Genomic DNA, 72,089 nt, shown 5'->3' on the forward strand with positions numbered 1-72,089 from the left:
AATGATGGAATTTTAAAGATAGCACTCAAGCAATTTACTTTGGAATGGCGGAAAATACCATGTAGTAGGTAGGTATGGTGGACACAAATGGCATAGTGGTTGGCTCAAGTATTTTGGATGCATGAGAAGTATTCCCTCTCGATACAAGGTTTAGGCTAGCAAGGCTTATTTGAAACAAACACAAGGATGAACCGGTGCAGCAAAACTCACATAAAAGACATATTGAAAACATTATAAGACTCTACACCGTCTTCCTTGTTGTTCAAACTCAATACTAGAAATTATCTAGACCTTAGAGAAACCAAATATGCAAACCAAATTTTAGCATGCTCTATGTATTTCTTCATTAATGGGTGCAAAGCATATGATGCAAGAGCTTAAACATGAGCACAACAATTGCCAAGTATCACATTACCCAAGACATTTATAGCAATTACTACATGTATCATTTTCCAATTCCAACCATATAACAATTTAACGAAGGAGAAACTTCGCCATGAATACTATGAGTAGAAACCAAGGACATACTTGTCCATATGCTACAGCGGAGCGTGTCTCTCTCCCATAAAGTGAATGCTAGGATCCATTTTATTCAAACAAAACAAAAACAAAAACAAACCGACGCTCCAAGAAAAAGCACATAAGATGTGATGGAATAAAAATATAGTTTCAGGGGAGGAACCTGATAATGTTGTCGATGAAGAAGGGGATGCCTTGGGCATCCCCAAGCTTAGACGCTTGAGTCTTCTTGATATATGCAGGGGTGAACCACCGGGGCATCCCCAAGCTTAGAGCTTTCACTCTCCTTGATCATGTTGCATCATACTCCTCTCTTGATCCTTGAAAACTTCCTCCACACCAAACTCGAAACAACTCATTAGAGGGTTAGTGCACAATATAAATTGACATATTCAGAGGTGACACAATCATTCTTAACACTTCTGGACATTGCATAATGCTACTGGACATTAGTGGATCAAAGAAATTCGTCCAACATAGCAAAAGAGGCAATGTGAAATAAAAGGCAGAATCTGTCAAAACAGAACAGTTCGTATTGACGAATTTTAAAATGGCACCAGACTTGCTCAAATGAAAATGCTCAAATTGAATGAAAGTTGCGTACATATCTGAGGATCATGCACGTAAATTGGCTTAATTTTCTGAGCTACCTACAGGGAGGTGGACCCAGATTCGTGACAGCAAAGAAATCTGTAACTGTGCAGTAATCCAAATCTAGTACTTACTTTTCTATCAACGGCTTAACTTGGCACAACAAAACACAAAACTAAGATAAGGAGAGGTTGCTACAGTAGTAAACAACTTCCAAGACACAAAATAAAAACAAAGTACTGTAGGTAAAAACATGGGTTGTCTCCCATAAGCGCTTTTCTTTAACGCCTTTCAGCTAGGCGCAGAAAGTGTGTATCAAGTATTATCAAGAGATGAAGTGTCAACATCATAATTTGTTCTCATAATAGAATCAAAAGGTACCTTCATTCTCTTTCTAGGGAAGTGTTCCATACCTTTCTTGAGAGGAAATTGATATTTTATATTACCTTCCCTCATATCAATGATAGCACCAACAGTTCGAAGAAAAGGTCTTCCCAATATAATGGGACAAGATGCATTGCATTCAATATCCAAGACAACAAAATCAACGGGAACAAGATTATTGTTAACGGTAATGCGAATATTATCAACTTTACCCAAAGGTTTCTTTGTAGAATGATCAGCAAGATTAACATCCAAATAACAATTTTTCAGCGGTGGCAAGTCAAGCATATTATAAATTTTCTTCGGCATAACAGAAATACTTGCACCAAGATCACATAAAGCATTACAATCAAAATCTTTAACCTTCATCTTAATGATGGGCTCCCAACCATCCTCTAGCTTTTTAGGAATAGAGGCTTCACGCTCTAGTTTCTCTTCTCTAGCTTTTATGAGAGCATTTGTAATATGATGCGTGAAAGCCAAATTTATAGCACTAGCATTAGGACTTTTAGCAAGTTTTTGCAAGAACTTTATAACTTCAGAGATGTGGCAATCATCAAAATTCAAACCATTATAATCTAAAGCAATGGGATCATCATCCCCAATGTTGGAAAAAATTTCAGCAGCTTTATCACAGGCAGTTTCAGCAGTTTTAGCAGTTTCAGGCAGTTTTTCGCGCTTTGCATTAGAAGTGGAAACATTGCTAACACCAATTCTTTTATTAGTATGAGTAGTGGGTGCAGCAACATGTGTAGCATTAGCATTACTAGTGGTGGTAATAGTCCAAACTTTAGCTATATTCTTCTCTTTAGCTAGTTTTTCATTTTCTTCTCTATCCCACCTAGCACGCAGTTCAGCCATTAATCTTATATTCTCATTAATTCTAACTTGAATGGCATTTGCTGTAGTAGTAATTTTATCATCTAAATCCTCAGGTTTAGCAGCCATTTTATTAATTAAAGAAGATTGTGATGCAGACATGTATGAGATTCGGGTTTCAGCATTAGCAAGTTTAGTTTGCAACCCCGAGATCTCCCTATTCAGATTTTCAAGTTGATTCCCTATATTCTTCAACAAGGTAGATTGCTCATTCATAGTTTTAGTAAACAATTTATTTTGCTCATATTGTGATTGCATAAAGCTCTTGGTGGATCTTTCAATTTCTAGCATCTTTTCTTCATTAGGTGAAGCATATCTACCATAAGAATTACCATTAACAGGATATGGCCTAGAATCATTATTTTTAATGAAATCCACATCAACATATTCTCTTTGAGCAACCAATGACGCTAACGGAACATTATTAGAATTAACATTAGGTCTACCATTCACAAGCATAGACATAATAGCATCAATCTTATCACTCAAGGAAGAGGTTTCTTCGACAGAATTTACCTTCTTACCTTGTGGAGCTCTTTCCGTGTGCCATTCAGAGTAGTTGATCATCATATTATCAAGAAGCCTTGTTGCTTCACCAAGAGTGATGGACATAAAGGTACCTCCAGCAGCTGAATCCAATAAATTCCGTGAAGAAAAATTTAGTCCTGCATAGAAGGTTTGGATGATCATCCAAGTAGTCAGTCCATGGGTTGGGCAATTTTTAACCAGAGATTTCATTCTTTCCCAAGCTTGAGCAACATGTTCAGTATCTAATTGTTTAAAATTCATTATGCTACTCCTCAAAGATATAATTTTAGCAGGGGGATAATATCTACCAATAAAAGCATCCTTGCATTTAGTCCATGAATCAATACTATTCTTAGGCAGAGATAGCAACCAATCTTTAGCTCTTCCTCTTAATGAGAAAGGGAACAATTTTAATTTAATAATATCACCATCTACATCTTTATATTTTTGCATTTCACATAGTTCAACAAAATTATTAAGATGGGCAGCAGCATCATCAGAACTAACACCAGAAATTTGCTCTCGCATAACAAGATTCAGTAAAGCAGGTTTAATTTCAAAGAATTCTGCTGTAGTAGCAGGTGGAGCAATAGGTGTGCATAAGAAATCATTATTATTCGTGGTTGTGAAGTCACACAACTTAGTATTTTCAGCGTTGGCCATTTTAGCAACAGTAAATAAAGCAAACTAGATAAAGTAAATGCAAGTAACTAATTTTTTTGTGTTTTTGATATAGCAAACAAGATAGCAAATAAAGTAAAACTAGCAACTAATTTTTTTTGTATTTTGATTTAGTGCAGCAAACAAAGTAGTAAATAAAACTAAGCTAGACAAAAACAAAGTCAAGAGATTGAGAAGTGGAGACTCCCCTTGCAGCGTGTCTTGATCTCCCCGGCAACGGCGCCAAAAAATGTACTGGCGCAAAGTTGACGTGGGAGTTAGAGATCTCTGTGGTGTAGCTTTTCTTCAGTTCCCCGGCAACGGCGCCAGAAAATGTGCTTGATGGCGTGTATTTCACACGTTCGTTAGGCAACCCCAAGAGGAAGGTATGATGCGCACAGCAGCAAGTTTTCCCTCAGAAAGAAACCAAGGTTTATCGAACCAGGAGGAGGCAAGAAGCACGTTGAAGGTTGATGGCGGCGGGATGTAGTGCGGCGCAACACCAGGGATTCCGGCGCCAACGTGGAACCTGCACAACACAACCAAAGTACTTTGCCCCAACGAAACAGTGAGGTTGTCAATCTCACCGGCTTGCTGTAACAAAGGATTAACCGTATTGTGTGGAAGATGATTGTTTGCAGAAAACAGTAGAACAAGTATTGCAGTAGATTGTATTTCAGTAAAGAGAATTGGACCGGGGTCCACAGTTCACTAGAGGTGTCTCTCCCATAAGACGAACAGCATGTTGGGTGAACAAATTACAGTTGGGCAATTGACAAATAAAGAGAGCATGACAATGCACATACATATCATGATGAGTATAGTGAGATTTAATTGGGCATTACGACAAAGTACATAGACCGCCATCCAACTGCATCTATGCCTAAAAAGTCCACCTTCAGGTTATCATCCGAACCCCCTCCAGTATTAAGTTGCAAAGCAACAGACAATTGCATTAAGTATGGTGCGTAATGTAATCAACAACTACATCCTTAGACATAGCATCAATGTTTTATCCCTAGTGGCAACAGCACAACACAACCTTAGAACTTTACATCACTTTGTCCCAGGTGTCAATGCAGGCATGAACCCACTATCGAGCATAAGTACTCCCTCTTGGAGTTACAAGCATCTACTTGGCCAGAGCATCTACTAGTAACGGAGAGCATGCAAGATCATAAACAACACATAAGCATAACTTTGATAATCAACATAACAAGTATTCTCTATTCATCGGATCCCAACAAACGCAACATATAGAATTACAGATAGATGATCTTGATCATGTTAGGCAGCTCACAAGATCCGACAATGATAGCACAATGGGGAGAAGACAACCATCTAGCTACTGCTATGGACCCATAGTCCAGGGGTAGACTACTCACACATCACTCCGGAGGCGACCATGGCGGTGTAGAGTCCTCCGGGAGATGATTCCCCTCTCCGGCAGGGTGCCGGAGGCGATCTCCTGGATCCCCCGAGATGGGATCGGCGGCGGCGGCGTCTCTGGAAGGTTTTCCGTATCGTGGTTCTCGGTACTGGGGGTTTCGTCACGGAGGCTATTTGTAGGCGGAAGGGCAGGTCAAGAGGCGGCACGGGGGCCCCACACCACAGGGCCACGGGGCCAAGGGGGGGGCCGCGCCGCCCTAGGGTGTGGCCCCTCCGTGGCCCCTCTTCGTCTCTCCTTCGGACTTCTGGAAGCTTCGTGGAAAAATAGGCCCCTGGGTTTTGATTTCGTCCAATTCCGAGAATATTTCCTTACTAGGATTTCTGAAACCAAAAACAGCAGAAAACAGCAACTGGCACTTCGGCATCTTGTTAATAGGTTAGTTCCAGAAAATGCACGAATATGATATAAAGTGTGCATAAAACATGTAGATAACATCAATAATGTGGCATGGAACATAAGAAATTATCGATACGTCGGAGACGTATCACTCCTCCACGCGGTGGTCAGTAGATTTAGGGGCCGCGTGCCCCGCACTTGTGTTGCCCCCCCCCCCCCGAGGGGAGGCAGGAGATTTGTCGGCACCAGATGGTACCGGACTTGGTTGAGGAGGAGGTGAGGCCCTGGCGGCATCCTCGGCGGTCTCCGGCCTCATACCAGAGGCGCTCTTGGTGATGCTGAGGGCGGGCCTGAAAAAGAAACAGAGAAAGAAGGTTGGAAAAAGCAACCGGACGAACAAACTCACAAGCAGAAAGCAACAAGTAAGAAAAGACCGGAAAACTTACCCAGAGGCAACCGGCATGCGAGACCGGTAGTGCTTGGCGGTGCCCTTCTTGCCGGCATCGCCCTTCTTGGAGCGCTTGGCGGGCGGACCCTCGCTCGGCCCGGCTTCGGAGGCCGGAGCCTTATGCTTGCGCCCTTGGGAGGCCAGGTTGTCCAGGAACTCCCGGCCAACCTCTGCCTGCAGCGGGGCGGCATGCTCCACAACCTGAGGGGAGATCTACACAGAAACAATATATAAGGAAGCGAAAGAACAAAATACCTCAAGAATAGTAACTTCATCGTCAGAATTGGAGTCGTTGGTTGAAAAGTTACCGGGGCGCGAGGTATGGGTCCGGCCCATCTTGTGTTTATTCCCGACCACATAGGGATCCGGGTCAACCTCGTCCAGGGGGCGCTTGCGGCCTGGGCCTCGTGCCTCCGCAGCGATGCGAGGAAAGCGCTCGCAGGCCTGAAAAAGAGAAAAGATAGTTAGTTACATGTCAAAGGCTACCGGAAAAACAATCCGGATTACTTAAGTTCTTACTTCGTCAGAGGGAGGATTGGTGGAGCTAAGGGGAAGAAGGCCCCAAGACCAGTCCAGCGGCATATCGGTTTGGCAACTTTGCCTAGCCTTAAGGGCCACGTCCTCCGCGCTTAGGGTGCAGCTGGTGATCTTGGTGGGATCACGGCGGCCGTACATCTGGCTCATCTTGTGAGACCGGAGCTGGAGGGGGAGCACCCGGCGTGAGATGAACACGCGGATGATATCATCAGAGCAAATGCTCGTATCCTTCATGAGCTGCTCCATGAAGCGGACAATCCGGTTGGTTTCAATGTGGGTATTCCCCGGATTGTGCTTCCAGTTAGCCTTTGTTGGCGTCCCCGGACAATCAGCGGCGCCCTTGTTCTTCACATAAAGAAAGGTCTGTTGCCATGCCCGGCATGACTCCAGACCGGAGAACTTGAAGAAGGGGCTCCCCTGGCGCGCGCTGATGATGCAGGAGTCGCACTGGGTTGGAGGCTTGGGCTTGGGGATATCCTTGCCCTGGACCGAGTTGATCCGGAGACAAAAGAAGCGAGCGAAGGCTTCGATAGTACGAAGGAGACCTATGTAGGCCTCCATGAAGGAAACAAAACAAGAAAGATAAAAAATAGCGTTGCCGGGAAGATGGTGAGGTTGAAGTTCGTAGAAGTCGAGGAATTGGCGGAAGAAGTTGGAGGCCAGAAGGACGAAGCCGCGCTCAAAGTGAGCAGTGAAGACTACGACTTCTCCGGGTTTAGGTGCGGGCTCTAGCTCGTTGCCGGGAATCCGGCAAGATACTTGTGCCGGTATCCTGCGGGAGCGGTACAGCCAATCGACCTCCGGCTGCTTCACGTCGGAACCCTTCCATGCGCCGCGGGTAGGCGCGGCAAGGTTCACACCGGAACCTTGGCCGGAGCTGCTGGGATCCTGGCCCCTTCCGGTAGCGGCTTCCAGAGCGGAGGAGGAAGCGTCCATCCGGGCCAGGTCCGCTTCAATCTCGGCGGTATGATGGCTGCCGGAGCCGGATTCGGAAACATATTCTTCGGAAGACATTCTGGCCTAGAAGAGTTTCGGATTCTACCCACAAACACTTTTCCCCGAACCTAGGCGGTTGAGAAGATCTACGAATAAGGGAAAAAGGCAAAAGAAAGGAGAAGATAAATACACTACCGACCCTGAAGCAATGCGACGAAGGAGAAAGAAGCAACTAAGTTTCTGGGACTAACCTGAGGCGGCGAGGAACGACGGAGATGACGGTCGCCGTAGATTGGGCGAATTAGGCTGCGATGGCGGCGAGCGAAGAAGAAGAGGACAAGCTGCTGAGAAACGCCTGAGGCAGTAGCAGCGGAGGCACAGCAGAGAGCCTCGGTGGAGCGGGGCTCGACGGAGTCGCCGCGGGAGTTCGTCGGAGAGAGGATCTCTGGTGGCGAGCGACGGCGGCAGGAGCGCAACGGGCAGAGAAGGCGAAGTGCTCTGAGAGTTGCAAATGCGGGGAAGAAGAGGCGAAGGAACCGCCACGCCCTTATATAGGGAGATGCGTTCGTGGGCCGGTAACCGCTGGGCCGCGATGGTTCACCTCGTGGGCTGCCACGTGGCACGTTGATATACGCGCAGAAAACAGAAAGCCACAGGGAGGCCACACGGATCCGGAACGGCAGCGAGGATCCGGTGTGGCGCCATAAGTGCTGGCGCAGAAGTCGAAGGAAAGTGACCCCTGACACTGCTGCGCCAGAAACAATGCGCATGTCATTTACAGGCACTGTGTCCGAGGGATTCTCAACTTCGCCGAGGAGAGGTTTAATGACAAAGGTACCGGAGAAAACCGGTAAGATGACATAAGTTCGGCAGAGATGCCGAGGAGTTTGAGCTGGTAGCCGGTAGGTTTAAACCGGTATGCTGAAGATGGGAAACTGGCATGGTCCGTCGGATAGGATCCGCCGGACTATACCAGCTTCGGGGACTAATGTCGGGGGGATGACCCCCGGTATGGCAAAGGCATGCCAAACCGGATGGTTAGAGCCATCAAGATACCGGTTTAAAGGTTGTTCCGGGCTAAGCTCTTAAGCGTGAGACAAAGTAAATCCATACCGGTATCCCAGGAGGGGTATACCGGAACGGGCTAAGAAGGTACCGGATTACCGGTAAAGGCTACACTGTAGCACGTCGGCAAGACTGGTCAAAGATGCTCTCAGAAGCTAGAAGACAAAGATGAGCGAAGCACCTCAGCTTTAATCGAAGACGTGACGCCCAAAGCAGAAGATGACGTAAAAGGTACCGGAGGATGTCATCGTTCCTGATTAAAGGTTTACTGGTGTCATCCAGGCCAAAGTGGCTTTGTAAAGTAGTTTGTCTATTCAAAGATGCCATCAGGGTTTCCTAGGGTTTCTTCCCTTGTAAGCCACCCTCTCCCATATATAAGGAGATGGAGCACCCCTTTGGACGAGAGGCTGATAGACTAAGAGTTCACGATCTAGCAGAAGAGAGATAGTGCTTGTACTGTTCATCTTCAACCTCTGGCCAAGGCCAAGTTCATCAATAAAGATAGCGGAATCCATCCGGAGTTAGCCCCATCCTTACCAAAAACCCTCCCCCGAATCCTCTAGCGCACATTCGGCCCCAACTTAAGTCATCCCACGGCATCTGTCTGTTCACCACGACGACAACGGGGAAAACGGTTGGGAATTCTGAAATGTCCGCGCGCCCTAGTGAAATGGGATGAGGGGTTGGCCCTGTATTCAGCCTCCCGCCCCGTACAAGTAAGGGGCGAAGAGCCGCCCCGTAGCCAAAACTGTAAAAATCGATGCAGAGGCCTGTTTTACGGGGTCTGCTAGACGGCCGGATAGCGCCCAACCCCTTATTTTGGCGGTTATTATACGGGTTTGGCCCTTTTAAGTGGTCTGTTAGACATGCTCTTAGAAGGGCACCGTCGCGTCTGCACGGAGTAGCGCTCCTCACCCGCGCCGCCGTACCCTTGTCTCGTCGCCTTCGCCGATGGCGACAGTCTTTTGTTTCAGCGCTCGTTCCGCGTTCGGTTAGTCCGGTCCCGGTCGGGATTTGGGCTCAAACCGCGTGGGTCAGCCGGGATCGGACTGGACGGGAATCAATACCGGACAACGCTAAAAAACGCTCGTTCGGTTAAACCCGGTGGAGATCTCACCCCGGCCTAAATATCCTCAATTCCGTCCAGATTGCCGGCATTACAAACATCTAATTCCACCTCGTGGAACTATTCCACGCCTGCTCGTGCCGAATGCTGAAAAAAGGGCCATATCATTCCTTTCTTACGGCAGCGCTGACGGCGACGGAAGGAATGTGGCGAAAGCAGTCGACGGCGGCGCTACCGGTGGCGTGGTGTTCTCCATGTCGCTGGTATTCAACTTATCGACGGCGTGGGCCTTGCACGCCTCCGACATACCGACGCGTGGCAAATACACGCTGCTAAGGCTTTTCCCTGCTAGTGATATATTTCTTAAACACTTCATCATTTTTTTATGCTGACCAAAATTGCATTAATAGAAAACATAAATATCCTACAGAATACATATAATACTGAATATAGATACAAAAATACCTGAAAATAGGGAAAAAAAGTTAAGTAGAACCCCAAAATCCAATAACTTATAAGCCGTCGCTTGACTCTATGCACTGGATACACGGAGGTCACTATTCTAACATGCAATCAATCTTTGCATCTCAATCATTAACTGCATAATTGGATTATATGAAAACTATTTCACCTATAATTTTTTTAAGTCAAATGAATTTAAAATACTCTGAAGTTCATGGAATAGTACTGTGCATAAGGCAACATATGTATATTCAGATGGAAACTTAACACTGTATTATTGTTTAGAACTGAAGAGATTGAGAGAATCAAGTGTCATTCATTGATCAAAGAGATGGGGTATATATACCCATTGTACAGACACATATAGCGTAAGATTTACAAGCGCCTGTTCGGCGGACTTAGCGTTTGGCCAACGCAGTTATTCTAACTGCTAATAGTTAGCCTAATAAGAAAGCTAACTTACTACTTAGCCTAGATGTAAAGCTAACTATTCCTAACACTCCCCCTTGGACAACGCTATCCTATGTTGATTTCATCATGTTGAAATTCTTCATATATACTTGAGTGCTAGAAAGTCCATGTATGATCTTGACAGTTCTTGATCTTGATATCTTTAGAATCTCTCCTCCAAAAACCCTGTGGGAAAAATATGAGGAGAATAGTATTTGATATGTTGTTAAAACTCCTTTAAACCCTATGGGAAAAATAAGGAGAAAATGATACAACATATAAAGATTATTATCTCCATGATAACTCATATGAGAAAAACCTTGATAAGGAAAAATCTCATTAGTGAGTTTAGAGATCAATAATATGCCTTATATACTTCCCTTAAAAACCCCAATGGGAAAAATAGGAGCTACGACATATATCTTGTGTAAATAATGCAAAGAGTGCAATATGATGTGCCACTGAAAACTCCTTTAAAACCCAATGGGAAAAATGTAAGGAGAAAGCGATGTGGCATATCTAAACACTTGTATTTATATCGTCTCATTAAAAACCTTTTATGAGAAACCATTAGAAAAAACTCATTAAGGGAAAAAGAGTACAATATATATGATCTGATGATCATCAATGGGTTATAAGTTGGGAGTTTACTCCCCCTGGAATGTGCAAATATTAAAGTTGTCAAATACCAACTCCACGTGAAGTCGATAAAGACACTATGAAGAAATCTGTTAGATTTTCATGAGATATATTCACAAATTGTTTATCCCTACTTAGGAAAATATTATTTGATGAGAAAATTTCTTTGCAATATTGTGTATATAACCCGTATGCATTTAAGCAATACAAGTGGTATTATCTAGATAGATAATGGTAGGTGATTCTGTTGAATCTTAACCACATTATCTTGAACGTGGTCAATCATTATATGAAGCCATTAGAGTCTATTTTGTAGACTTACTTTAGAAGGCTCCTTCTAGTTGAATTCAGTCTATGGTATGGCTTATTTTGGGATCGGGTAATTATAGCCAATGTAGATTACACAATGGTCAAATCTTGATGTTCCTAAGGGAATTAATCAAGATCGTTTGTGCCTCACTTTAAAGAAGTTGACAACAAAACATTCTTATTCAGGATGTAGTTTGTACTGAGATATGGAACAAGAGGTTCGATATCACTTCGTCACTACTACAATGTATGAATAAATTTGTATCCCTGTTAGGGATAGTGTGACCATATGTATCTGTGATTTGATTTATCCATATTCAATTTCTCCAAATTTTATGGACAATGTAAAGACTGATAGATATGTATTCCGAAGGAATATACTCAAGTTATAAACTTGGTTAATAGTTGGTTCAATCCAAATCTCCGTCTTGATATGATTGCAAGTACCTTTCATGTATATTATAAACTTTTATGATAAAAGCATCGATATATACAAAGGTCATGTAGAATCCAATTAGGGATTTTGTTTATGACTACATATAAGCAATCATCATTGTACGAGTAATCCTTTATAAGAAGGAGCTCTTATAGTCAATTGTACCACACAATTTGTGTTTGACTATTTTCAGTCATAGTGACTTTTGTATTATTACACATATGTTGCGATTTAATTTTGGATTTGGATTTATAAGTCTTAAGGACTTTAATATAGATATCCAAATTGAGTGACTCATATGATTATGTAATCACTACATCCATCAGCTGCATGGATAGTTTATTTATAACTGCCAATAGTATTAGTATCGAAACATAATTCCACTTATACCAATAGGGTATATTACATCATATATAATTGATGTTGGGTCTCTGCGTGAACCCTTGTGCTACAAGCCTCACTTTTTCACCACCTCATTGTTTTTTTATTGTTAACAAAAAGTCGTTTGTCTTCCAGAGGGAAGGTGCTTATGAGGAGTAGGTATTTCGATGTAAATACCTCTCTTGTTGAGCGAGTGCTATTCTTATTCAATTGCCTCCTTCTAGTTGAACCAACATATGAGTGCATTAGGCACTGCCATGGACTTTGGTTCAGGGCCCTAAAGGTTTTAGCAATTTTAAGAATAAATATTTGTCGATAAAATGTAGTCTTTGTTGTATAATTCTGTTGAATCAATAAGATTGGTGGAAATTTGATTAAAATATTTGAACTCCTCATGATTTCCCATAACAATGGAGTCAAGGTGTTTCGATGTCCCAACACTTTAAATTATGTGCACATTTGTGTTGGGTTTGGATGATGAGCATCCACTATGTGTTATTCAACTTGAGGTTGTACTACATTTACTTGTTGAGGATATAATTTCCTCTGCTCCGCGGAAGCATGTGAGAATTTATATGTCAAGTGGCAAATTTTCTCCCCCTTTTGCTCTCATTTCGGAGGAAAATGATTACATTGGGTACCTCTGCTCTTTTGGCACATTGATTGCATGCATATATGATTTTGTGACATATTTGTCACGAGTAAATGTATGTGGCAGATTTGCAATGTGTTGCAAATTTATGATTGAACTTATCGTTCAGATTTTCAAGTACGTGAATATAAGGACTGAAAGTCTATGACATTTATTATTTATTTATTGGCATTCTTTGTGGTACTAATCTCCCCCTAATGCCGAAAAATGCCCTTATTGCAAATGCAATCAGCGTACGGGCTATCAATAACTCCCTTGTTAGGGTCTTGAGGTATTTGACGGATAAACAATTATACCTCAGTTATTTATCACATAGATCCCAAATTGATGTGAGGGCCCATGATGTACGTTGGGTGGTGATACCAGTATATAACCGAATTATCGCAGATGGGAAATACTTGTTTGATTTCCACGTACTTACTGCAAGAGGAAGCAGTATGATAAGCAACTGTAGTGATCTAGATTAGATCTACGGCGTGTAAGACCGTATGTCTCCAACAATATGTTGGTATATCAAAATTTTGTTGCAGTGGTCATTTAATTAGTTTGATTCTTTTGACAAAGAATTTAGTTGCACTATTCTGGGTATGTACACGCACGTACTTATTCAAATCACAAATGCTCGTGAAAACAATATTAGTATTGGTTTAACCAATATGTTATAATATTTTGCTCTTAATTTGATAATTTGAGCAATTAATTTAGTAAAATCATGGATTTGTGGAGATTAAAGACCCACGTAAGACCATCCACTAGATGTGTCTATCAATACCATGAAATACTTATATGACCCAGATAGTTGTTGAATACTCAACAAGTATCTTCTTGAATAAATTCAAGTAATTTGAGTGAAGTGTGAGAGACTTAAAAAAATTCTCATGGCACATTAGGTGCTCATAAAATCTAATGATTTGAGAATTTTGCAACTTGTAAATTGTGACCAACAAAATTTCACTAATTTTTCGCATTATCCCTATAATGGGTGATCAAGGCGATTATGAAAAATCTTAGATTCATCAAAATCTGAAAAAATTAGTTTGTACTCAACAAAGTTTAGTATGAATTTAGTTCATACATTGAAATGTCATGCATGAGAAACATGATATCAATGGACATCATACCACATTTAGTAGTATGATTATTGGCTAAAGGACATATTGGGATAGTCAAGAGACAAAACTAAGTCCCAAAATATTATTGGAAATTTTATTCCACAAGAAAATTGATATTGTGAAGGAGTATATCTCCTACCGGAGTGGATTTTATGTTATCTTTCTGATGAAGATTATAAGTCCAAACCGCATCCAGGTAATTTTCTATGTTTATCAAAGTGAGCTTTCAAATTATCCCATTACACTCACATTACTTAATGAATTTGTAGTATAATTCATCCAGATGCTAGGGAACACTTATATGTACAATGATTCATACAATAACATTTTTTTTTGATAAACTTGGTAGTTATATTATCCCTTTTACCATGTCTACTGTGATTTTGTTTGTCATTTTACCTCCACTTTACATTGATTTCTCATGGTCCTTTTTGTGCATCTGGATTCCTCTTTTTAAAGACAGTATTTCCTGGATCCTGAAAAAACAAGAAAGAACAGAATGAGAACTAAGAGTTCTTTCAGTCGAGCAGTTGAGAGATTATTAGTATTTTGAGTACTAATATGAATTTCTGGTATTGGTATATCACCCGTAGGGTGTTTCACATGAGTCTTCCTAAAAAGATAAGCTATGTTATTACCCTGAAATAAATACGATTATTTATTGCATTATCATCAAAAGAAAATGTAAAGTGATTTTGAGGTTTTGAATCAAATCATTATATCACAAACTATCAACTTGGAGTTGATTCTGTAGACACCATAAAAAAAACTACAATGTACTAGAAGTACTCAAAAGTGTTTGAGAAACTATTAATATTGTGTTTATACATCATATATATCATTGATGGAGATTTGCGGAGAAATCGATATATACCCAATTTCTCTCATATAATGCGTGTTTAGTGATTTCCACTAATGGAAATGCTAGCCATGTCCAAGAGATGATCATGCAACTCATTTATTGTGATAGTTAACTGAAATTGATGAAAAATGCTCTGAATGAGCATGGTCAAGGTGATTTCTTAATGACCATAGGTAGAATTTAATGTTGATACATCAAATGATACTTCTATCAATGATTTGAACTTCATTCCCAAAGTGATGGGTGATGTTACATTTTGTCACCAAAACATATATATATATATATATACTTTTGACATTGTTTATTCGTGGTGAATATGGTTGTCACCACATGATGTAGAAATTTTAGTAGTTTATGAGAAATTTCTATTTATCATGGATTTTCTTGATAGACATTGCATCCATGTACAATGATAGATTCCACATCTTACCAACATAATAGAAGCATGCAATAATCATGCATCATTTTTTTTACTATGGTAGTAAAATTTATTTTGGTAAACACAAATATTCTCTAGCGGAATTATTTGAATATTAAGCTGATGCTTTTATGCCATATATGTGTGTGTGTGTCGATCTCAAATTCTAAGTTAACACAATATTTATGGAGTACATATCTCGGTAGTAGGAAGCATAGTCTAGCATATATCAGTAGACTCCTTATCCTGCTATCTTGTGTTATACTTTGACATTAATAAATTGGGAAGAACACTTTGAAAATAATTTTATTGTCAAAATGAGAAATAATTCTTCTCTTAGTAATGGATAATCCGCAGTTTATGCAGCCAATGCCATCACCTTGTGATTCACAAAGAAAGTTAAGATAATCACACATTTTATTGACAACTTTATCTCATATATAATGAGAATTTGTGTAATAATATTTTCCGTTCGAAATTAAGTTTGTCATGCCTAAATTCTTGTTATATATGCGAAAGGCAAACATGTAATTCGTAGTAAGAATAGCTAAGTTGCATACAAACTATCTTCCAGAGTACTAATTTTGGGTAACTGGAAGAATGCAATGAGGCAATTTTGAGGTACTATAGCGTTGAACTGAATAAACCAAGGTGTTTAAAAAAACCCTACAGTAAGCATGAACGCTTAACACAGAACTTCATAACCTTATCTATAAATAACATAAAGTAGAAGGACTCAAAATAAAAATTCCCGAAGGGATACGGTTCTCCTTCTCTTTCTCCCGTGAGTTCCAGAATCGAGAGTTTCCCCCAAAAAAAAAATCTGAAACGGACGGGAGCAGCGAGGCTGGTCGGAGGGCGCATTGCGCCGCGAGCCAGTCGCTGGATTCGGGCTGTGGACGCCGGCATGCCTTGGCAGCCGCACTTGGAGGAGCGTTACTCGGTGTGCTTGCCGTGCGCAGTTTCTGCCTTAACGCGGGCTTGCCGCGGGAGCGAAACCGTCGCCGTTGCTGCCGCACATCGGAGGAGCGCCGAGCAGATTTCAGAAGGCGCTGTCGGCCTCGGGCGATCTTGCCGCGACCCGCGAGGAGCGAGGCCTCTGACTCCGTTGCTGTACGACGGAGGAACGTCTTGAGGTGGCAGTCGCGAGCGCCGCCGTCGTCGGGAGGAGGATCCCGCCGCTCGACGCGTTCGGAGTGGAGCGACATCCCTGTCAACTTACAGAGGAAAAGCGTGGGGATGGTGCCGGCCACCACCAGGGGCCGATGTTGATATGACGGAGCCGTGAGGAGCAGCGACACGAAATGGCGTCGAGCAGGGTCGGGGGCGGCGCTGCGCTCCCAGGATGCGTTCCGCCGTCGCTGTCGCTCGTCATGGTGCTCTCGGTAGAGGCAGTGCTGATAACGTGTTTAGAACTGAAGAGATTGAGAGAATCAAGTGTCATTCATTGATCAAAGAGATGGGGTATATATACCCATTGTACAGACTCGCATATAGCGTAAGATTTACAAGCACCTGTTCGGCGGACTTAGCGTTTGGCCAACGCAGTTATTCTAACTGCTAATAGTTAGCCTAATAAGAAAGCTAACTTACTACTTAGCCTAGATGTAAAGCTAACTATTCCTAACAATTATAAGCATCAAAATGCTCCATTAAGTATTTTTTTTAATCTTGGATCACTGATAGTATCGTTAGATTCTTATAAAATAGTTTCACAGTCATTATTTGTTTGGATGTCAGACTAATTCTTTAATTCTAAAGCTCATGAAAGTATAGTACTGTATGAGGCAACACATGTAAGTCCAGACTGAAACTTAACACTATTGTAAGTAACCCATCAATATATTCCAATTCACAGGACCTTCTCACATTTTCCACTAATGTACATTTACAAACGACATGAACAATCTGAACATCCAAACAGAAAAAAAAAAATGAAACCCATAGAGAGATGCCATTCCAAGCTACAAATCACTCTGGCATCTGTTGACCACAGCACATTCTGACAGTCTTTATGCCACCATATATTTATGTATATATGGCTCTGAGACTGCCGCATGGCACAAATATATATGTACTTAACAACCTATATTTATCGTACAAACCCGTACTGTAATTGCACACTTAACCGAGTAACTTAATTATAAGGAGAAGGAACTGAAGCTTTGCAGGTGCAGACATGTTGGCTGCTGGCTCAGGCTTATCAGTTCATCCTTTTCTTGCTCATTGCCGCTGCTGCTGTGAACCTCTGTGGAGTCTGCTCTAAGCAATGGTTCCAAACTGCAGTTTTGGAGAAAACCTCCATTTTGAAAACCAGTGCATTCATTGCATCCAAACACATCAAAGTATCTAATACTGCAATATTTTTAGAAACGATGGTATTGACAAAATACAATACTATGATGTCAAACAGGCCCTCGTATCAGTCTCTTGGCACTAAACTTGAAAATACAAAGATGCTAATAAAATTTCTGAGAAGTTTAAGCACAACGAATTTAGAATATTCAAAGCAAAGTGTAGTAACAAACTAACCTTCAAAGGATGGATGTCCATAGATAAGATGCCTGGGCTGATCGTCATGTTAAGTGGATAGCTGGAGATCTGAGTATATCTCTCAAGAACATCAACGGGTGCCAAAGTTTGTGAAATCTGAGAGAGAAATGAAAGACAATATTGCTTTGTTTCAACAACAAACTTGAACTAAAGCCTAAATTATACCAGCTCCATAACAACTATCAAGTAACGCAAAACTAACTTGCTGCGGGACTTTCATGTCCTTGTTCGTTCTTGGCTTTGTTCTACTATTTCGGGCACGTTTGGTTCATGACTAACTTTACCGCAACTAACCTTACGCAAATTGTGGCTGCCACAGAAAGTTTGGCGAGCAAAATGGCCACCACAAGTGTGGCAAGATTTGGCAAGATACTGAATCTACGACGTATGGACTATATGGTTAAAAAGGTGTGGCAAGACACACAGCTGCGGCAGTGAAACAAACACATGCCTAGTATGTTTTGTTCATATGGAGCACAAAGCATACCTGTCTTTCCTTACGATTTGCTGAAAGCATGGTATGACACTCTGTAAGTTCAGCAATCTTGGCAGGGTTGATACCATGACCAATTTGATGATCACTTGCAGCTTTACTTGCTTGTTCAGCTTCATGTGCCTTTTTGACCTGCGTGATCAAACGGTCCAACACTTCTTCCGCCTCAAGCCTAATTTTACAGGCATTGTGAATTTCTTTATAGACTTCCAAGCAAGGAAGCTTCAAGATTTTATTTTTATACCGACGTGCGTCCTTCTTCAACGTCTTCAACAGTTGCTTTGGGAACAGCTGAAAGAAACACACTGGCATTAGATGAATGACAACTTTCATCAAATCTGTACACATCCCCAACATATTGTGGTTTACCTGTCAAGCGTCTGGAATTTTTTCTTTAGGGTAACATACAATCTTGAGTGCGGTCGCAAGTTTCAGTAAATCCCAATTCTTAGTTTCAACGCCAGATATTATCAGAAGGTGCTTACCAACAGAGCGCAAGGAGTTATTATGTTTGTCCACACAACGATCACACTCATACACGATGCCTGCCATCTCAATAATACGTTTAGTAACCTGGATACATGGAGTAATGCTAGGTCAATAATACAGAAAAAAAAATAGGCCAAATCCCAGACAAAATATTAAAGAAAAATACTTTTGTCAGTGTGCAAAATATAGGCTTGATGTATACAGAAAGCAATAAAACAGAAAGCACTTCAATGGCTGACATATGCAAAGGAAGTGATAGGCTCACCACCATATTTAGGTTGACTTCAAAATTGTAGCGATTCAGGAGATCTCCCATTCCTTTACTCATCCGGAAGCCCTCATTAGTCAGCTCTGATTTTTCCTCAGGCACAAAACGCCTCATCTGAATCTCCAAGCCCCACATCAACTCCCTGACGGGAAGACTGTACAGGCAATTTATTCCCTGAAACAGTATCGAGAGAAAAGTTGGCGCTCAAAATTATTTGTAGACGTAAGTAAACAAGGGAGCTTTAACACTAACCACGTGTTCCTCAATGGCAGTTTTGTAAACCTGCTTTCCAACAGCTAGTAGCTGCCCCTTGACAACATGCTTCTTGAGCATACTATCAAGCTCTTCACAAACATGAGCGGCATTAATGGCATGGAGTTTGTCCTCAAAAGGTTGAAAGGCTCTCAGCCAAACAATCTGTTAAGAAAACGAACAAAGACAAGCATGGTAAGGGACTAAGGGGAGAAAAAACAATTAGTGAAAAATCATGCGAGGCATGCATAGTGTAATGATAAATCTTGTTCAAGTCATCGATTATTGAGGTGTAAATCAGAATAAGTTCATGGGTAAAGCAAATGCAATGTATTCTGAAAACATGCCGTACTGGCTTTCTTTTGTAGTAATACCATCACTATGTAAGGCCTTAAATTATCCCTAGCTACCAGTAGATAGTGAGAATTTGGCATATGACAATATATACAACCTAGGTTTAAGCAAATATGTGCTCATCTATTTCTTGGATATCTCCTGCACTCATACTCTCATAGGGACCTTTTTAGTAAAAATAGCTTTTGGCTGGGAATGCATTCATTGGAGAAACAAAATTCATGGTACATGCTTCCCAAGCAGCTTTATACAGAGAAAACTGGGTTGTGTAGACTTGTGTTTTGGAGTAGGTACTTGTAGCATGTAGTATACATGATTGTTTAGGTAGTGATATACAAGTATGTAGGTAGTATGTTCAATTTGTGGACAGACTATTTTACATGTGTGTGTGTGTGTGTGTGTGTGTGTGTGTGTGTGTGTGTATACTGTCAAAAAAAATTCGGGCGCTCGTCAAACTGTTTGAGCTTGACTCGCTAAAGACTCGGCTCAAAGCCTTAACAAGCCAAACTCAAACGCTGAACCTTCAACAGTTCGACAGAAGTTCGACAGGAGGATAGTGATACAATGCTTTCCAGTTTACGTGTCATGAAAAATTGAAAATTCATAGCGCCCAATATGCTAGCCCAACAAGCTTTAGAAAAAAAAAGTTGCACCAAAGGTCAACCATTCACGCGCGCATCATATTGTTGGTTGTTTAGACTGTGTGGGCCCTTAAAGTTTTTGCAACAACAGCCCATCAAAGCTACCTTGGCAGTACTAAGCAGCAGAATAATTTAGTACCACCTCGACTACCTAAGAAGAAAGAAGGTTGGTCGCTGGTTATAAAAAGGAGGTTGGAGGGGAAGATATCTGTACGAAGAGTCATGCCTGTACAACAACACGTCAGCATCTGTGCATACTCAGGAGTATTGATTAAAATTGAAAGTAATGAGCCTCATTAGCTCGTAGAGCCTTCGGTGGCCGAGCTCGAGCTAAACATTAGGCTGTGTGGTTAAACGAGCTCGAGCCGAGCTGGAGGGTATTTGCTTGAGTTCGGCTTGTTGACACCCCTAATATATGTGAAGGTATTTCTAAAATATACTAGTAAAAACTATGGACTCGCTTAGACTTTTTTTCATGTTGTTATATTAAACCTGGGAGCAAATACTACCCCATGGATTTTTTTTTCATGCAATGCAAAGAATAAATCAAAGTGACAAAAAATGAATCATGCAAGATCGCCACTCAGTCAAAATTGAGTACAAGCATCATAATAAAAATATTAGAAAAAGAGGAGAGATAATTAGGGGGTACTAACTGCTTTTGGCACATTGACGAAGTCTGCCCAGATATGCTGCACGGGATAGAGAATACAGAAAAATTAGGTCGATGACAAAGACGAAAAGAGAAAACAGAAACATAGAGAAGTAGTAATAATCAAACAAGTACCTTCCAGGCCTCTGGTTCAGGAAGCTTGGCCGCATCATAACCCAAGATTGCAAAGCCAGAGGGTGTCTCGAATAGCACTGAGATCACCCCATGAAACCCATACAGGGCAGCTGGTAAATCAGAATTTATGTAAATTCAGGCAAAGCAGTTACAAGGAAAAAAAACGTGAGTTGATTAATCGACCAGATATCGAACGTGAAGTCAGTTCGTGGCTCGAAGGCCAAAGGCTTCTCTCGCCCCCGCCAGATCCGGCAAAGAAGTCTAAAAATACCCCTCGCCTCCGCTGGCTCTTCTGCCGATCAGCGGCTCCGGTGTCCCTCCCACCTCACCTAATCTAGGGCTCCACCCAACCCTCGAACACTAACTACACGGCATATAAGGTCTAAGAAAAGAGTATAGCGCGCGGCGGTTAAACTCACCTGCAGTCCCCTGCTCAGAAGTCACTTCCTCCACAACGTCCTCATCATCGTCATCGGATATCGGCAAGAGATTAGGCGCCTCCGGGTCCGACTCCCACTCCGACATTTCCTCCTCCGTCTGCAAGGGATTCTTAGCCGCCTCCTTCTCCCAGGCCGCCTCCTTCTCCCAGGCCGTCTCCTCCCCCCCACGCCGTCGAGGCATTTTCCTCCATGCCGCTAGCGCACAAGATCCAGAGAGAGAGAGAGAGAGAGAGAGAGAGAGAGAGAGTTGCAGCCGCCTCGTTCAGTATTGAAGTGAGTCGGTAGGTTTAAGAGAGTCAGGCCGGAAGCCTATAAGGCCACGTTCGTTTATTCCCCAACAGTCAGGGATTGGCCTGGATTGCGGCCCGATCCCGGTATTTCAGCCCGGCGGAGTAAATTTTCCAGCCTAACTAATTTTATTTCTTCGGTTGTCCCCCGGCTGTATTTGTGCCAGCCCAGCCCAGCCCTGTATTGTAGCCCAGCCCAGCCCTTCAGTTTTCTTCTGTCCGGGCTTGAAAAATGTTTCTCTCCACGTGACCCGTGGAATTTTTCCCCGAGAACGCCACTCCCTCTACGTTCTTTCCATGGCTCGGTTTTCTGCGGATTCTTGTGGTGATCTTATGTGAAAAAGTGAGAGTTCATGTGCAATAGTGCTAGTTTCGGATCGAATTGCTAGCACCCATAGTTTAAGGTGAAATATCAAGTAGTAAAGGTCTTCATTACAACGTAAAATCCAGTAAAAATAAAATGGTTCGATACAAGTTGCATAGCTCTCAGGCTAGCACAAATTCAAAGTTTAAAGCAATAAGGAAATCTTCAGCATGGAGCCATCTTCCTTCATGAAACCACAAACAGTCATATTGACAAAGACTCGTGAACCTAAACAATTATCTTGAGCTAGAGAAGTAACCTGCAACATAAAACGTTATAGCTCGAAGGTTAATACATTTGGAATTCTACTGGCAAGATGACACTATGGTGGACATAAATGGCAACCTAACACATACGTGATCATTTGGCTGGTAGAGCTCATGATTTTTGCATAAAGCTAATTTTATACTACCATTTAACAAATCATTTTCTTTCATACTATATTAAGCGGTACCATTGATAGACATCAATAAACCTAGACACCGCCGATAGACATCAGTGACTCTTCCTATTTCATATGATCAACTTGGTTTGGGTGACCTACCCTTGCAGACTCAGACCATAGACATGGCACGGGACCTGCTAGCCGATAGTCACTTGCACCAATTGACATATTCCCTATTCACCCATCAAGTTTTATTTAAGAAGTTGGAATGATGAGATCTTCGAACAGGATCCTTGTCAGTTCGCTCAAGTTGTCTGTAACCGGGGACACGGCTAAGTACTTAGTTTTAACACGGGTTATACAAATTTACTCAGATGACCGTACTGGCATACCGCATGTATCGGCGACCCCGTTTTGCACAGTTGGCAAAGTAAACGAAGTCAAAAAGTCACGCGGAGCCGCGTGGCGTCAGTTTATGTGTCTTAGTAACCACTGCAAAAAACGAAATTGGGATACGGCAATTATCTTGAAAACCCCTTCACGAATAGGGCTATCACGTCCGGAGTTATATGGTTTTTAGGGAAAATTAGTAGGAAACGGCCCGTGGCACCACATAGTTTGTCGGAACGAGGCCATATTTGGCACGTGCGTGGGCCTTAGGATGGGAAGCAAGGCCCCAGTCGCGGATATCCAATCCGACCCACTGGCGACGGTGCTTCCATTTTCGGGGTGCCGGAACGGCCTTTTTTGTGAAGCAGCTACATGGTGTGCATTTGGGAATTGCGCGAGACCTCCGCGCAGTGGTAGGATACCTCCTACGCACCACCTATCGCATGCCATATGCACGCGTTAGCCATATGGGAATCCCCCCCCCCCCCCGCTTCCTGCGGTGTCCCGCTGAATCCGCTGGAAACTGATCGGATTTGAACTAGGGCCACACTTTCCTTCACTCAATAAATCGCGAGAAAAATGTTTTAAGGTCTACGACGTGTCATTTTATCTGCTAAATGTTTTCCGTTTAGCGCGTTGGCGGATGGGCACCCGCACGTCCGGTACGGCCATACCACATGTCCCGGCGGCACCGTTTTGCACAGTTGGCAAAGTAAACGAAGTCAAAAAAAATCGCGCGGAGCCGCGTGGCATCATTTTATGTGTCCTAGTAACCACTGCAAAAGACGGAATTGGGATACGGCAATTATCTTGAAAACCCCTTCACGAATAGGGCTATCATGTCCGGAGTTCTATGGCTTTTAGGGGAAATGAGTAGGAAACGGCCCATGGCACCACATAGGTTTGTCGGAACGAGGCCATATTTGGTACGTGCGTGGGCCTTAGGATGGGAAGCAAGGCCCCGGTCGCGGATTTCCAATTCGACCCACGGGCGACGGTGTTTCCATTTTCGGAGTACCGGAACGGCCTTTTTTGTGAAGCAGCTACATGGTGTGCATTAGGGAATTGCGCGAGACCTTCGCGCGGTGGTAGGATACCTCCTACGCACCACCTATCGCATGCCATATGCGCGCTAGCCATCTGGGAATCCCCCCGCTTCCTGCGGTGTCCCGCCGAATCCGTTGGAAACTGACCGGATTTGAACTAGGGCCATGCTTTCCTTCGCTCGATAAATCCCGGGAAAAATGTTTTTTGGTCTACGACGCGTCATTTTATGTGCTAAATGTTTTCCGTTTAGCACGTTGGCAGACGGGTCAACTTTCATTGGAGGCCGGTGAAAGGGGTAGATCTGCGGGGCTCCCATATTAGGGTTTCGTCTACCGGAGGGAATATTGAGGTAATATAGGGTAATTATTGGTACTACATGTTCCGATGACCTAACACAACACAAATGAAGAGAAAAGTCCATGGGTTAACTACCATTGGAGGCCGGTGAAAGGGGTAGATCTGCGTGACCCCAGATTAGGGTTTCTTCTACCGGAGGGAATATTGAGGTAATATAGGGTAATTATTGGTACTACATGTTCCTATGACCTAACACAACACAAAGGAAGAGAAAATTCCATGGGTCAACTGTCATTGGAGGCCGGTGAAAGGGGTAGATCTGCGGGGCTCCCAGATTAGGGTTTCGTCTACCGGAGGGAATATTGATGTAAGATAGGGTAATCATTGATACTACATGTTCCGATTACCTAATACAACACAAAGGAAGAGAAAAATCGATGGGTCAGCTGTCATCGGAGGTCAGTTAAAGGGGTAGATCTGCGGGGCTCCCAGATTAGGGTTTTGTCTACCGGAGGAAATATTAAGTTAAGATATGGTAATTTTTTTTGCACATAGCTTGGGAATGTAGAAGATTAAAACAAATTTGCATGGACCTATATTAATATATTTCATAATATAATTGACATTAAAAAATTTAAATAGAAAATAAATTGAAAAGGAAAAAAGGGGGTCTATGCCGAGGGCAGCCATCAGCATAGCCCTGGCCCTCGGCATAGCTAGGGCACGGTCAGCCCGGTCATGTGTCGATCGAGCCGGACCACGCACACGCCCAGCCACCCATCTCCAACCCCGCACCTGAGCTCTCTGCTCCTCCCCCCGCCCGCCGCCACGCTCCCCGCAGCCGGCAACCACCTCCCCGCCGCTCGCTGCCCTCCTCCCGAATCCCCTGCTCCCCATCCACCTGTGCAAGCACCTCCCCGCCGCCACCTCCACCTCCCCCGAGCTCCCCTACACCTCCCCCGATCTCCCGCGCTGCCGCCAGCAGCAGCCGCACACCACCCCAAGCCCCCGTCCGAGCTGCTCCCTCTCCTCGTCGCTGCCCCTGCAGCGCGCCGGCCTCCATCTGTCGGCCTTCTCCGTCGTCCTCCTCCTCCCCCGAGCCTGCCCCTAGCCAAAGGTATGCATGTTCCTTCTTTTTTTACCATTTTTGTATTAATTGTAATAGGATTTGTTGAATAGAATCTAAATAGAAATAGAATAGAATAGAAATCAAAATAGAAATAGGATAGAATAGAAATAAAATGGAAATGTTGAATGAAAAAAGAAATAGAATAGAATTTGTCAATTTGTTCTAATAAAGAAATGGAAATAGAAAAAGAAACAAAACTAGAAATTCAAATGTGAATTTGTTCTAATAATGTGAATTTGTCTTGATTGAAATATAAATAGGCCATGTCGTGACCGCCTCGTCATGAGCACCCCGGCGTGACGATCCTGGATCTTGACGCGCTTCTCAACGGTCGCCGACATCGACACTAGGTTGTTGGACTACTTCCTCTACAGCCGAGGGTGAGCTAAATTTCCAACTTCTTCTCCGCATTTTCTTATGTCACTAGATTCATTTTCCAAGTAAAGTTGCGTAACCTAGGTGTCATTTCCCGTCCGCGAGCGTTGCGCGGATAAATATGCATTAGTGGTCAGCATATTTTGAACCGTAACTGAAAGTGCATGGAGCACCCATGTGTGGTTTTGGTAATTAATGACAATTCCTATGGACTAATGTTTGCATTGAGTTATATTTGTAGGTGTTGTCCATAGGCAGTGCTTGAACCATTTGTTGGCTTCAAGGTTGCAATAAGAAGAAATTGATGAAGGATATCAAGTGTCAAGTATGTCTTGAAGATGAAGATGAAGTGAGCCCTCAAGTTACTTCAAGACATCAACATAATGAAGTGCAAGTTCAAGATGAGCCAACTCGAAGAGATCATAAGCTTGAAGCTTGCCATGAAGAAATGTTTGAACCATATGTTAGCTTCAAGGTTGCAAGAAGAAGAAATTGATGAAGGATATCAAGTGTCAAGTATGTCTTGAAGATGAAGATGAAGTGAGCCCTCAAGTTACTTCAAGACATCAACATGATGAAGAACGAAGAAATGAAGTGCAAGTTCAAGATGAGCCATCTCGAAGAGATCCTTTGCTTGAGTCTTGCCATCAATGAAGAAGATCAAGTCTCAAGTATGTCTTGAAGATGAAGATGAAGTGAGCTCTCAAGGTTAACTTCAAGACATCAACGAAATGAAGTGCAAGTTCAAGATAAGCCATCTCGAAGAGATCCTTTGCTTGAGTCTTGCCATCCTTATGGTGATCATGGATATGTGAAGATGCGCCGAAGAAGAAGCTCTCCCATGGTGGATTATGGGGGAGCAATCCACAAGACTTCGTCAAGCAAGCACAATCAAGAAAGGCGTTCCATCTTGTTAAGGTCAATATCGTCGTCATCGAGCTCAAGTGGAATGCGCAAGTATAAGGTTTGCTCTTGATAGTGTTTCTTTCTCACCGGTCTCATAGTGTAGTTGGAGACCGGTTTATAGTTTAGTTGCCGTACTATCAAGAGGGCTCTCGAGTGAGTAACTCGATCGTATCGTTCGGAGAGAGCTCAAACCTTTGCATCCTTGCATCATCTTTCTTGGTTGTTATTTGGACCTTATCCATGCGATGTTTTAGATCTTGTGCTTATTCTCATGACAAGCTCTAAATCATCGAAAACGGATTTCGCATAGATCACTTGTTGCGTTTTCGAGTTTGGTTCATCATCTTTCTTGGTTCTATTTGGATCTTATCCATGTGATGTTTTAGAGCTTGTGCTTATTCTCATGAGAAGCTCTAGTTCATCAAGAATGATTTTTGCATGGGCAACTTGTTGCATTTTCGAGATTGGAGGTTTTACAGGTATGCCTTTTTTAGATAGGTCAAACCTTTCATCATTTGTTTCTATCCTCCCTTGTTGGACTATGATGGTTTCCTGCATGATCTTGTAGAGCTTGTTCCTAGCTTCAAAACAAGCCCAAGATCATCAAAATCGGAGTCCGGATGCTAAAGTTATGTCCGTTTCAGTTTTGGTGTTTCTGCTGTTTTCTGGGGGGGGGGGGGGGGGGGGATAAACCGGCCCGGGGGCGGATTTTCTGGCCTGGGAGGTCCCAAACGGTCATATTTCATTGGGAGGGGGTATATAAGACCCCCTTCTTCCTTCTTGGGCTGGTTGGTTCACTCTCTCTCTCCCCTCCATTGTTGTCCTTCAAAACTTGCCCTAGTTCTTGATTCCTCCCATGATTCTTGCATATTCTTGGGGGAAAAAAGAGAGGAGATCTAGATCTACATCTTCACCAATCAAATCCTTCTCTTTGTGAGGGGAACCCACTAGATCTTGATCTTGGAGGATTTTGTGCTCTCCTCTTTGTTCTTCCTCTCTTATTCCCCCAATAGCTTTTGTAGCTTTGTTGGAATTTGAGAGAGAAGGACTTGAGCATCTTTGTGGTGTTCTTACCATTGCATTTTGTGCATCGGTTTGAGTTCTCCACGGTGATTCGTGGTGGTGAAAGCAAGAAGGTTGTTACTCTTGGGTTCTTGGAACCCTAGACAGATTCTTGGCCTTTGTGGCGATTTGTTGGGAGCCTCCAATTAAGTTGTGAAAGTGTGCCCCAACCTTTGTGTAAGGCCTGGTTTCCGCCTCGAAGGAAATCCCTTAGTGGAACCGTGACCTAGGCCTTTGTGGCGAGGGTCACAGGACATTTAGGTGAGGCGCCTTCGTGGCGTTCGGTGTGTGTTGTGAGTACCACATCTTCGAGTGAGGCCTTTGTGGCGTTGGTGTGCATCGAGCAACCACACCTCAAGATGAGCCTCTTGTGGCGTTCGGGAGCACTAAGCCACCGCATCTCTCCACCGAAGATTAGCACTCGCAAGAGTGTGAACTCCGGGATAAATCATCGTCTCCCGCGTGCCTCGGTTATCTCTATACCCGAACTCTTTACTTATGCACTTTACCTTGTGATAGCCATCGTGCTTGAAGTTATATATATCTTGCTATCACATACTTGCTTGTATTGCTTAGCATAAGTTATTGGTGCACATAGATGAACCATTGCTTAGAATAAGTTGTTGGTGCACATAGGTGAAACATAGTATATAGGCCTTGGGCTTGACAAAGTAAACGCTAGTTTTATTCCGCATTTGTTAAGCCCATCTCGTAAAAGTTTTAAATCGCCTATTCACCCCCCTCTAGGCGACATCCGTGTCCTTTCAATTGGTATCAGAGCAAGGTCTCTCATTATTAGGCTTCACCGCCTTGAGAGTAAAGATGTCGGTTAGGGGATTAGCGCACAATAACTTGTTTATATTTGATGGCACAAATTATGATCTATGAAAAATTTATGTACTTAATATTAGATACTGCAGTTTTGGAGTCTATTTCAAAAAATATTAGATGCAATGAATGCAGTTTTTTGCTTAATATTAGATGCAATGAATGCTGTGAACCTCTGTGGAGTCTATTTCTGGTTAGGGGATTAGCGCACGGTATTTCAATCAATTAGATAATCAAAAAGAGATACGATCCGAAAAAGAAACGTAGAGACAAGAAAATAAAAAACAAAAAAGGATTGGTCTTTGTAACGTAGCTTTGCTTTATTTGATTCCAACGTAGCCTCGCGTACTGTCATGAATTGACCCAACTTAACTTCGCCTTACTTGATTCTTGACACTGCGAGTATGCGACCTTTTCCCCCGAAAGTTTACCCCTGTGGAGTCTGCTCTCTTTGAGCCTTTTCTCTCCCCCAGATCCCCTCGCCGCCGCCGGCCATGGTGGCTGATGGTGGGTGGGAGAAGGGCCTGGCTTCTTCTAGGATTAGGTTTTCTCCTTTTTAGTTCTTCTCCAGCAAATAAAGAGGTGGTTAGATCCAGATTCGTCCAAATTTCTTCTCAAGATCTTCTTCTTGAAGAGGATCGACGGGAGGACCTTGCAAGCGGATCCTATGCTACCACCTCCGAGCTGAATACATGGCAAGATCTTGCCTTGGCAGGTTTTGCTCCTTTCCCCCAATCTTTTCTTGCTGCAATAAGAAGCCTATGTGGTGCTATGGGGAAGTTGTTGCTGTTCCTGGCGCGCCGTCGCGTCAACACGCTCCCTGGAGAGTTCATCAGCGGGGGATTTCAGCCGGCCTCTATGCGTCGCCCCTGCAATCCATGGCCGAATGGCGGCCCTCGACCAGGAGTACAACCTCCTCTGGAGGCCCTCTTCTACCAAGTGCTGGAGCTCGTTGTCGCTTCGCCCCCAAGTGGCTCATCCTCGGAGGCGTCGAGGCAGCCGGTGCTGGTGGTTCTTCGTCGGATTTGAGAGCATCTCGAGCTTCTTCCTCTCCGATCTCGGCGTTCTATGCCTTGAGGTCGCCGGCGAGTGGTGGAGAAGGAGCCCAAGCACTGGATTGCTTTTTTCCATGTTTTCGCTAGGGTCCTTTCTGTAATTTGCAACGTCTTTTCTTCAAATTCTAGGTTTTCTAGGGCAAGAGATGCAAAAGGGCATTGCATCAATTTCTGTACCCACCGTTTATGAAGCAGCTTCCAGGCCTTCGTGGCCTCACTTGTTAAAAAAAAGCTTAATTCTTGACACCCGCACACGCGCGGATCAGCCGTGCCGAAGAAAACGTTGGTGGCGGCCGCATTGACGTGAAGAAGCTAAGGAGTCGAATTAGCCAGCCAAATCCGATCGTGTTGTTCTTGATAATGATGAATCCCGCCCGGATGACAAAATCCAGTCGTCGCAAATTCCCACAGACGGCGCCAATTGACGAGTGATTACCTCGTCAATGCCTACGTATTGTAGACTTGGGTTTCGGGAGAGAGCGACGATGGAGATTCCGGGAGCGAGATTGGGCACACGACGTACCCAGCTTCGGGTCCCCTCGGTAGAGGATCCCTACGTGCTGCTAGCAATCTACTATATGATCATAAGTATCTTTACATGGTGCCGGCGTAGGCGGAGCTATGTTGTCTATCTGTTGGCCTCCCTCTATCGGGTGCCCTGACTGGCTTTATATATGCAACCAGCCTAGGGTTTTACAAGAGTCCTAGTCGACTACTTCTTCGGGTTGCCTTGTTTGGGCCTTCTCCATATTGGGCCGAGCCGATCCAGGTATACTAATAATGGGTACCCGAAGGGTATACCCATGTCAAGCGGACATACTCAATTTAGGTCAGAAAAGTAGAGACAAAGAAACAATATATTACCTGGCCTATTTTCATCACTTAGCAAGGATTGTTCGCATCACCTATGCATTTGGTTGCGGTGGCACCTACAACAATGCATAAAGAGAAGAACTCTATCAGCTAATCTTGGATACATTTAAAATCTTATTAAGTTCACAAGAAACAATAGCAGTAGTAATGACACGACCGTGCACTTCTCTCAATGTGTAATGCACTGGAAAGCATGATGGGGGAAGCGGAATCTATCAATTTGGTGCAATAAAAGATTAGTACCGAGGAAAATCCTGGTAATGTTCCACCAACTCGCACACGAGCATTTTCCCATTTTGCTTGAATCCATATACCAGCTTTGCATCCTAATGATTCAATCCAGACCACAACATGGTAAGGCAAGGTAATGGTCCAGATCACCACCCGTCCCATCTTGTATGGAATCTGCACATGGAGAATTTTATTATGACAAGCATGGTATGCATGTGTAATTTTGTAGTACGACAGATTCTCACCGAAGGGTCTTGGACACTCAACCCCCAATACAAAGTAAATGGGAGGGATGTTGCCATCATGGAGAAGATTGTGTACTCAGGTGTGGGAAGGTAGTGAACTATACCCAAGTGAAAAGAGGCAAATATAGACATCACTACCATAGCTTGCCATGCTCCCAGGCCAGCAACAAACATAGACATCAGTGCTGTGTCAGGGAATTTAGCTGATACCAACCCCATGGACATTATGAGTAGAGAGAAAGTGAAGTATATCACACAGTAGTATGCGTGATTCCTGTTGGTCCAGTTGATGGCTTTTAATACATCTCCAGTTCCACCCCAGCACAGAATCAAACTACCCAGGCCACATAGTATCCCGTAGTCTTCTAGCCTGGTGTTCTTGGTAACCTCAAGCTTATCAGGGGTCTTATCCACTTGATACAGCTTCATGCGAACAAATGTGCCAAAGGATCGAATCCGGGCACGAAAATCCATCCCTGTAAGGATCACTTAATTAACATAATGCAACAATGTAACAAACCAAATTTGAATGAACAAATTACAGTCTACATGAAATAAACGAAATAGAGAACTTCGAACATATGAATAAAACTGTGGAATCAACATGAACAGAATTTGAGGGCAAGCTAAGACGAGCAGCCAAATGAAGCCTGATGAATCTATTCGTGTCCTGGTCTTGTTACTTCCGGGTTGAACAGATCGATTTTGGGCCACAACCCAATCAACACAAACACCAGGATAGTGGCGGCACGGCAGTGTTGCTTCAGCTAAGGCTGACGCCGGAATTGTTAACTCCTCCCGGCGTGTGACTTGTAGGTTTGGCGGCATGTTGATCAAGATGGGTTGAGCTGAAGCTATGGGCAGCCCCACATGAGGAGGGCGGATCTGTTCCAGGCCGTCAATGTGCTAGGAAAAATTTCAGCACAAAGAGGATATAGCAGTACTATCAAGCGTGAATGCACATTCTGAGTCAAATAGGTGTGAGATGCAGGACAGGACAGTACCAGCCTGAATGCAAATTCTCAGTTAAATAGAGGTGTGCAGTTTCCGAAAGGTGAGTGCACTTGCTATGAGAGCTAACTGCACTCATGCTAAGTTGAGAATTCTAGAAGAAAGGGTCTTGCATGGAGTTGATTAAGCCATATTTCTCTGAGCTGTCATTTACGTTACCTATAGAAAAGGCCAAGATTAGCTCCTGGGAGAGAACCTTCTTACACCCGGCCTCTAGCAGCGCTTGGGGAACGATGTAAGTGGAAACAAAGTCCACCGCGGGCAGGTGTTACCAGCGCTGCTTATGCCCTCATCATGGTCATAGCATGCACGGTGGCGTGGCTGCGGCACCTAGTCGAACACCTGGTGGGCATGTAGGGGAGTGCAGTTGGCTGCGGTGGGAAGGACAAAAGCCGCAGGTCGCGCGGACGGTGGAAGCCAAGTGAGAGACCAGATTGTCGACGCGAGTTCGCTTGGGGGCGATTACCACTTTACCAGTGCGGCCCGACGCGGCTCTGGTGGGCGGAGACGCCACCGATGGCGCGTCGCCGTCGTGTCCGCAGCAGCACGCTGTCGAACACTAGGTGGGCATGGCGGCCGTAAAATCGACATCGCGGGCTGTCACGTACGCGCCTTCGCCGACCGGCGGAGTGGTTCCGCACCTCGTCTCCAACAAACACGCTGGCTAGGGATTGCGTACCTGCACATCGGCGAACGAATGAGCCGCGTAGCGCGCCTCCGTTTTACTCATGTCAGATCTGAGAGCAATATGTCTAATACACCCCTTATTTTTCTGCCCCTTAATACACTCTGCTAAGGCTTTTCCCTGCTAGTGATATATTTCTTAAACACTTCATCATTTTTTTATGCCGACCAAAATTGCATTAATAGAAAACATAAATATCCTACAAAATACATATAATACTGAATATAGATACAAAAATACCTGAAAATAGGGAAAAAAATTAAGTAGAACCCCAAAATCCAATAACTTATAAGCTATCGCTCGACTCTATGCACTGGATACACGGAGGTCACTATTCTAACATGCAATCAATCTTTGCATCTCAATCATTAACTGCATAATTGGATTATATGAAAACTATTTCACCTATAATTTTTTTAAGTCAAATGAATTTAAAATACTCTGAAGTTCATGGAATAGTACTATGCATAAGGCAACATATGTAAGTTCAGATGGAAACTTAACACTGTATTATAAGCATCAAAATCCTCTCTATTCAGTATTTTTTTTAATCTTCGATCACTGATAGTATCGTTGGATTCTTATAAAATAGTTTCACAGTCATTATTTGTTTGGATGTCAGACTAATTCTTTAATTCTAAAGCTCATGAAAGTATAGTACTGTATGAGGCAACACACGTAAGTCCAGACTGAAACTTAACACTATTGTAAGTAACCCATCAATATATTCCAATTCACAGGACCTTCTCACATTTTCCACTAATGTACATTTACAAACGACATGAACAATCTGAACATCCAAACAGAAAAGAAAAAAAAATGAAACCCATAGAGAGATGCCATTCCAAGCTAATCACTCTGGCATCTGTTGACCACAGCACATTCTGACAGTCTTTATGCCACCATATATTTATGTATATATGGCTCTGAGACTGCCGCATGGCACAAATATATCTGTACTTAACAACCTATATTTATCGTACAAACCCGTACTGTAATTGCACACTTAACCGAGTAACTTAATTATAAGGAGAAGGAACTGAAGCTTTGCAGGTGCAGACATGTTGGCTGCTGGCTCAGGCTTATCAGTTCATCCTTTTCTTGCTCATTGCCGCTGCTGCTGTGAACCTGGGTTCCTTGTCCTGGAACTTCTGCTCAAGGTACACGTCCATGTAGTCGCCGAACGAGAAGCTCGGGTAGTCGGCGCCGGTGCTGGAGTCGTCGGCGGCGGGAATTGCAGGCGTGATGGTGGCTGCGCGTGCCGGGTTGTAGAAGGAAGCGATGGAACGGCGGTTGCCTTCGCGGATGGCCAAAACGCGGTGCCACGCGCTCTTGTACCGGCCATTGCTCATCACCTGCGATTAAGTTGCTTGCAGTGAGCAATTCTGGTTTAAATTAACATTCAAATTGCAGTGAGTGGTTCTTATCTAAAATTGGGCACAAAAACCTTCTGGATTCAGAGCTCAAATTTTTTGAGGTGGTTTCTTGGGTTGACCCATATAAATAATTTTATAGTAGCTTCTCCAGATACAAAGCAAAGAAGGTAAGGTAAGCATCATAATTCAACTGTACACTGCGACTAATTAAGTGTGTGTTAATTAACGTGAGCTTCACAAGTCCACCAAGACCAGCAATACTCAACATACCTCGATCTGGTCGCCGGTGTTGATGACGATGGCGTTCTCGACGGGCTGGACGTCGGCCCAGAGGCCGTCGCGGCCGAGCACCTGCAGTCCGCCGACGCGGTCATCCTGGAAGAGAAGGATGAGGCCGCCGGCATCGGTGTGGGCGCGCAGCCCGTCCACCATCTCCGGCCGCGGGCACGGCGGGTAGTGGCTCACCTTGGTGCCGTAGAAGGCCTCGAAGTCGCCATCCTTGGAGAAGACCTTCGTGATGTGCCCTTCCTCTAGCCCGAGAAGCTCCTCCATGACGCCCAGCATCTTCAACTTTAGCTTCTTCAGCTCCCTCCTGTACTCCATCATCGTCTCCCTGCAAGCGCACATACATGATCGAGAATTAATGACCCAGCAAATTAAGGCATCTGATGTGATCATATTGGTTGGCAGTTTGTCACACTGCCACACTTACTTGAAGGTTGGAGGGATGGATGGCCATGGCATGTCGTCCTGGAGGGTGAAGACATCCTCCCAGTCCATGCCTTCGACCTTCCTCATGGCAAGGCCTTCGCCTTCCTCGTCCACCAGGGCGGCGAGGGCCTTGACCGCGGGGTTCGACGTGTTGAACCCCTCCTCGCGAAGCTTGTAGCAGTCGTTGCACACCTTCTTCACCCTCTCCAGCAGCTCATCAGGGATGCCAGTGTTCACAAGCTGCTTCACAAAATCCTCTCATGAGTATCACGCAACATTGGCATCCTTTACTGAACATTTATCAAACAGCTATGAGTATGCCTACCTGGAAGAACCCCCACTCCTCAAACCCGGCGGCGATCTCCGCCATAGCGGCCTCCCTGTCATTGCCGTCAAGCCTGGAGAAGTCGATGACTGGAATCGCCATTGCACTCTGCAGTGTGTCGATTAGGTGGCTACCAACAATGACTCTGGAACTTGGAGAGTAGGAGAAGAAGGGAGATGGTGTTGAAGCTGTTAAGCTAAGCCCCCTTTTATAACTGTGGCAAGGTAGGTGTCAAATCTTAATTTATTCACCACAATATTCCTCCCTGTGGGAAAGCCATAGCCTCAATTAAGAGGGGTTTGAAACTTTGAATTGGTTTACAAGGCAGAGGCATCGTACCATTCTGGCCGGTGTTTACTTTGGTTCTTGCGATGCGAGTTTTGTTTTTAATTAGCGTGTGATCGATGGCCAGTTTGGGCTCTTGGGATTATAGAAACGCGTTGTACCCTGTAGGGTCAATTTAGGGGAGAGTCAGATGAGATCACGAGAAATCATTCATCGTGTGCAGCTGCAGCTGCCGCAACTCAATTATAGACCGACGTGTAGGACGGTTAGCCCGTGTGGAAACCGATTTTGCTTATTTTTGTTAGGTCATATTTGTCTTTCTCAACTGCTAGATGTAGGTCTTGTACTCTAGAAAATTTGGGTCTTGTATAGGACTATGTATAAAAAGAAAATACAGGCCTTGTACAGTGAAGAATTGCAAGTTCGTCCTTCACTGGATGCAAATGGTTGCTCAGGACTTCTTTTTCCAGCCTACTAGGTAGCGGCATATTAATAGGATTGCTAATGTTTAGTATTCTACTGTCCATTTTTTTTATTTGGTTTATATTTATCTCAACCTTATGTGATTCATGATTGTAATAATTGAATGATATAATCCTACATTGCAATAAAAGAAAGGACGTGTCCATCTATTGATGCAGAGGTTGGGGCGCTGCTCCCATTTCGGAAAAAAAAAAACATTACCGTGAGCTCAAGGAGTGAAAGGTGATTGATGACCGTTTTGAGAGAAAACTCAGACTATGCATAAGAGATTAACATAGCTAGTAACACACATGCATGTGAGATCATATTTTGAGCCTGTACCTCGCTCTCTCCCAAGGTGCATCGAGGTTGTGGAAGCGGGAAGGGTTGGAACTTGCCATGGAGCATAAGCATAACTTGCTTCCTATCATTGTGAACTCCGGCTGCCTCCTGGTTATTTCTGCTCCTATGGACAAGACGTTGGTTCGATCACCGTATTTAACTATTATCTCTGACATTGAGCTTTTAGCTAGTGAAGGTAGAATTTGTAAAAGTGGACCGTTGGAGGTTAGGGCTCTTAACTTCCGACGAGTGGTACGAGGACGTCTGGGGTTGCGGGAGAGGGGCCAGGGGGCAGGGACGGTATGGATCGTCATCATCGGCTATAAATACATCTTGTAAGCCGTCGGCTAGGGCTTATCACATTATAAGATAACCTACGGCACTTGTAAGCACTGCCGATATAATGAAGTTTTGTTGGTTGGCGCCTGCGGCTTTTTCTCCTCTATGTTGGAGGGATTTTCAATGTTAAAACTTGTGTCTCCCGCTGCGATTTCCTTTTCTTTCTTTGTTATTGCTTGTCGCGTTTATAATAGATATATTTGCTTCTGAATTGGAATTAGCCTTGATGTTCAGGAGCTAAACCGCAAGCTTATTTTAACCCTTTCTTTTTAATAAACGCCTATTTTACCCGCAAATTAAAGTAACACACATGCATGTCACCTAGGTAGAAAAGATGGCATGAAAAATAATTAAATATGAGAGAGATAGTTGGGGTAACATAATATGTTACCATCACATAAGGCTTACCAATAAAAATAGTTCTACAAAATAATAAATAAAACTCTCTATGTTATCCCACTGATGATGCTAATCACTATGGTGGTCGTAGCCGTAAACTAGTACTCTTCACCATGGCCAGCCTTGGTAGTAATTGTTTTGATGAAGGGAAATATATTAGTATCAAGACAATATCTACAACACATCAATATCAACAGCAAGTTGAGACATCGAGCTAAATTATTAAAAAGAATAAAACAAAAAAAACATGACATCCTAGTGTCATGCGAGTGATAAAAGTCACGCAAGAACATCAACATCAACCACTATCCTGGACAACACAGGGGCTACGGGAAATGTTCTCCAAAAGCAACGTCTTCACAAAGGAAATAATGTGTAACAGTCGCCACCACCGGATCTAGTCATAAGAAGCAAGATCCTAGGTTTTGACTCTGGAGATCGGGTAACCCATGCAATTTTATTTCGGAATGTCTTGACATTCTTGAGAAAAATATTTGCGTATTTTTCATAATAGGTTCATATGCACCTGTGAGCTAAAACACCACATCGACTTGTATAATAATATTTTTAGATTTTAAGTATCAATATGTACCGATTTAATGACGCGGTGAATAAAGACAAATAGGATACAGACAAGCCGATATTACTCATATCATGAACCTTATTATCCACCTAGTTTTGAAAGTAGGTTCAGCCGGAGGGGTAGTGTTGCTCTAGATAAGTGAAACATACCATAGAGGATAAAAAAGGTATATAATGGAATAACGGCTAGATTGTTTTATTTCATAGGCGCACATAACCAATTACTAAAATGCTCAAATTACCTTAAAACCAATAAAAATGGAAGATGGAATAAGTTGCGAAAAAATGTGCATATTGACGAGTAGTGTGACTATAGAGAATATATTATGTATGACTACAAAATAGTTAGTTGCTTAAAAATTCAGAATGCAGTCTAGCAGCACACTATCCCACCTCCTAAAAAGGTGCATTCGAAATGTAAAACAAATCTAAAAAATATAATACATGTATTGTCATATATTCACACATGAATGTTTAGGGGAAAAGAAATTTTACGACATGCCCAAAAAGAAACTGGCGATCTAGAAACTCTTTACGACCCTATTTGTTTTGTATTTTTTGCTAGGACACGACATATGTCATTTCTTCACAAAACTTCAATACATAAAAAGACATAAACATGTACATATGTCAAAAAAAAGATTACATTTAAAAAAATAACTTATACAAGAAGCCAAAACACCACCCTCTTAGCTGATTAGATTTCTTGCCTATCATCCATTAACCTTAAAATAAAAATCATCACATTAATATGATTCATGTAGCTAGGTGACTCCGTAAAATCATAGTTTTGCATAAAAAGGAAAATTAGAAGGCTGCTTTTGTTCTAGTGTTTATTGTGATTGTGTTTGGGGTGTATCTTCCTAATCACCTATTAGATTTGGAAAGGGAGAGAGATGATGATGTTTTATTTTTCCATTGTATCAGGGTGAAATATTTTTACTAAAAATCCCAGGAAAAAATATAGTGGAAGGACATTTCTAAAAATACTTAGCCCCTTTGACCAACAATTCTTCTTAAATTCAAAATGATTTAGAATGGATGTAAATGATATTCATCGGGTAAGGACAAAAACATTTTGTATTTTGTTGTACTCCCTCCATCCTCAAAAAAGTGGACATCTAGCTCTAAACTTTGTCCCAAAAAGAGTGTACTTCTATCTTTCCTTTGTCTCAAAAAGAGTGTACTTCTATCTTTCCTGTGCACTTTAATTGCTTCTCTCTCATCGCACGGAAAACAAAACCCAATCATATTAAGCACATGTTCTTCTTGTTTTCCATATATTCACTTAGCTTATTGGAGGTGAAAGAATTAAAGAGAAAATGTGTATGTTCCTAATGTAGTTTCACTCCACTTCATAATTTATCTTGAAAAACCCACATCTGCACTTATTTGTGAACGGAAGGAGTATTTATTTATCATTGTTTGTCTCTTGCAGTGGCACAACCTATCTTGAAACATATGTTGTTGTTATGAAGACGAGACAATGCAACATGTGTTCTTTGATGACCCATTTGTGCCTCTAACATAAATGCATAATTGTATATGTCAGATATGCTTGGGAATTGATTAAGACTAGTCATAGTGGGGAGTAACATAGAGTAGTAACATGCACATGTTACTACTCTATGTTACTACCTTCATAGTGGAGAGTAACATTTGTGTGGTGTCATGCAAACTAATATTTAATATGTTGTAGACTCATGTTGTCTTGGAAAGTGTGATGTTATGGTAACATAGCTAGTTACCACCTCACTCTTTTTCGTCATTTATTATCACGCCATGTCACCAAAATATCTTGAGATGTGTGATGTTAGTACCTATGTTACTCCCACTATGAGACTAGTCACAATGCGTAGTATCATATAGTAGTATCATGCGTATGATACTACTACATGTTACTATCTCCACAATGCATGGTATCATATACTAGTATCATAGTCTCCATATATTAATTGTTTTGTAGAATCTCGATGCAAATATATGTACAAGATTTACTTGATATTAATTTTTCTAGTAGTATGTGCTATGGTACAGTATCTACCTATGATACTAGTATCCTCTCTCTCATCCTTAATTGCACTACCACATCAGCATTTTGCATGTATGGAATGCATGATACTACCTATGATACTTCCATTGCGGGTAGTCTGAGTAGTCTAAGAGCAAGTACAATAGAGTCTAGTCAGCTGACTATAAGACATTAAATAATATATTTTGGATGAGTTGGAGGAGAGATAAGAGGAGAGAGAAGGGAGGTGGGCTACTATGCAATAGCCAGCTCTTGCACGGGCTCCTAAGCATTTTGTGAGAGTGAAAGGTGGACCATATATTAGTAAAGTACTACATTCTTATAGCTAACTATTGTACATGTTAGCTATATGATGACTACAACATCTTGTTATAGCCAGCAGTTGGCTATGCTATTGGAATTGCTCTAAGTGTAGTAGGTAAACAACTTAATAATTATATCCAGGTGAAAGTGTATGCTTTAACATGTAATATGTGAAAATAATGGTCATGATTTTACCATAAAATTCAGTTCCTTGCAGCGTGTGGAAGCACATGACACTTTGGACAATGGGTCTAACTATTTTGATATAGTAGCTCAGGCGTTGTACAATCAATAAGGCTGGCAACTTAGCAAGTATGATCGATGCTGCATAGGATACAATCATCAATCAGTCACGATGTGTACCAATCTTTATACAGTTCTTCGCGAGATTGGAACTTTAACGAATTATCTGAAATTATTTGCAAAACCTATTTACTTGAAATTATGGGTTGTACTTTGAAGTTTCATAATTTGAACCAAATAGGCCCTTTTGCATGAGCTTTTGGGGAGTGATGTTTTGGCACATGGGAGCGTATGCTCCCTTTATTTTAAAATGCATGTTAGACACATTTTAAAATGTCAAAAAATTGAAACAAAAAATTCGCACGTACATCTTCATGTGCTACGTGCTTATAAAGTCGTTTCATGAAAAATCGACATGTCATGTGACGTGTGTAAAAAAGACAAAATTCGGTGCTGAACAAAGACTTGTCACAAGATAAGTTTTCTCTTTTTCGCTTAGACTACAAAAAGTATCATTTTTCGTGAAACTTGACGAATACACATATATTATGGAGATGTACATGTAAATTTTTTTGTCAAATTTTTTTAACAGTTGAAAATATGTTTTTATGGTAGAGGGATCATACGCCCCGGGGAGCCGAATTGAGTTTCTGCATGAGCTCTCCCCACTTGGAACATATATGCGGGGCACACATATATGAAGAGATCAGGGGGCCAGCCGGCTGGAGGTGCTTGACCCTGAAAGTGCATGTCCATGTGACGGCAGGTTAGCTTACAACTGTAGCCGTGTGTCCCCTTATCTTCTACCGCCCCTCGCTGGAGTGGCGGAGTTGACCCTGCGCGCGGCACCTTGAATATTCCATCCTCTCACTCTCGTTTGTTGACGTTGGGGATTAATGTCTTTTGGCAGTTGCACGCATCGATCTCTTCATCTTCTTCTTCTACTCTGTGTTTTTACGCCAGTTCCCCCGTTATCCTGGCAATGACAAGTAGCCGAGCTGACACATCGACACATGCGGTTGCTGTCTGGGTCACGTTAACCTAGAGTTACCGGCCGGCCTATCAATCAGCTTTTTTTTTTTATCTTGAGAGAGACACAGGTGCACACATCATGGATTCATGGACATCGTATTTTCAGGAGAAAGACATGCCATGCACACCTTAATTATTCATAGTTTGTATATCCACTATGCATGATAAGGAAAACACCAAGGCCTACTCCTCGAAATAAGCTTTCGTCCCGCTATATTAATATAGCAACCACGATATAGCAACCATGCTGGGGCCGCATCACAACCAAGCCAAGGAAAACAACAGAGAAATAAGAAAAAAGAAAAAGAATGCCAACACCGGCAGATCGACAAGAACGAGGACAACCCGCCACCGCTGCGCCTCCCGGAAAAGTCCTACCGCGCTCCTAGCACTCCAAACCACCGGTACCAAACAACACCTTCAACAAGGGGAACGACGATGACGCCGATGCCGAACTAATCCTAGGGTTTCCCCCGGTACACGGAGGGGATTGGGCGGGGGGTACAACCGACGCCCTCCAGGAAGGCAAGGCGGCGCCCTCGGGCGTCACCGCGACGGTGTCGGCAAAGCCAACATGGATTTCTCCCAACCCCCAACACCACCACCCCGTTCAGTCGAAGTGATCCACCCAGCCATCCGCCCACCAGCACATGCCACCACGGTCTTGACGTCATCCTCACTGTCTCCCCGGTGGTCCTCGACGCAGGGCCTAAGATGAGGTGGCTGAAAATAGCAGGGCCGGGGGAAGCGGCACCGCAGCCAGCGGGAGGGAACTACCTCCACCGCAAGCGCGGGAGCCGAGCGGACATGGCAGCACGGGCGAACTAGACCCGCCTGGCCCGGTAAGCCCACGCCGCCAAGCTGCAGCTAGCCGGCCAAAGCGCCGCCGCCACCCTACCACTGCCGCCCCATGAAAGGATCGTATGCCGCACCTAGAGGGGGGGGGTGAATAGGTGCTAACCAATTTTTAGTTCTTTTTCAATTTAGGCTTGACACAAAGGTAAATTCTCTAGATATGCAACTATGTGAATTTACCTATATGACAAGGTTAACAACTAAGTAAGATATAGCTACGCAATATATGGGAGATAGAATAGGATAGAGGTAACCGAGAGTGGAGCACGCGGAGACACGGAGTTGATTCCCGTAGTTTCCTTCCTTTGCAAGAAGGTACGTCTACGTTTGGAGGAGTGTGGTTGCTACGAAAGCCAAACCAACGCCACAAAGACTTCACTCAGGTCTCCTGTGAGCAACGCCACGAAGGCCTAGCTGATGGGTTCGTTGCATCGAAAACAAAAAAATTCCTACCACAAAGACGAATAAATCCAAGATCTAATCTATGGAAAAGCCAAGATCTAATCTACAAGATCGGAGCAACGAGATGGAGATTAGACTAACCCTCGAAGATTCCAAAGCCTACGAGATTAATCTCGTTGTTGGTGTAGACGATCGTCCCGGTGCTGCAATCCGGCAGCACTTCCGTACTCGGTCGCGCGTACGGTGTCGATGAAGCTCGTCCTCTCCCCGTTCCAGCGGGCAGCGGAGGTGTGGTAGATCTCCACGGAATCCCAGCAGCACGACGGCGTGGTGGTGGTGGTGGAGAAGAAATACTGCAGGGCTTCGCCTAAGCCTAAGCAGCGTATGGAGGAGGAAGAGAGGGGGGCGGATAGGGTTGGATGAATGGGTGTGGTGGCCGGCCACCCCCTCCCCTCTTTATATAGGGGGAGGGTTCGGCCTAGGGTTTCCCCCTGGACCCACCTCTTCCTTGGCCGGTGCATGGGGGGGAATCTTCCCCCAAGCCTTCCCCTTTATCTCTTCATTTAAACACTTTAATCTTGAGATAGATTCTTGTTGGAGATATGCCCAAGAGGCAATAATAAAAGTCGTTATTATATATCTTTATATTTATGATAAATGTTTATATACCATGCTATAATTGTATTAACCGAAACATTGATACATGTGTGATATGTAAACAACAAAGAGTCCCTAGTATGCCTCTTATCTAGCTTGTTGATTAATGGATGATTAGTTTCATAATCATGAACATTGGATGTTATTAATAACAAGGTTATATCATTTTATGAATGATGTAATGGACACACCCAATTAAGCGTAGCATAAGATCACGTCATTAAGTTATTTGCTATAAGCTTTCGATACATAGTTACCTAGTCCTTATGACCATGAGATCATGTAAATCACTTATACCGGAAAGGTACTTTGATTACATCAAACGCCACTGCGTAAATGAGTGGTTATAAAGGTGGGATTAAGTATCCGGAAAGTATGAGTTGAGGCATATGGATCAACAGTGGGATTTATCCATCCCGATGACGGATAGATATACTCTGGGCCCTCTCGGTGGAATGTCGTCTAATGTCTTGCAAGCATATGAATAAGTTCATAAGAGACTACATACCACGGTACGAGTAAAGAGTACTTGTCAGGAGACGAGGTTGAACAAGGTATAGAGTGATACCGATGATCAAACCTCGGACAAGTAAAATATCGTGTGACAAAGGGAATTGGTATTATATGTAAATGGTTCATTCGATCACTAAAGTTATCGTTGAATATGTGGGAGCCATTATGGATCTCCAGATCCCGCTATTGGTTATTGGTCGGAGTGAGTACTCAACCATGTCCGCATAGTTCGCGAACCGTAGGGTGACACACTTAAGGTTGGATGTTGAAATGGTAGAACTTGAATATGGAATGGAGTTCGAATATTTGTTCAGAGTCCCGGATGAGATCCCGGACATCACGAGGAGTTCCGGAATGGTCCGGAGAATAATATTCATATATAGGAAGTCATTTTATAAGATTTAAAATGATCCGGAAGGTTCTATGGAAGGTTCTAGAAGGTTCTAGAAAAGTCCGGAAGAAACCACTAAGGAAGGCAGAGTCCCGGAGGGACTCCACCTCCCATGGCTGGCCAACCCTAAGGGGGAGGAGTCCCAAGTGGACTCCCCTAAGGGGGCCGGCCACCCCCCCACATGGAAAGGGGGAATCCCACCCCAAGTGGGATTCCCACCTTGGGTAGGTTTCCCTATCACATGGAAGGTTTTGGGTTCGGGTCTTATTCGGAGACTTGTAGTCCAACACTTGGGGCTTCCACCTATATAATGAGGGCCAAGGGGAGGGGGCCGGCCACCCCAACAAGCACAAGGTGGCCGCACCACCTCAAGTGGCCGGCGCCCCCCTCTCCCCAAACCCTAGCCGCCCCGCTCCTCCACTTCCCGCACGCTTAGCGAAGCTCCGCCGGGTTTCTCCACCACCACCGACACCACGCCGTTGTGCTGTCGGATTCAAGAGGAGCTACTACTTCCGCTGCCCGCTGGAACGGGGAGGTGGACGTCGTCTTCATCAACAACCGAACGTGTGACCGAGTACGGAGGTGCTGCCCGTTCGTGGCGCCATGATCAAGATCTTCTACGCGCTTTTGCAAGCGGCAAGTGAACGTCTACCGCAGCAACAAGAACCTCATCTTGTAGTCTTTGGAATCTCTTCAAGGGTGAGACTCGATAATCCCCTCGTTGCTACCGTCTTCTAGATTGCATCTTGGCTTGGATTGCGTGTTCGCGGTAGGAAATTTTTTGTTTTCTATGCAACGTATCCCTACAGTGATATCAGAGCCATGTCTATGCATAGATGGTTGCACGAGTAGAACACAATGGTTTTGTGGGCGTTGATTCTCTTGTTATCTTTAGTTGAGTACTTTGCATCTTTGTGGCATAGTGGGATGAAGCGGCTCGGACTAACTTTACATGACCGCGTTCATGAGACTTGTTCCTCATTCGACATGCAACTTCTATTGCATAAGAGGCTTTGCGGGTGTCTTTCTCTCCTACTATAGTGAAGATTCAATTTACTCTTCTATTGACAACATTAGTATCACCGTTGTGGTTCATGTTCGTAGGTAGATTAGATCTCTATCGAAAACCCTAAACCACGTAAAATATGCAAACCAAATTAGAGACGTCTAACTTGTTTTTACAGGGTTTGGTGATGTGATATGGCCATAATGTGATGATGAATATGTATGAGATGATCATTATTGTATTGTGGCAACCGGCAGGAGCCTTATGGTTGTCTTTAAATTTCATGTTGAGTAGTTTTTCAAAGTAGTTGTAATAGTTGCTACATGGAGGACAATCATGAAGACGGCGCCATTGACCTTGACGCTACACCGACGATGATGGAGATCATGCCCGAAGATGATGGAGATCATGTTCGTGCTTTGGAGATGAAGATCAAAGGCGCAAAGACAAAAGGGCCATATCATATCACATATGAACTGCATGTGATGTTAATCCTTTTATGCATCTTATTTTGCTTAGATCGCGACGGTAGCATTATAAGATGATCCCTCACTAAAATCTCAAGATAATAAAGTGCTCATCCTTAGTAGCACCATTGCCAAGACTTGTCGTTTCGAAGCATCTCGTGATGATCGGGTGTGATAGAATCAACAAGTGCATACAACGGGTGCAAGCCAGTTTTGCACATGCGGATACTAAGGTGGCCTTGACGAGCCTAGCATGTACAGACATGGTCTCGGAACACGTGATACCGAAAGGTAGAGCATGAATCATATGGTTGATATGATGAACACTTTGAGTGTTCTCCATTGAAATCACACCTTGTCTCGTGATGATCGGGCTTAGGTGCGGTGGATTTGGTTCGTGTGATCACTAAGACAATGCAAGGGATATTGTTTTGAGTGGGAGTTCACCTAGATTTTTAATTATGTTGAATTAAAATTTGAACTCAATTTGTCATAAACTTAGTCTAAACTATTGCAAATATATGTTGTAGAGATGGCGTCCCCATCAATTTTAACCAGTTCCTAGAGAAAGAAAAGCTTAAGAGCAACGGTAGCAACTTCACCGACTGGTTCCGTCATGTGAGGATCTTCCTCTCTGGCGGAAATCTGCAATATGTGCTTGATGCACCGCTAGGTGACCCTCCTGCAGAAACTGAAACCGATGAAGTAAAGGCTGTTTACACGACTCGGAAAACTCGGTACTCTCAAGTTCAGTGTGCCATCCTGTGCAGTCTGGAATCCGATCTTCAAAAATGTTTTGAGCACCACGATCCTCATGAGTTGATGAATGAGCTGAAAGCTATATTTGAGACTCATGCGGTCGTGGAATGCTATGAAGCATCGAAACATTTCTTCAGCTGTATGATGGAAGAAGGCAGCTCCATTAGTGAGCACATGCTCGCCATGACCGGGCATGCGAAGAAACTCAGTGACTTGGGAATAGTGATTCCTAATGCATCGGGGATTAATCGTGTCCTTCAATCACTGCCACCAAGTTACAAGAACTTTGTGATGAACTACAATATGCAGAACATGAACAAGGAGTTACCTGAACTCTTTGGCATGCTAAAAGCTGCTGAGATTGAGATCAAGAAAGAGCACCAAGTGTTGACGGTCAACAAGACCACCAGTTTCAAGAAACAGGGCAAATCTAAGGGAAAATTCAAGAAGGGTGGCAAGAAAGCTGCCACGCCTCCTATGAAACCTAAGAACGGCCCTAAACCTGATGCTGAGTGCTATTACTGCAAGGAGAAGGGACACTGGAAGCGTAATTGCTCCAAGTATCTGGCTGATTTGAAAAGCAGCCTTGTCAAGAAGAAGAAAAAAGGTATATCTGATATACATGTTATAGATGTTTATCTCACTGGTTCTCGTTCTAGTACCTGGGTATTTGATACTGGTTCGGTTGCTCATATTTGTAACTCGAAACAGGAACTAAAGAATAAACGAAGACTACTGAAAGATGAAGTGACGATGCGCGTTGGAAACGGATCCAAAGTCGATGTGATCGCTGTCGGCACACTTCCTCTACATCTACCTTCGGGATTAGTTTTAAGCCTAAATAATTGTTATTTTGTACCCGCGTTGAGCATGAACATTATATCTGGATCTTGTTTAATGCAAGACGGTTATTCATTCAAGTCTAAGAATAATGGTTGTTCTATTTTTATGAATAATATCTTTTATGGTCGAGTGATACGTCTCCGACGTATCGATAATTTCTTATGTTCCATGCCACATTATTGATGATATCTACATGTTTTATGCACACTTTATGTCATATTCGTGCATTTTATGGAACTAACCTATTAACAAGATGCCGAAGTGCCGATTCTTTGTTTCTGCTGTTTTTGGTTTCAGAAATCCTAGTAAGGAAATATTCTCGGAATTGGACGAAATCAACGCCCAGGGTCCTATTTTTCCACGAAGCTTCCAGAAGACCGAAGAGTCAACGAAGTGGGGCCACGAGGTGGCCAGGAGGGCAGGCGGCGCGGCCCCACCCTTGGCCGCGCCACCCTGTCTCCTGGGCCCCTCGCGTCGCCCCCTGACCTACCCTTCCGCCTACTTAAAGCCTTCGTCGCGAAACCCCCGATGCGAGAGCCACGATACGGAAAACCTTCCAGAGACGCCGCCGCCGCCAATCCCATCTCGGGGGATTCAGGAGATCGCCTCCGGCACCCTGCCGGAGAGGGGATTCATCTCCCGGAGGACTCTACGCCGCCATGGTCGCCTCCGGAGTGATGTGTGAGTAGTTCACCCCTGGACTATGGGTCCATAGCAGTAGCTAGATGGTTGTCTTCTCCTCATTGTGCCTAATTGTCGGGTCTTGTGAGCTGCCGAACATGATCAAGATCATCTATCTGTAATTTTATATGTTGTGTTTGTTGGGATCCGATGAATAGAGAATACCATGTTATGTTGATTATCAATTTATATCTATGTGTTGTTTATGATCTTGCATGCTCTCCGTTTTTAGTAGAGGCTCTGGCCAAGTTTTTACTCTTAACTCCAAGAGGGAGTATTTATGCTCGATAGTGGGTTCATGTCTCCGTGAATCTGGGGAAGTGACAGAAATCTCTAAGATTATGGATGTGCTGTTGCCACTAGGGATAAAACATTGATGCTATGTCCGAGGATGTAGTTATTGATTACATTACGCGCAATACTTAATGCAATTGTCTGTTGTTAGCAACTTAATACTGGAGGGGGTTCGGATGATAACCTGAAGGTGGACTTTTTAGGCATAGATGCATACTGGATAGCGGTCTATGTACTTTGTCGTAATGCCCAATTAAATCTCACTATACTCATCATAATATGTATGTGCATGGTCATGCCCTCTTTATTTGTCAATTTCCCAACTGTAATTTGTTCACCCAACATGCTGTTTATCTTATGGGAGAGACACCTCTAGTGAACTGTGGACCCCGATCCAATTCTCTATACTGAAATACAATCTACTGCAATACTGTTCTACTGTTTTCTGCAAACAATCATCATCCACACTATACATCTAATCCTTTGTTACAGCAAGCCGGTGAGATTGACAACCTCACTGTTTCGTTGGGGCAAAGTACTTGGTTTGTGTTGTGCAGGTTCCACGTTGGCGCCGGAATCCCTGGTGTTGCGCCGCACTACATCTCGCCGCCATCAACCTTCAACGTGCTTCTTGGCTCCTACTGGTTTGATTAAACCTTGGTTTCATACTGAGGGAAAACTTGCCGCTGTACGCATCACACCTTCCTCTTGGGGTTCCCAACGGACGCGTGCTGTACGCGTATCAAACACTTTTTCTGGCGCCGTTGCCGGGGAGATCAAGACACGCTGCAAGGGGAGTCTCCACATCCCAATCTCTTTACTTTGTTTTTGTCTTGCTTAGTTTTATTTACTACTTTGTTTGCTGCACTAAATCAAAATACAAAAAAATTAGTTGCTAGTTTTACTTTATTTACTGTTTTGCACTCTATATCAAAAACACAAAAAAATTAGTTACTTATATTTGCTTTACTTGTTTCAACATGTTTCCTTTTAATTTTACCGTAAAAGACATGCCGGTAGGGCGCGGGTCTATAATTGGGAGAAATAATATAGAAGAATTTTTCAACCATGTTAGTACCGTTGATGATTTTGAAGATAGACACTTGGTAGACCTTGCTCCTACTTATGAAATTGCCGCTGCTGCTTTAGTTCGTATGATGGAAACTAAATTTTGTTAATCTCAATCCTATAATCCAACACATGTTTCTTACACTCGGTGACATGGAAGAAGGGGAAAAGAAAGATTTTGTTTTAGAAACCCTTCTTAGAGAATTTGGTGGTATAGCAAGAGAGGCTAGAAAGGTCTTTGCTAAATATAATATGCTTGGTTCTTATACCAATTTTGTTAGTCTCCTTGAAAAAATGGACATGGAGAGAATAAGGTACACTAATAATGTTAATAATGGTGGGGAGATTAAAGCACCAATACCATGTAAGCTCCTAGCAATGCATGAAGCACTGGAAAATAACTATGCTTGGCTTGTTCCTGAAAATTTGTTTGATGAGAGTAGCAAGCCCAAGACTAATGAAAAGGGAGACGCTAAAACTTATGTATCCAATATAATATGCATGGTTGAGAAAACTCCACACCCCGCTGTAGATGCATCATCTCTTGATAATACTTGATACACACTTTCTGCGCCTAGCTGAAAGGCGTTAAAGAAAAGCGCTTATGGGAGACAACCCATGTTTTTACTACAGTACTTTGTTTTTATTTTGAGTCTTGGAAGTTTTTTACTACTGTAGCAACCTCTCCTTATCTTAGTTTAGTGTTTTGTTGTGCCAAGTAAAGTCGTTGATAGTAAGGTTCATACTAGATTTGGATTACTGCACAGAAACAGATTTCTTTGCTGTCACGAATCTGAGCAAAATTCTCTGTAGGTAACTCATAAAATTATGCCAATTTACGTGAGTGATCCTCAGATATGCACGCAACTTTCATTCAATTTGAGCATTTTCATTTGAGCAAGTCTGGTGCCTCAATAAAATTCGTCAATACGAACTGTTCTGTTTTGACAGATTCTGCCTTTTATTTCGCATTGCCTGTTTTGTTATGTTCGATGGATATTTCGATTCCATTGACTCTCAGTAGCTTTGTGCAATGTTCAGAAGTGTTAAGAATGATTATTCACCTCTGAACATGTATATTTTGATTGTGCACTAACTCTCTAATGAGTTGTTTTGAGTTTGGTGTGGAGGAAGTTTTCAAGGATCAAGAGAGGGAGATGATACAACATGATCAAGGAGAGTGAAAGCTCTAAGCTTGGGGATGCCCCAGTGGTTCACCCCTGCATATATCAAGAAGACTCAAGCGTCTAAGCTTGGGGATGCCCAAGGCATCCCCTTCTTCGTCGACAACATTATCAGGTTCCTCCCCTGAAACTATATTTTTATTCCGTCACATCTTATGTGCTTTGCTTGGAGCGTCGGTTTGTTTTTGTTTTTTGTTTTGTTTGAATAAAATGGATCCTAGCATTCTTTGTGTGGGAGAGAGACACGCTCCGTTGTTTCATATGGACAAGTATGTCCTTAGGCTTTACTCATAATATTCATGGCGAAGTTTCTTCTTCGTTAAATTGTTGTATGGTTGGAAACGGGAAATGTTGCATGTGGTAGTGTATAATAAAATACTTGTAGAACATTGAGCTTTGATAACTTGATTCTTTGCAAATGTTTTGAGGTATTTAGATGGTAAGGCTTGCTGGATAAATAAGTTAAAATTAGTAGTGGATTGTTGTCTTTAAGCTTGTGCCGTACTACAAACTCTATTTAAATAGTTGAAGGCGTAGTTGGACTTGATAGCTTTCCATGTCTGAGAGTTCATCGTAATAACTAAGTTGTGCTGAAGGTCGAGGGAGCTAGCGGGGTACTTGTGCCACCGTGAACGGCCCTCCTTGGAGTAAATTTTAATCATGCTCTTAATAATGAACCTGCTAGTTGTTTGCAATAAGCTTGTGAGTTCTTTTTGACTAATGTTAAGCTACGGTTTTTGGCACTTCCACCATCTAAATTTACTAGCCTCTTCGGTACTGTGCATTGCCTTTTGCTCACATTGAGAATTGTGCATACTTCGCCAGTACATCCAAACCCGTGGGGGAACTTTCTCTTGTTCTCCTACACATAAGCCCATACATCTCCTCAAAACAACCACCATACCTACCTACCACAGCATTTCCATAGCTGTTCCGAGATATATTGCCATGCAACATCCATTTTACATTACATGCTATGTTGTTATTTATTATTTATATATTGCTTTGCATGATCATATACAGCTGATGTGTGGTTTACCCATGTTACGCTAGATCATTGCACATCCTGCTACACTGGCAGAGGCATACATTTTCATACATCATGTTTCATTCATTATGAGTTATTTGTACCAAAAATTGTGTTGTCATATTAGGATGTTGCCCCTAAAAATGAAAAGAGCCGTGGAGGCCATCAAAAAGAAAAAAAAAAGAGAGAAAGAAAAAAAATGAAAAGAAAGAAAAAAGAAAAAAAAAGAAAAAAGAAAAAAGAAAAAAGAGAATAAAGAAAAATGGGGCAGCATTACTATCTTTTATCCACACTTGTGCTCATGTTTTAGCACCAGCATTATTCATAGTCATCATTTGTGCTCATGTTTAGCACCTACATTCATATGAGAGAGTTTTCATGTTTTACTAGTATAACTATGTGGGGAATTTATACTATAGAACTTGGGTTGTATATTCCAATGATGAGCCTCCTCAAAAGTGCTCTAGGTCTTCGTGAGCAACCAAGTTGGATGCACCCCACTAGTTCCATTGGAGAGCTTTCATACACATATAGCTCTATGTGCATCCGTTGCATGGCAATCACTACTCCTTGCATAGCATCGATCATAAGGCTTCCTCTTGTCTAATGGTCATTTACAGCTTTGCAAGCCTTTCTTCCATTTGGCCTTCCAAACCCCCATTAACGTTCTTTATGCCGTAACATCCTGGTGCTAATACCAAATGCTTGCGCTCACCGGTTGAGTAGACTTCGAAACAGTTGATTCATGACGTCCATGTTTATATTTACTTGACTGAATCCTTCTTATGTTGTGAAAATTTACTTGATGCTTGGAATGAAGGATAGAACTTCTATGCTGAATACTTAATACATCTTTAATGAACTTTGTACGGTTGCATGTCTTTAAAGCAATAGTTCATGAAAACTTCTAGCTTGTCTAACTCTTGCATTATCATCTCTTATATCAATATAGATACTTGCTTTGAATGATTTGATCTCAGCTCATATGCTTTACAATAGTATGATCAAGGTTATGATGGCATGTCACTCCAGAAATTATCTTTGTTTATCGTTTACCTGCTCGGGACGAGCAGGAACTAAGCTTGGGGATGCTGATACGTCTCCGACGTATCGATAATTTCTTATGTTCCATGCCACATTATTGATGATATCTACATGTTTTATGCACACTTTATGTCATATTCGTGCATTTTCTGGAACTAACCTATTAACAAGATGCCGAAGTGCCGATTCTTGTTTTCTGCTGTTTTTGGTTTCAGAAATCCTAGTAAGGAAATATTCTCGGAATTGGACGAAATCAACGCCCAGGGTCCTATTTTGCCACGAAGCTTCCAGAAGACCGAAGAGTCAACGAAGTGGGGCCACGAGGTGGCCAGGAGGGCAGGCGATGCGGCCCCACCCTTGGCCGCGCCGCCCTGTCTCCTGGGCCCCTCGCGTCGCCCCCTGACCTACCCTTCCACCTACTTAAAGCCTTCGTCGCGAAACCCCCAGTACCGAGAGCCACGATACGAAAAACCTTCCAGAGACGCCGCCGCCGCCAATCCCATCTCGGGGGATTCAGGATATCGCCTCCGGCACCCTGCCGGAGAGGGGATTCATCTCCCGGAGGACTCTACGCCGCCATGGTCGCCTCCGGAGTGATGTGTGAGTAGTTCACCCCTGGACTATGGGTCCATAGCAGTAGCTAGATGGTTGTCTTCTCCTCATTGTGCTTAATTGTCGGGTCTTGTGAGCTGCCGAACATGATCAAGATCATCTATCTGTAATTCTATATGTTGTGTTTGTTGGGATCCGATGAATAGAGAATACCATGTTATGTTGATTATCAATTTATATCTATGTGTTGTTTATGATCTTGCATGCTCTCCGTTATTAGTAGAGGCTCTGGCCAAGTTTTTACTCTTAACTCCAAGAGGGAGTATCACTACTAGGAAATGCCTTACCGCCGGCGTCCCAGAATGCCTTACCGCCGGCGTTTACGCATTCGCCGGCGACCACCTCGCCGGTGGTAATGTCGTATCGCCGGCGTTTTCCAAATCGCTGGTGGTAACTACTGTTATCCCCGGCGCTTTCCCCGAATCGCCGGCGGTAGCGACTTAGCACTGGCGGTTTGCGAATTCGCCGGGGGTAATACGCTGTAGCGCTGGCGATTTCAATTTCGCCAGGGGTACAGGTTTGGGGGCGCCGGTGGTATTGTTTACAGGATTAAAAAAATAAAACTCGAAATATACACCAGAATACACACAGAATACATAGTATACCAGAATACACAGAATACACAGTATACCAGAATACACAGAATACACAGTATACTAGAATACACAGAATACACAGTTATATAGAAAGTCCCAAATGTTCATAACATGCATGCATTAATAACACAAGTTTAGATACTAGATAGTTGACCATATGGTTCAAACTCGAAGTAGCACATGTTACACAAATACATATAAGTCCAGTGTCGATGGCCTAGCTAAAGAACAATGACATAATAAACTAGAGAGACGGTGGCGACAAGCATCATCACGATGAAAGGGGTCCTCCACATCTCCCTCCTCTGTCCCACTCGAAAGTTGGCGTATCGAGTTTCCGCCTCCTCCAAAGTGGTGTACCCCTTGTAGCTGTTGCCGCTGAAACGGTGGACCTGCCTCCTCTGATCTTCCAGGTCCTCGTAGACTCCAGGAACCCTGCCGTGGTAGACGACATAGTACGTCATCTATGCAAACACATAAAAAAGAAATGAAAGTTGTTAGTACATTAGTAGAGAGAGATATAACATAGAGTAGTGCAAAGAAAAAGCATGAAAATTACTTAAGTAATTTTATGACTAACATTTGCAAAGGACAAAAGTGTTTGAGTCAAGTCGGCTTCGGCGGGAAGGGACGGATGCCCTCAAGCGTGTTGAATGTTCTATCGTCATATCCATCTTCTAATCGGCCTTCTATCTCGGCCTTAGAAAGTGCGGGACCATAGTGGAACAAGCCACCATTACCGCAGACATCCCTCCAGAGTATTGTGCAAATGGTCCGCTGGATGGCACGGAACTCGGCTCTCACGTTTTCATCGGTGGTGTCCGCCATGTTCACGAACATCCGCTGAAGACTGGATGGCAACAAGAGATCGTTCTGAGACCTTACAGTCGTCCTCATCTCAGGATGGCAAACCAGGCCTCCATCCCATTGTCATGCGCCGATTGCTTGAGGCAGGGAACTTGGTTATGTGGTTGCACACATAGCAACCTTTCACTTTCTTCTCATGCCTGATTTTGTCGATGCCAACCTCGGCTATGAAGCCGCTGAGGGCTTTATCAAGTGTAGACTTAAGGTCGGTGAAGTCCTTGTCCGGATCAAGCCCGGAGTCGAGATAACTGACATGTGAATGATACGGGTGAAAGAGGAGGAGGGTGCAGTACTTGAATCTGCGCAAAATGGAAATAAACCATCATACTCGATCGACTATGAAGGAAATTCATGAAAGAATGTAATAGAGGGTACTCTAGTAACCAAATACTTACTCGCGGAAATATGGTATGGCAAAGCATTTCTTATCCTTGTTTAACACCAAGAAATCCTTGATGTACTTCGCTAGAAACGCTTGTTCGTTCTGGACGACAGTTGGAGTCATGTAGAAGGGGTCCATGATAGCGATGTCCGCTGTGTTCTCCATGGCGATATCGTGCGCCATGCTGAGCGATAGGAGGCGGACCAAGTTTCGGTCGAGCTGTTGCATGTTCAATAGCCTGAAGATGTCTTCATATCGAATGAACATCAAGTCCGCAGGGTATGTGGTGACAAAGCCAAAGCCACTGGGCACCTTGGCCGTCAAAACCGGGTACGAGGGATTTCTATCTCGAAGAAGTAGTTCCTCCTTCATTAGAACAGCATCATGCAAGCTCCTCATATCGGGCGTCACCTGCTGGACAATGTGTGCCGGCAGCATAGGCTGGCCTAGGTGATGCATCTTCCTCCACGGGGTCGGCAACTTGTCATTAACCACTTTCTTGCTTGCGGCAACATCTCCGGACTTCTTCCGCTTCCTGGCCTTCTTCTTACTGCAACTGGGAGTGGCGTTTTGTTTCATACCCTCCGTGGTCGCACCAAGGAGTGTCCTCGGGGTAAGCCCAACTCGGGGTGGAGCGGTGAAGGCGGTAGGGTCTTCCTGCTCGGGAGTTTCTTGTGAAAGGAACAACTTCTTCTTTAGCGTACGATCGGCGGGTGGCTTGTAAGGAGAAACCCCGTCGCCCTCCATCTCAGCGATGAACGTATCGATTGGAGCTTGATCGATGTCCAACGCGTTGCCGTGCTGACTCTCGGGCTGACTGTCGGGCTGGCTATCGGGCCCAAAAGGACCACCAGCCGGTGGAGGACTCGGGGCAGCCGTCGCATCCTGAGGAGTGACCATGCCATAGCTTGCCTCCGAACCTGAGGCGGCGGTGTTCAGCCGAATTAGGGCTTTCGGCCATAGAAGGATGTGATTCTTGAGGTCCCCGAGAGTGAGCGGGGTTTCTGTTTCCGGGGGTTGATAAGGAGGATGGAGGTCTTGGCATCCCGGTAACGACTGGTTCACGCGAACCCGGCTCACGCTATCATCCATCCTGACGCAGTGGAAAATCCGCTGTGTTGGCAGGATGACACTGCCGCTCGCTACAGCCTTCAACTTGTTGTCCACATTCAGTAGCAAGGTGCAAGGAGTCGCGTTCTCCTGTGAAAACATGTGTAGGTCAGAGAGGGGCGACGACAAAGTAACTAATTTGTAGAGCTTGAGAGACTAAATTAATTACCGTGAGGGCGTCGAGCTCGGCTCACGTTGAAGGACCGAGGCCAGGCGTGCAGGTGACTGAGGGGCTAGTACTGTGGCCCCCCGCCAGGTCCGACGAATGCTCTCTAGCGCCCACATTGCCGGCGGGTGGAGTCACCAAGTTGGGTGTGCATTGAGCGTGTCTAGTTGGAGGCCGGTTGTCCGAGTTGCTGGCGCCTAGGCTGATAACCGGCATCGGTCCCTTTTGGCCGCCGGCGAAGTAATTCTTCATCGACAACACAAGATCAGGGATGATTTCATTGACCCTGGTGGCCACCGCGTCATCGACCTTGCTAGCAACCTCGGCACTGACGCGTTGCTGAACCTCGGCACTGACTCGTTGTCTGAACCTCGGCGACGCGTTGCTCCATGGTTGTTTCCAAGTCGGCCACCTTTTTCAGCAGAGCCTCGTGCTCCCGGTCCTTCTGCGCCTGCCGCGACTCCTTAGTGCTTGCGGGCACGTCCAAGCCATAGTCGGCAAGCTTGCGACCTCCTCCGGCGCCGGGGACACGGTGGGGCTTGTCCAAAAGCGGCCGCGCCTTCACGGTGTTCAGACCCCTGATAAAAGGCGTGTCCCACGGGACTTTGCCCGTCGACGTCTGGGACGAGGAGCCAGCTGATTCGGCGGCTGCTTGTTCCGCCAACTGCCAGAAGTAACATGAACAATTTTAGAATGTAATGGACTTGGTGAGCAGTATCAAATTAATAAGCTGGTAAATTGCTTACCACTGCTTTCTCTAGTGCCATCACCTTCGCGTCGGCGACCAACTCAACTCCCACCACCACATCAGGTTTCGTGACACGTTTCCCAGCCAATTCTCGATGGTATCGGGACCTGAGATATGCCCTAAAGAGTGGGTCTTTGTACTTGGCAAAAGGGGGCTCGAGGACAGCATTTATGTAGGCCTGGTCCTCCTTGTCCCATACCGGCTGCTTGCCTTCGAAGCCACGGCAACCGAGATTGTGGTGACCGATGTTCTTATCCGCCAGCTCCTTCCCCCAGGTCGATTGTCTTTTGGTGTACTCGAGCTCCTCGTTTTCCAAGAATTTATTATACCGCTCCAGGCGTCATCCGCAGGAAGTGGCGCTGGATCTCTTCCCAAGTCTCATTGTCACCAAGCATCCCCTCAGCATGGTTTTATAACCGCTGAGGTTCTTGGAGAACTTAGAGAGGGCTCGTCTGTTCACGATGTTATCCTTGGTATCCTCGTTCCTGTATTCCACAGGGAACTCATACCGTGCGTGCAGCCGCGCAAGGAGTTGGGCCTGCAGATGCTGCTTCTTCTTGGTTCGGAGTTTCGTCTCGTTGACGTCGACGACGTCCCGAAGGATTGCTCCCAGTTGGAGGCCGTACCCCTTCGCCACGTGCTTGGGCTCAGTAGGAATCCCGGTCTTGGCGTCCACCGCGGTGATTATGTCACAAGTGGTGCCGACCCTGTTTGGGCGCCGCTGCTTACGTTTCCTCTTGGCCTCGGTAGTAGTATCCGAGCTACCCCCGGCAATGCCACTGTCGGTGGTCTCGTCGGCAGCGGCCCTCTCATCCTCACCATCGTTGTCCATCTCAGCATCCTCCTCCTCCGAGGACTCGTCATCGCTGCCTGGAAGTTCCTCCAGCTGATCCGAGACCATGAGCCTGTAGTGCTCATCCAACTTCCGCTGAGAAGACCCGTCAACGTCTTCGTTGGGGTCTGCAGAAGACGACATCGCTAGCTAGAGAACAATAGCATCAAAAGTATAGTAAGTACTAAATTCATTAATTTGACCATGAGCCTAATGTTGCAGTTTAGTCTAAATATGAACACCAAACCAAGAGACCTAGAGCACATGAGCACTAGATGTAATTGACCTATTTTTAATTTGACAAAACCAAAGAACCTAGCTATACTAAATTCATTAGTGCACTGCCAATCTAGAAGCAAGACAATGCCATGCGAAAATTCGGCATGACCTTTGCTAAAAATGGTCATGCCGGAGTGCCCGAAATTCGCCGGAACGGAAGTTAATCGACATTCCGGCGAAACATGGACACTCAATGTGTACCTGCAGAGAGATTTCACACAACTTTTCCAAACACATGCTCAGGTCTACCACCACCACATCAGGCTCAGGTCTACCACCATCAAAAGGAAATGACAGAGTTTGGACCATCCAAACAGAAAATCTGCTTCATTTTCTGAACTTCTCCAACCAAATAGACAAACATAATAATATGGAAAGAAATACACAAAATCTGCTTCATTTTCATGATTGAAAGCAATAGGTGCAATTAGCTAGTGGTGGGGATAGGCTGGCACCATCACTGTCTAAATATGTAAGCCATGTACTTAAACAAATGAACTCAACAGCACTTGTTAATATCAACCAGTCCAACCTGACAGTAAAAACTGAAACACAAAAATAAAAGGAACGAATTGTCCAGTCCAACCTCACAGTAAAAACTGAAAACTATTGCTTTATGGATGTTAATGTTCAGCTTCTGGGAGAACTTATGTGTGAACAACACGCAGATGCCTTAGACTAATACTTACTGGGCTATGCAAAATCAAATAGGAAAATAAGTTGACATAAATGAATCAACTTTTGATTTGTGTTACCTATGCATTCATAAGATTGTTACATCAACAGTACTATTTCTTCAGATTGAAATAACAGTTATTCCCATTTCCCACCAAGCAGCACACTTACAGTATCGAAACAGCTAACTACAGCATACAACTAGATCTTGCAACTGTCAGGAAATCAAATAATGGACTGTTGCTGCTTCACACCAAAAGATTCAGGTAGAGCTAAGAGAGCAGACTGCCTAACATCCTGAACTTCCAAACTAAAATGAACTGATAAAATGGAATGGATGTGTAAAAGATGTACATTCTGAAGTAGAATTACAGCTAGCATGACCAAAGCACTGGCACAAGTTTCGCTCGTAACAAGAATGTACCATATCTCCACACACAAATTAATAAGACGTGAAACAGCAACATTACTATTTATCCAGATTGAAATACTCTAACAGAACTTTTGATTTGTGTTACCTATGCATTCATGGCTTAAACATTGATAAATTCCAACTTGAGTTCAGAACAGTATAGAGGCATTTGGTTAAGCAAATAAAAATCAAGGACAGTGAATGATACATGCTGTAAGTTTGCACCCAGTAGATGTGAAAAATTAAAAACCGCATCTACTGAAACTAAAGCCTCATAGTGTAAATGATTGCAAAGAATCAGTATGCCATCTAGTCCCTATTGCCTAAAATAAATTATGGATATAAGATCAGTAGCCAAAACAATTCTTTTTTGTTTGAATCTCGTGGGCGGCCAGACCGAATCGTAGCTAGTGGTGGGGATGGATTGGGCGGATCTCGCTGGCCGCACAGGCAGACGCATGAACAAGGAGAAAGGGAAATCGGTGGTCAGATGGGGAGCTTATTACCGTAGCACGCAAGGAGGCGGTCCGGTGAGGTGGAGGCGGACTCCGTCCGTGGATGTCGATCGCCCGCCTGCCTGCGACGAGGAGAGGGACGAGCAGGTTGGTTGGTTGGCAGCAGGGGCGGCGGCAGGAGGAAGGAGGCCGCCTGCTCGTGGCTCGGGAGGCGGTCAGGCCAGCTCGACGGAGCGCCGCGCACGGACGGCAGGGCGAGGAGAGGCAGGCGGCGACGGCGGATCGACGGCGGATCGACGGCGGTCGATTTGGGGGGAATTAACGACGACAGACGCCAAAACGACTAAGTCGTGGACACTTTACCCCCGGCGTTTTGCCGTAAACGCCGGCGGTAACGTTTGAGCCACTAACAGGTGGGCCCAAGAGCGTTTACCACCGGCAAAATCGAGCAATTCGCCGGGGATAACAGGTGTCTATGTATTAATTCCGTAAACCCTCGTAGTTACACAGAATCGATTCGATAGCGTAGTGGTTCGGCCAGTCGCTTCGCTGCACAGCTGAAGCCCCCCGGGGTTCGAATCCCTGTGGGTGCCAAAAAGGCACCATTTTTTGCACTTTTCTTAAGACTTTTTTTTATTGTTTCTAGTTATTTAGATAAATTGTAAAGTCCTTTGGCAACTTTTTTTTCTTTTCTTAAGACCTTTTTTTATTGTTTCTAGTTATTTAGATAAATTGTAAAGTCCTTTGGCAACATCCGATAAAAAACCAAGACATAAAAAACCAAGACATAAATTTAGGATAAATTGCGAGACATAAATTGATGATTTTAATTCTTGAATGACTTCAAAGTCCTTTCGAGGATATCCGATAAAAAACCAAGACATAAATTTAGGATACACTTGAGAAGGACAAATGGTTGTTCGAGAGATAATTATTATAAATACACAAATGACTTCAAAGTCCCTTCCGCTTGGTCCTTGTGACCCCACCGGTATCGTCGCGACTCCTTGTGTACGGAGGAACACTTGACCTAGGTAGCGTCGTCCTTCTTCTTCTTAGTGTGTAGGTTCTATCGTCTTCATCGGGTTCTTCCATCATTGGGTCTCCGACGAGGCCGTCGAAGTCTTGCTCGTCGGCAACTCCATCCATTCCGACGAGGGCCATTTTTCCTCTCCTTACGACAACACGGCTGGGCCTTGACGGGTCAGTTATGAAGAAGCATTGCTCGACGTGCTTAGCCAATACCCAAGGCTCATTTTGCGCGGTGGGGTTCTTGGTCTTGGATTTGGGGGGCAGTCGCATGGTGGTGACATACGCATCTTCTTTTGTGACGTCCGTAGCCCATCTGACACGAAACATCGGTAGCTTCTCCCCGACGTAGTCGAGCTCCCAGATTTCCTCGATCCTTCCGTAGTACCTTTTCTTCTCTTCACCCATGTACGATTCCATCGTCACGCCCGAGTTCTGATAGTCGCTTTTTTTGTCTCTCTCCTATCTGGAGAATGTGTAACCGTTGATGTCGTATTTCGATAAGTCATGAGGTTGGCGGCGGGCCCATAAGACAAGGCCAATATCATTTTGTCTACGTCGCTTGCCATTGGTGGGGGATTGGCATCAATCTGGTCTTTGAACCAGCTCGCGAAAGAGGAGTTGTGCGCTCTAAATACCTCTTGTTCCGTCATCGGCTTGTCAGCCCTGCTCTTGATCATGTTTATGTGCTGATCCACCCAAGGCTCTACCTCGTTCATGTGCTGTAGTGCTACTAAGTGGGCCCTGTTAAAGTCTGTTCTCCTATCATCTTGATCGGCGTCGAGTTCCCTCCTGCCAGCGTTGTGGCCTACTCCCTCGAATCTGCCGAGGTGCTTGTTGGCGGGCAATCCAACCGGACGTGGGTCGTCCTCGTTTAAATAATTCTTGCAGAAAGAGATGCACTCCTCGGTGAGAAAGCCCTGGACGATGCTTCCATCCGGATGTGCCCTGTTACGAACGTATCCTTTGATGAAGCCGTTCATTCTTTCTAACGCCATCATGTTGTGAAGGAACGCGGCCCGAGATCCTCGAGATCGTCCACTATATGCACCAGCAGATGGACCATGATGTCAAAGAATGCGGGCGGGAAGTACATCTCCATCTCGCATAGGATGGTGACGATCTCTTCCTCGCAGCCTCCCGAGTTTCTTGACGGTTTTAGACTTTGGAGTGATGTCGTCGAAGACGTTACACAGTGTCGGTCGGCGTCGCACGAACGTGCGGTTCCATTATCCCTCGGATAGCAACCGGAAGTATCTGCGTCATCATGACATGACAGTCATGAGACTTCATCCCGCTGAAGATTTTTTTCGTCGGGTCCAAATCTCCACAGCGTATCAGCCCCGCGTAGCCTAGGGGAAATTTGACTTCTAGTAGGCACTTGAAGAATTGTTCGAGCTCATCGGGATTTAGAGTGAAGCAGGAGGGGCGAGGAGTTTTGCGCTGCTTGGCCACCCTTTTGCGTTTGCGACCATCTGTTTCCTCCTCCTCGGTTTCCTGGTCAACCTGGGCGAAATGAAGCTCTTTTCTGATATCAAGGGCCATCAGGTCGTGTCTTGCTTTCGACCCGTCTTTGGTCCTCTCCGGCATGTTGAGCACAGTGCCAAGCAAGCTCTCGCACACGTTCTTCGTGATATGCATGACATCAAGGCTATGAGGCGTACCGAGGACCTTCCAGTACGGCAGGTCCCAAAACACGGACCTCCTTTTCCATACCCCCAAGAGCGGCCCGGGTTCCTTTTTCTTTCTCTTGTCTCCTTTCTTCCGCTTCTGGATCTTTATCTTACCCACCGGAGGGCAGTCTTTCCAGTTTTTCAACAGAGTATCTATCTCTTCGCCGCTTCTCCTAGGTGGAGGTCCCTCGACCTCATCCTTCCCATTGAACAGGTCTCCACGCTTCCTCCACGGGTCATTCTTGGGAAGCCACATTCGATGCCTCATGTAGACGGTTTTTGAAGACCCGGGATCCTTACCCAGCTGTAAAAACGGCGTATTTTCCATGCACCTCACACATGCCTTGTGTCCGTGGCACACCTGGCACACGATATATCCGTATCCAAGATAGTCCTGCACCGTTGTCAACAGTGCGGCTTTCATACGGAAAGTTTCTTGTCCGTAGGCGTCCCAAGTTTCTGTCCCTTCCTCCCACAGAGTGACTAGCTCCTCCTTCAATAGCTCCAGATACAGGTTGATATCGCTCCCTGGCTGCGTCGGCCCTTGGATTAGCATACTCATGTGTATGTACTTCTTCTTCAGGCATAGCCATGGAGGGAGGTTGTACATCCATACAAACACGGGCCAGGTGTTGTGCTTGCTGCTTTGGTTCCCAAACGGATTGAGTCCGTCGGTGCTCGCACCCAACCTGATGTTCCTTGGTTCTTTCCCGAATTCTTCGTAATACTCATCGTCTAATGTTTTCCACTGGCTTGCATCCGAAGGGTGTGTTAGCACTGGGTTTTCAACCCGTTCTACATCACGCATCACCGCCTCCTTTCTTTCCGCGTGCCAGCGCATGAGCTTTGCTTCCTTGGGGTCCACGAAGTACCGCTGCAGACGGGGCGTGAGCGGGAAGTACCACACAACTTTTCGAGGAGATTTTCTTGTCCCTCTCTTGTATCGAGATTCGCCACACTGTGGGCATGTATCGAGATTGGCATGCTCGTTCCGATATATTACGCGATCATCGATGCATGCGTGGTATTTCGGTGCGGTAAATCGAGAGGGCACACGATTTTCTTGGCCTCCTGTAGGCTACCGGCACACGTGTTATCTTTAGGAAAGTGGATCTTCAAGTATCCGAAGAGTTCGTCCACGCTTGTGTCCGTCCATTTGTGCTTTGCCTTCATCTCCATAATATCGAGAGCGTATCTCAGACGGCTCTCCTCCGTCCCACGAGCTGCATCGTACAACGGAGTTCTCGAGTCTACCTCGAGTTGATCTAGCTTAGCCTTCCGTCTACCAGCGATTTTGGGGTCGGTCGATGTGTTGCTGAGAAGAAGTTCTTGAACATGACGGTCCTGCACGGCCGCGGTTAGCGGGGTATTTCTACTCATGTCCTCGTCGGCCGCATGTTCTTCCTGGCCTTCTTGATCACCATCAACGTGTGCGCCATCCTCTTCAACCTCGTCTCCATTGTCGTGTGGGGCATCCTCTCCATCACCTTCGTTATCATCATCTCCACCATCATCATCTCCATCACCATCGATATCATCATCTCCATCATCACTCATCCACTGAGTATGCCCCTCCATGAAACTATACCTGAGCAGGTGTTGATTCACTATGCCTGAGAAGGGGTCAAACAACGATCCTAGCTTGCATCTTCGACAAGGACACATTATATCCTTTCGCTTTTTTCGATACATGTCGGCCGTCGCGCGTTCCACGTATCTATCCACGACGCTTTCCCTCATCGCGATGACCATCGCCGCCTACAAGACAAGATAATTGATTACACCGCCGTCTCGGTTTTCACGGAAAAAATTCGGCATGACCTTTGCTAAATATTGTCATGCTGGAGTTCCAAAATTCGCCGGAACGGAAGTTAATCAACATTCCGGCAAAACATTGGCAACTCAATATTCCTGCACGCGTAAACAAATGCAAAACAATGCATTTACATATATGGAACCACGCCTTTTGCCACCACTAGTACTAGTGATATAACCGCGAATTTTCGCCAACACATGAACATTCCACTCATTTAGTTTATGTACCTACTAGTTGACGCGATGTCCAAAAGCACCCGAGAGACGCCACACGTCGACTTTAATGCTTGAGAGATCTAGAGATCTAAGAAATGGAGAGATCTAGCTAGATCTAGTGGAAAAGGTGGTGGGAGGAGATAGATCTAGATCTATATTATGCAAATCATGCTAGAGGGGCTAGGTAGTGCATGATTTGCTCAAATACATCATATTTTATTGGTTGAAATAGCTAAAATGGGTGGGGGAATGAGCTAACTAGTGCTTGGGTTGATTTGCCATCACATATGAGTGTGTGTGGGTGGTGGTAGGTGGCTGGTCGTCCTAAATGGACATGCCCAGGTTACCGCCGGCGCCTACAATGAAGAATGCCAGCGGTAGGGCCAGTTACCGCCGGCATCTACGGCACGCAAACGCCGGCGGTAAGTGAAGGCTGGTGGCCCACCCTGGCTCGGCGACACCCCCGGCGTCTACGTCCCCGTTTCGCCGGCGGTAATGGCCCAGTATCCCTGGCGCTTTAGGCCCAACTCGCCGGCGGTAAAGCCAGGCCCACTTGGGACCCCGCGGCCCATTGTACCCCCGGCGCCTCCGTTTCTGTTTCGCCGGCGGTAATGGCCCAGTTCCCCGGCGCTTTAGGCCCAACTCGCCGGCGGTAACGCCAGGCCCACTTGGGACCCCGCGGCCCATTGTACCCCCGGCGCCTCCGTTTCTGTTTCGCCGGCGGTAATCGAGCTACCCCCGGCGCTGTCCTTCCTATTCGCCGGCGGTAGTGTTAGCCCCCCCTGGAAGGTATTACCGCCGGCATCTTCAGCTTGTATTTGCCGGCGGTAAGGAGTGCGGCTATAAGCCTTTCCCTAGTAGTGTATTTATGCTTGATAGTGGGTTCATGTCTCCGTGAATCTGGGGAAGTGACAGAAATCTCTAAGATTATGGATGTGCTGTTGCCACTAGGGATAAAACATTGATGCTATGTCCGAGGATGTAGTTATTGATTACATTACGCGCAATACTTAATGCAATTGTCTGTTGTTAGCAACTTAATACTGGAGGGGGTTCGGATGATAACCTGAAGGTGGACTTTTTAGGCATAGATGCATGCTGGATAGCGGTCTATGTACTTTGTCGTAATGCCCAATTAAATCTCACTATACTCATCATAATATGTATGTGCATGGTCATGCCCTCTTTATTTGTCAATTTCCCAACTGTAATTTGTTCACCCAACATGTTGTTTATCTTATGGGAGAGACACCTCTAGTGAACTGTGGACCCCGGTCCAATTCTCTATACTGAAATACAATCTCGCAATACTTGTTCTACTGTTTTCTGCAAACAATCATCATCCACACTATACATCTAATCCTTTGTTACAGCAAGCCGGTGAGATTGACAACCTCACTGTTTCGTTGGGGCAAAGTACTTGGTTTGTGTTGTGCAGGTTCCACGTTGGCGCCGGAATCCCTGGTGTTGCGCCGCACTACATCTCGCCGCCATCAACCTTCAACGTGCTTCTTGGCTCCTACTGGTTCGATTAAACCTTGGTTTCATACTGAGGGAAAACTTGCCGCTGTACGCATCACACCTTCCTCTTGGGGTTCCCAACAGATGCGTGCTGTACGCGTATCATCGAGCACCTGAAAAGAATGGCTTATTTCTGTTAGATCTCGATAGTAGTGATACGCATATACATAACATTGATGCTAAACGAATGAAATTGAATGATAATTCTACTTATATGTGGCACTGTCGTCTTGGTCATATTGGAGTGAAACGCATGAAGAAACTCCATACTGATGGATTACTTGAATCACTTGACTTTGAGTCACTTGATAGATGCGAAGCATGTCTAATGGGAAAAATGTCTAAGACTCCATTTTCTGGTATGATGGAGCGAGCTACTGACTTATTGGAAATCATACATACCGATGTGTGCAGACCAATGAGCGTAGCATCGCGCGGTGGTTATCGTTATGTTCTAACCTTCAAAGATGATCTGAGTAGATATGGGTATATCTATTTCATGAAACATAAATCCGAAACTTTGGAGAAGTTTAAGGAATTCCAAAGTGAAGTAGAAAATCAACGTAACAAGAAGATTAAATTTCTACGATCTGATCGCGGAGGTGAATATCTGAGTTATGAGTTTGGCATGCATTTAAAGAAATGCGGAATACTTTCACAATTGACACCGCCGGGAACACCACAACGAAACGGTGTGTCCGAACGTCGTAATCGAACTCTCTTAGATATGGTTCGTTCTATGATGTCTCTTACTAATTTGCCGTTATCATTTTGGAGTTATGCATTAGAGACAACCGCATTCACTTTAAATAGAGCACCATCAAAATCCGTAGAAACGACACCGTATGAATTATGGTTTAATAAGAAACCTAAGCTGTCGTTCCTTAAAGTTTGGGGTTGCGAAGCCTATGTAAAAAAGTTACAACCGGACAAGCTAGAACCCAAAGCGGAGAAATGCGTCTTCATAGGATACCCTAAGGAAACTATAGGGTACACTTTCTATCACAGATCCGAAGGCAAAATCTTTGTTGCTAAGAACGGAACCTTTCTTGAGAAAGAATTTCTCACTAAAGAAGTGACTGGAAGAAAAGTAGAACTCGATGAGATTGATGAATCTATACTCGTTGATCAGAGTAGCACAGTACCGGAAATTGTACCTGTACCGCCTACACCGGCAACAGAGGAAGCTAATGATAATGATCATGAAACTTCGAACGAGGAAACTACTGAACCTCGCAGATCGACAAGGGAACGTGCCACTCCTGATTGGTATGATCCTTGCCTAAATGTCATGATTGTGGATAACAATGATGAGGACCCTGCGACGTATGAAGAAGCGATGATGAGCCCAGATTCCAACAAATGGCAAGAAGCCATGAAATCCGAAATGGGATCCATGTATGATAACAAAGTATGGACTTTGGTAGACTTACCAGATAGCCGCAAGGCTGTCGAGAATAAATGGATCTTCAAGAGAAAAACAGATGCTGATGGTAATATTACTGTCTATAAAGCTCGACTTGTCGCAAAGGGTTTCCGACAAATTCAAGGTGTTGACTACGATGAGACTTTTTCACCTGTAGCGAAGCTAAAATCTGTGAGGATTTTGTTAGCAATAGCTGCATTTTTCGATTATGAGATTTGGCAGATGGATGTCAAAACGGCGTTCCTTAATGGAGACATTGAGGAAGAGTTGTATATGGTACAACCCAAAGGTTTTGTCGATCCTAAAAATGCTGACAAAGTATGCAAACTTCACCGTTCAATCTATGGACTGAAGCAAGCATCAAGAAGTTGGAACCGACGCTTTGATAAGGTAATCAAAGACTTCGGATTTATACAGTGCCATGGAGAGGCCTGTATTTACAAGAAAGTGAGTGGGAGCTATGTAGCATTCCTGATATTATATGTAGATGACATATTATTGATTGGGAATGATATAGAACTATTAAGCAGTGTAAAAGGTTATTTGAATAACAGTTTTTCAATGAAAGACCTTGGTGAAGCATCATATATATTAGGCATCAAGATTTATAGAGATAGATCAAGACGCCTAATAGGGCTATCACAGAGTACATACCTGGACAAGATTCTAAAGAAGTTTAGAATGGACGAAAGTAAGAAAGGTTTTTTACCTATGTTACCAGGCAAGGTCTTGAGTAAGACTCAAGGACCGGCTACGGCAGAAGAAAGAGAAAGGATGAGTCAGATCCCCTATGCTTGGGCAGTAGGCTCTATTATGTATGCCATGCTATGTACAAGACCGGATATAGCGCATGCTGTTAGTTTGACTAGCAGATATCAAAGTGATCCAGGAATGGAACACTGGACAGCGGTCAAGAATATCCTGAAGTACTTGAAAAGAACTAAGGATATGTTTCTTTGTTATGGAGGTGACCAAGAGCTCGTTGTAACAAGTTACACCGATGCAAGTTGGAACACTGATCCTGATGACTCTAAGTCACAGTCTGGGTACGTGTTTATATTGAATGGTGCTGCAGTAAGCTGGGCAAGCTCGAAGCAGTGCACGGTGGCAAAGTCTTCAACAGAATCAGAGTACATAGCGGCTTCAGAGGCTTCATCAGAAGCGGTATGGATGAAGAGATTCATTGTAGAGCTCGGTGTGGTTCCTAGTGCATTGGACCCACTAGTCATTTACTGTGACAACATGGGTGCCATCGCCAATGCACAAGAACCAAGGTCACACAAGAGGCTGAAGCATATCAAGCTGCGTTACCACTCGATTCGCGAGTACATCGAAGATGGAGAAGTAAAGATTTGCAAAGTACACACTGATCTGAATGTAGCAGATCCGTTGACTAAAGCTCTCCCTAGGGCAAAGCATGACTAACACCAGAATTCCATGGGTGTTAGGTTCCTTACAATGTAATCTAGATTATTGACTCTAGTGCAAGTGGGAGACTGTTGGAGATATGCCCAAGAGGCAATAATAAAAGTGGTTATTATATATCTTTATGTTTATGATAAATGTTTATATACCATGCTATAATTGTATTAACCGAAACATTGATACATGTGTGATATGTAAACAACAAAGAGTCCCTAGTATGCCTCTTATCTAGCTTGTTGATGAATGGATGATTAGTTTCATAATCATGAACATTGGATGTTATTAATAACAAGGTTATATCATTTTATGAATGATGTAATGGACACACCCAATTAAGCGTAGCATAAGATCACGTCATTGAGTTATTTGCTATAAGCTTTCGATACATAGTTACCTAGTCCTTATGACCATGAGTGTTGGAGATATGCCCAAGAGGCAATAATAAAATGGTTATTATAATATATCTTTGTGTTTATGATAATGTTTACATACCATGCTATAATTGTATTAACCGAAACATTGATACATGTGTGTTATGTGAACAACAAAGAGTCCCTAGTAAGCCTCTTGTAAAACTAGCTTGTTGATTAATAGATGATCATGGTTTCGTGATCATGAACATTGGATGTTATTAATAACAAGGTTATGTCATTATATGAATGATGTAATGGACACCCCCAATTAAGCGTAGCATAAGATCACGTCATTAAGTTATTTGCTATAAGCTTTCGATACATAGTTACCTAGTCCTTATGACCATTAGATCATGTAAATCACTTATACCGGAAAGGTACTTTGATTACATCAAACGCCACTGCGTAAATGGGTGGTTATAAAGGTGGGATTAAGTATCCGGAAAGTATGAGTTGAGGCATATGGATCAACAGTGGGATTTGTCCATCCCGATGACGGATAGATATACTCTGGGCCCTCTCGGTGGAATGTCGTCTAAATATCTTGCAAGCATATAAATAAGTTCATAAGAGACCACATACCACGGTACGAGTAAAGAGTACTTGTCAGGAGACGAGGTTGAACAAGGTATAGAGTGATACCGATGACCAAACCTCGGACAAGTAAAATATCGCGTGACAAAGGGAATTGGTATCGTATGTGAATGGTTCATTCGATCACTAAAGTCATCGTTGAATATGTGGGAGCCATTATGGATCTCCAGATCCCGCTATTGGTTATTGGTCGGAGTGAGTACTCAACCATGTCCGCATAGTTCGCGAACCGTAGGGTGACACACTTAAAGTTGGATGTTGAAATGGTAGACTTGAATATGGAATGGAGTTCGAATATTTGTTCGGAGTCCCGGATGAGATCCCGAACATCACGAGGAGTTCCAGAATGGTCCGGAGAATAAGATTCATATATAGGAAGTCATTTTATAAGATTTAAAATGATCCGGAAGGTTCTATGGAAGGTTCTAGAAGGTTCTAGAAAAGTCCGGAAGAAACCACTAAGGAAGACGGAGTCCCGGAGGGACTCCACTTCCCATGGCCGGCCAACCCTAAGGGGGAGGAGTCCCGAGTGGACTCCCCTAAGGGGGCCGGCCACCCCCCCACATGGAAGGGGGGAATCCCACCCCAAGTGGGATTCCCACCTTGGGTAGGTTTCCCTATCACATGGAAGGTTTTGGGTTCGGGTCTTATTCGGAGACTTGTAGTCCAACACTTGGGGCTTCCACCTATATAATGAGGGACAAGGGGAGGGGGCCGGCCACCTCAACACAACAAGGTGGCCGCACCACCTAGATGGCCGGCGCCCCCCTCTCCCCAAACCCTAGCCACCCCACTCCCCCTTCTTCCCCGCACGCTTAGCGAAGCTTCGCCGGGATTCTCCACTGCCACCGACACCACGCCGTCGTGCTATCGGATTCAAGAGGAGCTACTACTTCCGCTGCCCGCTGGAACGGGGAGGTGGACGTCGTCTTCATCAACAACCGAACGTGTGACCGAGTACGGAGGTGCTGCCCGTTCGTGGCGCCGTGATCAAGATCTTCTACGCGCTTTTGCAAGCGGCAAGTGAACGTCTACCGCAGCAACAAGAGCCTCATCTTGTAGGCTTTGGAATCTCTTCAAGGGTGAGACTCGATAATCCCCTCGTTGCTACCGTCTTCTAGATTGCATCTTGGCTTGGATTGTGTGTTCGCGGTAGGAAATTTTTTGTTTTCTATGCAACGAATCCCTACAATGAGATCATGTAAATCACTTATACCGGAAAGGTACTTTGATTACATCAAACGCCACTGCGTAAATGGGTGGTTATAAAGGTGGGATTAAGTATCCGGAAAGTATGAGTTGAGGCATATGGATCAACAGTGGGATTTGTCCATCCCGATGACGGATAGATATACTCTGGGCCCTCTCGGTGGAATGTCGTCTAATGTCTTGCAAGCATATGAATAAGTTCATAAGAGACTACATACCACGGTACGAGTAAAGAGTACTTGTCAAGAGACGAGGTTGAACAAGGTATAGAGTGATACCGATGATCAAACCTCGGACAAGTAAACTATCGTGTGACAAAGGGAATTGGTATTATATGTAAATGGTTCATTCGATCACTAAAGTCATCGTTGAATATTTGGGAGCCATTATGGATATCCAGATCCCGCTATTGGTTATTGGTCGGAGTGAGTACTCAACCATGTCCGCATAGTTCGCGAACCGTAGGGTGACACACTTAAGGTTGGATGTTGAAATGGTAGAACTTGAATATGGAATGGAGTTCGAATATTTGTTCGGAGTCCCGGATGAGATCCCAAACATCACGAGGAGTTCCGGAATGGTCCGGAGAATAATATTCATATATAGGAAGTCATTTTATAAGATTTAAAATGATCCGGAAGGTTCTATGGAAGGTTCTAGAAGGTTCTAGAAAAGTCCGGAAGAAACCACTAAGGAAGGCGGAGTCCCGGAGGGACTCCACCTCCCATGGCCGGCCAACCCTAAGGGGGAGGAGTCCCAAGTGGACTCCCCTAAGGGGGCCGGCCACCCCCCACATGGAAAGGGGGAATCCCACCCCAAGTGGGATTCCCACCTTGGGTAGGTTTCCCTATCACATGGAAGGTTTTGGGTTCGGGTCTTATTCGGAGACTTGTAGTCCAACACTTGGGGCTTCCACCTATATAATGAGGGCCAAGGGGAGGGGGCCGGCCACCCCAACAAGCACAAGGTGGCCGCACCACCTCAAGTGGCCGGCGCCCCCCTCTCCCCAAACCCTAGCCGCCCCGCTCCTCCACTTCCCGCACGCTTAGCGAAGCTCCGCCGGGTTTCTCCACCACCACCGACACCACGCCGTTGTGCTGTCGGATTCAAGAGGAGCTACTACTTCTGCTGCCCGCTGGAACGGGGAGGTGGACGTCGTCTTCATCAACAACCGAACGTGTGACCGAGTACGGAGGTGCTGCCCGTTCGTGGCGCCGTGATCAAGATCTTCTACGCGCTTTTGCAAGCGGCAAGTGAACGTCTACCGCAGCAACAAGAGCCTCATCTTGTAGGCTTTGGAATCTCTTCAAGGGTGAGACTCGATAATCCCCTCGTTGCTACCGTCTTCTAGATTGCATCTTGGCTTGGATTACGTGTTCGCGGTAGGAAAATTTTTGTTTTCTATGCAACGTATCCCTACAATTCTATCTCTAAATTTAAACCAT

General features: G+C 44.3%; 3 protein-coding genes across 4 annotated transcripts; all 3 read right to left on the minus strand.

Moving 5' to 3' along the window:
- Positions 1–16,953: 16,953 nt before the first annotated feature.
- Positions 16,954–21,607, minus strand: LOC127294808 (uncharacterized). The gene is made up of 9 exons (XM_051324704.2): positions 21,377–21,607; positions 20,958–21,067; positions 20,827–20,862; positions 19,176–19,340; positions 18,921–19,097; positions 18,536–18,739; positions 18,161–18,457; positions 17,653–17,769; positions 16,954–17,400 (listed from the first exon to the last, which is right to left on the minus strand). The coding sequence occupies exons 1-6, from the start codon at positions 21,576–21,578 to the stop codon at positions 18,539–18,541; spliced, it is 891 nt and encodes a 296-aa protein (XP_051180664.1). The 5' UTR covers positions 21,579–21,607; the 3' UTR covers positions 16,954–17,400; positions 17,653–17,769; positions 18,161–18,457; positions 18,536–18,538.
- Positions 21,608–22,117: 510 nt separating this feature from the next.
- On the minus strand, positions 22,118–32,638 carry LOC127294809 (uncharacterized). Of its 2 annotated transcripts, XM_051324706.2 has the most exons (5): positions 32,562–32,638; positions 30,872–31,347; positions 30,639–30,800; positions 30,387–30,451; positions 22,118–22,307 (listed from the first exon to the last, which is right to left on the minus strand). In XM_051324706.2, the coding sequence occupies exons 2-4, from the start codon at positions 31,343–31,345 to the stop codon at positions 30,428–30,430; spliced, it is 660 nt and encodes a 219-aa protein (XP_051180666.1). In that variant the 5' UTR covers positions 31,346–31,347; positions 32,562–32,638; the 3' UTR covers positions 22,118–22,307; positions 30,387–30,427. The 2 variants fall into 2 exon arrangements, with proteins under 2 accessions (XP_051180666.1, XP_071675779.1); XM_071819678.1 differs by lacking the exon at positions 32,562–32,638 and having other exon boundaries at positions 30,872–32,451.
- A 619-nt stretch (positions 32,639–33,257) lies between these two features.
- Positions 33,258–35,178, minus strand: LOC127294807 (1-aminocyclopropane-1-carboxylate oxidase). The gene is made up of 4 exons (XM_051324703.2): positions 34,980–35,178; positions 34,656–34,894; positions 34,214–34,556; positions 33,258–33,922 (listed from the first exon to the last, which is right to left on the minus strand). Exons 1-4 carry the CDS (start codon positions 35,079–35,081, stop codon positions 33,653–33,655), a joined length of 954 nt encoding a protein of 317 aa, XP_051180663.1. The 5' UTR covers positions 35,082–35,178; the 3' UTR covers positions 33,258–33,652.
- Between the last annotated feature and the right edge of the window lie 36,911 nt (positions 35,179–72,089).

The sequence above is a fragment of the Lolium perenne genome, chromosome 4 (assembly GCF_019359855.2).
Source record: "Lolium perenne isolate Kyuss_39 chromosome 4, Kyuss_2.0, whole genome shotgun sequence".
Taxonomy (NCBI): domain Eukaryota; kingdom Viridiplantae; phylum Streptophyta; class Magnoliopsida; order Poales; family Poaceae; genus Lolium; species Lolium perenne.

Bases quoted from the DNA above. Each gene is read 5' to 3' on its own strand.
- LOC127294809 (XM_051324706.2), bottom strand. From the start codon at position 31,345: ATGGATTTTCGTGCCCGGATTCGATCCTTTGGCACATTTGTTCGCATG. The intron at 30,801-30,871 runs GTGAGAATCTGT...CTCCATGTGCAG, and splicing joins TGAGTGTCCAAGACCCTTCG to ATTCCATACAAGATGGGACG. The intron at 30,452-30,638 runs GTACTAATCTTT...GCATTGTTGTAG, and splicing joins CATTACCAGGATTTTCCTCG to GTGCCACCGCAACCAAATGC.
- LOC127294808 (XM_051324704.2), bottom strand. From the start codon at position 21,578: ATGCCTCGACGGCGTGGGGGGGAGGAGACGGCCTGGGAGAAGGAGGCG. The intron at 21,068-21,376 runs GTGAGTTTAACC...CTGATTTACCAG, and splicing joins TTCTGAGCAGGGGACTGCAG to CTGCCCTGTATGGGTTTCAT. The intron at 19,098-19,175 runs GTTAGTGTTAAA...ATACTGTTTCAG, and splicing joins CTGCCATTGAGGAACACGTG to GGAATAAATTGCCTGTACAG.
- LOC127294807 (XM_051324703.2), bottom strand. From the start codon at position 35,081: ATGGCGATTCCAGTCATCGACTTCTCCAGGCTTGACGGCAATGACAGG. The intron at 34,895-34,979 runs GTAGGCATACTC...TTTGTGAAGCAG, and splicing joins AGGAGTGGGGGTTCTTCCAG to CTTGTGAACACTGGCATCCC. The intron at 33,923-34,213 runs GTATGTTGAGTA...ACTTAATCGCAG, and splicing joins ACACCGGCGACCAGATCGAG to GTGATGAGCAATGGCCGGTA.